Source organism: Pinus tabuliformis, chromosome 3_2 (assembly GCF_031772625.1).
Source record: "Pinus tabuliformis cultivar Carrire ecotype Pingquan chromosome 3_2, CPIR1, whole genome shotgun sequence".
NCBI lineage: Eukaryota > Viridiplantae > Streptophyta > Pinopsida > Pinales > Pinaceae > Pinus > Pinus tabuliformis.
This window is the reverse complement of record NC_142302.1, coordinates 1,118,256,117-1,118,328,205: the sequence shown is the minus strand read 5'-3', so window position 1 is coordinate 1,118,328,205 and position 72,089 is coordinate 1,118,256,117. Positions and strand designations below refer to the sequence as shown.

At 36.8% G+C, this 72,089-nt stretch overlaps 1 protein-coding gene and 1 pseudogene across 2 annotated transcripts; both read left to right on the top strand.

Moving 5' to 3' along the window:
• The first annotated feature begins 18,893 nt into the window (after nt 1–18,893).
• Nucleotides 18,894–37,107, top strand: LOC149184588 (chaperone protein ClpB1-like; annotated as a pseudogene). The gene is made up of 6 exons (XR_016256804.1): nt 18,894–18,974; nt 19,140–19,199; nt 34,202–34,397; nt 36,012–36,370; nt 36,554–36,723; nt 36,884–37,107. The product of XR_016256804.1 is annotated as a chaperone protein ClpB1-like (transcript).
• Nucleotides 37,108–37,501: 394 nt separating this feature from the next.
• Nucleotides 37,502–41,821, top strand: LOC149184587 (chaperone protein ClpB1-like). Its single transcript, XM_089417622.1, has 6 exons — nt 37,502–37,643; nt 37,881–38,156; nt 38,280–38,620; nt 38,776–39,055; nt 39,158–39,355; nt 41,174–41,821. Exons 2-6 carry the CDS (start codon nt 37,929–37,931, stop codon nt 41,636–41,638), a joined length of 1,512 nt encoding a protein of 503 aa, XP_089273748.1. The 5' UTR covers nt 37,502–37,643; nt 37,881–37,928; the 3' UTR covers nt 41,639–41,821.
• Nucleotides 41,822–72,089: the final 30,268 nt, after the last annotated feature.

The window sequence follows — 72,089 nt, the reverse complement described above, 5'->3', positions numbered from 1 at the left end:
ATATCTATCACTTGTTATCAATTCTTCTATAAAAATGGACCAAGGTATACCCAAATACATTTTCCTTTCATAAAGTTATTGATACCATACATGTTGGTCTTCTTCTAAAAACATAGATTCAATATTTACACTTTGTAAGGATGCCACTTGGTGTAGCTCAAAGTATTGCTCCATCTGAAATATCCATGTTGCATGATCATTTCCATTAAACTTCCTCATATTGATCTTCTGAATATAGTAGTTCCTTGGTGTTGCCTTGAATCCATGATGATGTGGATATTAGAGTGAAAATTCATGATTATGGTTTTATGATTCAATATTTATGCTATCCAATTATGATAGCATACTCCATATATGAGATTTATTTTCAACACGTGCTTCTCCTTATTTTTTCCTTTGAAGGACTTTACATTTATTCCTTATTTTCATTCAAATTATTTTTCATCACTCCTTTAAGTTTTTCTTGAGAAACTGCTAAATCCATCCTGATGATGGATCGAGTCCATCCGAAATGTTGGATGGATCAAATCCATTACACAGTTCTCCTTTTTGATATTTGAGTCCTTCTAGATTTGAAAATTTGGTCTACAATACTCTGATATGTCTTGTCTACAATTCCATAGGTGTGAATTTCATTTGATGTACCAAGTGAAAGTTATGGGAACTTTCCCAAACTTGTTGATTTTTGGAAAATTCCCATCAGAAAACTTGTATAGTGTACCATGTGTCCAATTATACAAATATAATTCTAAAATTTGTATATGAGGTACTTCTGAATGTCTCCTAAAATCCCAAAATATTTCACAGTCTGAAAAGTCCCAGAAGAGAAGATATAACAAAAATACCAAGATGGCCTATTTAAAATTCTTTAGGATTGTTCAAAAACCTCAACTTCCATAGGGTATAACTCTTGAAAGTGTAGTGATCCAAATTCTGAAATTTGAATCAAATGTTCCCCAATATTTCCCCTTAATATAGTACAACTTTCAATATTTTAAACCTCCCAAAAAAAAAATTATTGTCAAAAATCTAAATTGACCTATTTAAAATGGCTTTCATGAGCACTTAGGAACCTGGAATTCCCTAGAGCTTATATCCAAAATTACAGTGCGCCAAGGTTAAAAATTTGAACCAAATGTTCATTGTGATATAGATATATATATATATATATATATATATATATATATATATATATATATATATATATATATATAACAGTGCGCCAAGATTCACAATGAACATTTCGTTCAAATTTTTAATCTTGGCTGACTGTTTTTGGATATAAGCTCTAGGGATATATATAATTCCATGGTAACTTATTTGAATTAGAAAACCCCTAGGATCATGACATTTGATACCAAATGTTCTGAAACTTACATCATAAAAATGATAATAAGTCAAAAAGTATAATCCTATTTAAGGGGGGAACCTCCTTTTACAATTAACAAGATAATATTTGGTGATCCTAAGAGTATATCTCCTTAGTATATGTATAAGATACGAAAGCTACACTTATAATAAAATGGGACCATGAGAGGTTTTAGCTTACATAATAATAGAACAATAGAAATTTAATCACTCAATATATGGGGATTAATAAGGGGTTTTACGGTTAACATGGGGCTTATATAGGGCTTAATAGAAATAGGGTGAAAGGAGAGAAATAAGGGGAAAGAAAGATGTTAAGAGGTGAAGGGAGGAGGAAATAGTAGTGAAAAGGAAGAGCTAGAGGGAGGAAATGGACAACTAGTATGGACAAAAAAAACTAAACCAAAAGGTGATGAGAAATTGCAAAAAATATTAGGTCTAATATATTTCAAGGCATAGGGTAGCTATCTATGGAGAAGAGGCTCCCTTCAACTACAAATTGGGACAAGAGAGAAAGAAACAACTACTTGAGAAAGGATTGTATTCAGAAGAAAGAAGGATCTAACCCAAGTGAATCATGTCTGAAGAAACAAACCTTGCAAAATATTATACTCTTAGTGGCTAGGGAATTCACTTGGTTCTGCTTCATGATAATTCTACATGGTAATGGGAGGATTGGTGGAGCCTTCTTTCACTTTAAGTGATCTACTAACATAGTTATTCAGAATTTGGTATAGATTACCATTATCAACATGTGTAGAGCATGCCCAAACTTGAACATGATCTATTACATCCAATATAACCATTTAATTCTATTGTTACAGGGATGCGGTCATGCTTCCTTATATCCAAGGTGATCTATATGGCACCCCGCTTAGGGAAAGAAAAATTAAAATTATTAATACAACTCTACATGAAAAAATATGAATTTTTCAATATTAATAATATTCATAAAGTATATAATTACAACTCACTTTAATATTTGTGATATTTCCATCATTGATTACAATATATTTACCTTTTCTTCGATGACATTTTTCATCTCTTTCCTTGTTTCTAGCATCATATCTTTGCTAGAAGCCATATGACCTATATAAAAGTAAAATATGACATTACAATATATATATATATATATATATATATATATATATATATATATATATATATATATATATATATATATAGATATAGATATATATATATATCAATTTTTTTATATAAAAATAAAATTAAATATATCTTGGCGGTCTCTATTCCTAGCATCATATCAAGAATATGACATTAAGAAAAGTACATAACAGGATAATCAAAATATGTAGAGACACTTTATTCAATAAAGCTAATGAAAGTCACCAAATTTAACCAGTGTGAACCAAACATTGGTGCAAAGAGTCTAGTTGATGTGATCACATTCTCCTCTAATCTAATGGTAGCATTAGTTATGGTTTTAATGCTCCATTTTCTCCAATGTGAATTACTACACACAAATATTAGTGTCATATTATATGGGAGTTCATTCCGCAATAATAAATAATGCATATAAAATAATAAGCTAAGCGAGTTACTATTGGATAAATAGTTATGATTATCCAAGTTATCTACTATTGAATTATTATGTGTATGATGCAATGTAGTGGTTCTAGAATTGAGATATCATTTTGTATCTATTAAGAGGTTTTTATCCCACTAATTTTGGAAAATAGAGTAAAATAAAACAAAAAATATAACAACTAAAAGCATGCACATAATCTCATACAATTTGACACTACATCATCTAGAAGAATTATTAGTGAAAAGTAATATAGAGCCACCTAAAAATAGCAAGAAAGAGGCCAGGAAATATAGGTTGGATACTTTTCTATGGTAAAAAAAAAAACATTGCAAATGTGTGATTATGGTGGGAAAAAATATATTCATAAATGTTGTGGAATAATATAAAATTTATTCAATTTCATGATTCCTAGAATCTCACATGGTGCATATGATTTACCCTCATATGAGTGAGAATCTTCTTTTGTAATCTAGGTGAATATATTTATATTATAAAAATATTTGTTTTACAATGATAACAAGCATGACCCAAAAAACTACATGGGAACTGAAGTAGTAATAAAGCTTCCGTAGATTGTTCCGAGTGATCAACTTTGAACCAAAAGAGAGTTAAACAAACTTAACACCATGCTTACTACATAGCCCTTCAGAAGCTCCATACCATGGATGTATCGAGCTTTAGAAAAAAATAGAACCAAAACCATAAATACATAGAGTCTAAAGCACCATAAAAACATAAATACTACATAGTAGACATAGACCAAAACGAGACAAGAAGTCAGTGCCAAAGCTACTAATCTAAGCTAATAACTAGAAAGATAGCATGAGAGTTTCTAGTAGGTTTTTCTTGTGTTAGTGCATTAACAATAGTTGGAGTATATGGTTGTGAGCTGGAACCAGAATTAGAATTAGGCACCAAATATCGTTCCCCCGGAGTCATTTTAGCATCTAAGTCATCCAGATTGTACCTTATGTCCTAGAGAATTTGTTTAATTTCTTCTTGCCCTGCAAATAGATGATAATGGTCCACTTGTTTGTCACACATTAATATATAAATAAAGGTCTCCAAGTGTCTATGTAATGCCACTGTATGAGGGAAGTAGAGTTTCCTTTTATGAAAATTTCCCGAATCAAGATTTCATATGTAGGTGGAACTAGAAATTTCAGAATCTGAAAAGTATGCCTTGTTGCAAATTCTTTGGCTTCCAGTTGGAGGATATCATTCCTGACTTCAAGAGGAACGATGTCGAAATGGTAGGCCATAGAATTCTAGCCAAATAAACGATGACAATGTGAAAAGAGGTTGTTGTCGCACCTCCCTAGCGACTAGGAAGATGACGTCGAGGTGCCATAATATCAGCTGCCCATGTTGGAGTTAATGGAGGTAGATGAAAGCTAACTGGCATGGTCGGGTAGGACCCTGAAAGCATAGACCCATCCCAAACCAGATGACAACAATATGGACAGTAGAACAGGTATGAAGTGTAGGCCATGTCGTAGTAGTAGGGAAGGGACCATGTAACAACGTCGTCGAGTACCTTACTGACCATTAACCATACACACTCTAGATCCACCCCACCTATGGTAAAAAAATTATAATACCATTTGTAGGAAAAACATAAAACCCTAAATCACTGCCAGCAAATTTAAACACTTGTGTGACTAAAGAGAGGATAAAACCATAATGAAAATGTTCTCAGATACCATACACCGCAAAGAAAGATGGTACAACTAAACAAAATACCGGTGGAATCACGTAATTGAGAGGAAGTAAAGGGTAATACGAAGACGAGTTCAAAAGTAGGATCGGTCGTTGTATTGTGAACAAACAAGACAAAGAACATGGCCACCTACCACAAACAAGCCTTGTGTCAGACCCAAACCAAAATGAACTATGAATGACATACACTAGAAAAGGTAAGGTTGGCTGATAAAAATTAGTTAACAGACCTTCCACCGGTTTTCCTAGAAGCAACGGTCAAAGTCTTAGATCAAGTATAGGGATCAGATGGTGGGCATCAATGACCATGAAACATAAGAACCACCATTATGTAACAAGGCCACCACCTTTATAAAGACAATTCCTTGTCGACAAGCAGTGTGGATGAAAACCTAAGTTTGTAGATGAAATCACACAAGAGAGATAGGTGGGTGCGTGGGCACACATATTGAAGCCCACATTTAACATTCCAAACATGTGCTCCCTATTCTCATATATTTCCATGAAAAAACTAGACTGCCAGAAACTATCAAAGAAGGGAATGTCGGGCGATACATCACTACCACCCACCTACCCCTCTTTAAATTGACAAGACAACAACCACCGTGATTGAACATGAAAATTGTAGGGAGGGAATGCATACACTGCCACTAGACAGGTGATGATGATACCTCTGTTGTGAATTTGTGCCACTTGATCCCCCATTGATAGTACGTGCTTGTCAATCATGTGCTTTGTCAGCCTATCAGTTCATAAATGCACCCCCATCGGGGATTCGTATGAGCGAGAATCACAATAAATGCTAAAGTGACTAAGGGGCATATATAACATTTTTTTATATTAGACCAGCGGTTGATGTGTATTTATATTAGTATTTGGCATCACTTGGGGCTTGGTGAGGTGAAGCCATAATACCATCCACCATCATAGCACTTGATTGAATTAGAAGTCAATGATCTATGTGTGTGTTCCTTTCAAGATTAATATGGCCCATTTTCCATTACAAAAACCTTCATTTTTTATGGTTAAATCCTTAAAGTAATGGGTCATGAGTATTAAATGATTCCTCGGCCTTTTACTTTTTTACTTCACTTTACCATTGAAACTCAATCTCAAACTAGTGTCTTTTGTTGGCATTGATGTTGTGATGAGTTGTTTGGTTAGCATTGATTTCAACCTAGTATCATGGTGTTGGAGGATGCATTAGTGATGGTTGGCATTGATATCAACCTGGTTGTATGTGATTATGCACATGCCAGTGAGATGTTACTTGGATTGTGCATTGATTGCAGACCTTAGCTTGATGGTTGCAGTTGTTAGTGCAGGTTATTGGCTTGTGTGTGGATGCCTTGGCAGGATATGGAGTTCAAGTCATGTCTATGGTACTAGGTGTGTATATGGATGGTTTTCAACTTATATGATTAGTTGCAGGGTCTATCATTGATGGTTGCAAATGTTGGAGTAGTTGTGGTGAAGAAAGATGGTGTGAGAGTTAGTGCAGTTGATGGACAGTGAAGTTTGATGGTGTGAGAGTTAGTGCAGTTGATGGACGGTGAAGTTTGATGGTGTGAGAGTTAGTGCAGTTGATGGATGGTGAATTTTGATGGTGTGAGAGTTAGTGCAGTTGATGGGCGGTGAATTTTGATGGTGTGAGAGTTAGTGCAGTTGATGGATGGTGAATTTTGATGGTCTAAGAGTTAGTGCAGTTGATGGACGACATCCAAGTCAAACTAGTTTTAATTTTTGTGATGATGGAATTGCTACAGTGGATTGATGGAATGTTGTAGAGGCTACAGTGGTTTCCTGAGATATATTTGATGTTTCCCAAGCTATGGGATAAGTTTCAGTAGTTTTTGAGTAGTGTTTAATGAGGTTTGACCATCCTCTTCCCCAGTCGCATTCTTGTCGAGTCATGGGAGTGGTTTTAGGTCCTTAGTCGCATGGATTCCAGCCTATGGGAGCAATTGGATCTCCATTCGCATGCAGAATGTGTTATGTTATGAAACCAACTCACAAATAGATATATCAATGACTTAAAAATTATCCTCTTCGAGGGGGAAACCTCGTTTACATTACATAAATGAACAATTCTTGGATGATTCAAATGACAAAATCTCCTTTCTATATATAGCAGTCTAAGGGGTACCAATATAATCAGATATGACATAACAATAATAATGTAAGGACACAACAATAACAATAGTGGGCTTCTCTGGGGCACAATAATAACAACATGGGGACCACAACGACACAAAAATAACAATAAGGGGCTACAATGACAATAACAATGAGGGAATATACTAGTATTATAGGGACCTAACATGCCCCTCTCCTTCAAAAAAAGTGTCGTCCTCAACGACTGATTAGTTCTAGATGTTTCTATATAAAATTATCATCATCCCATGTGAAATCTTCAGCGGGTAAGTTCTTCCACTTGATGAGATACTCTGAAATTGATAGATTTCATAGCTGTCGAGTTCTTGTTTTTGTGACAGCTTCAGGTTCCAAGATGATTTTTCCTTCCTCGTCAAGTTTTGGCAATATTGTTTGAACTGGGAGCTTGTCACCTATAACCTTATTTAAGCATGAAACATGGAAAACTAGGTGCATTTGGGAAGATGTAGGAAGCTCCAATTTGTATGCCATAGTACCAATATTTTGCAACACCTTGTAAGGACCATAATACTTTGGTGATAATTTATTATCCTTCCTAGCTTACTTGAGGGGCATTTATTTGTATGGTTGTAGCTGTAAAAATACACAGTCACCTACATCAAAAATTCTTTCACTGCGATGTTGATCTGTGTGTTGTTTCATTCTATTTTGCACCAAAGTGAGGTTATCCTTTAAGACTTGGAGAACTTGTTGTTGATGCTCGATGTGATATTCCACTACATGAACCTTACAATGATTGTCCAAGACTTTTTGGAGATTTGGAGAAATAGATTATTTCGATGTTTGAACCTCTAGTGAGCATAATTGTGAAATTATACCTCGTTGTTCTTTATTTAGAAGCTTTGTCATGCCATTAGATCTGATTAGCTTTCCTGGTTTCCCTACGATACTCCTTAATTCAACTTCCTTTCCTTCCCAAAAAAAATTCAAGAAATTTTCTTGAAAACTAAAAACTATCGTACCCAAAGATTGTAACCATTGGACTCCTAGTACAACATCAACACCACCCGTTGGAATTGAAAGCATTGGACTATTCAATACATATTCTCCCATGGATAGCTTTATATGATGGTACTTTCCAGAGAAATTTATGGTTCCTCCATTTGCAACCATCACTTAACACTATGGTTATGCATATAGGAAGTAATTTAATTTCTTGGCTATCTTACAATGAATAAAATTATGGGTACTACCTGAATCAATCAACACTATTACCTTTTTATTCTTGATATGTCTTTCTATCTTGAGAGTTTGAGGAGTGGTAATTCCTACCAATGCATTACAATATATGGTTGGATTCATTTCTTCTTTCTCTAGGGTTGGTCCTTGGTGTATATCCTCTTACTTTGATGTTTCTTGTTCATTTTCTTCCTCCTCTTTACAATATATGTAAATTAATTTCTTCTCAGCACAATTATGACCTTTAGTGTATTTGCTATCACAACTGTAACAAAACCTTTTTCTCTTTTTTCTTCCAATTTTTGTGGTGTCAACCTTGTAGGTTGTGGAAGGATAGGAGCAACAAAAATTCCATCTTTATAGTTGTGAGTGGTAGGCTTCCTTGTTGCCATAATTTTGCTTTCAATTTTTCTTGCCAACCTGAATGCCTTCTCCAATGAATCAAGTTCCCAAAGACGAACCTCATGCTGGATGTTATCCTTTAAATTCCCTATGAATACATAAATCCTATGCTCCTCTGGAATATCATTTGCCCTTATATTCAAGTTTTGGAAGTCTTCAATGTGCTCCAACATTGAACCCTTTTGTTTGAGATTTATCAATTGGCTAAAGGTGTTTCTCTTTGTATCCTCATAATGTGCTATCATTTCGTTCATAACAATTGACCAAGTGACAATTTTTTTAAGAGTGCAAAGCCATAGATACCATACAAACTGATTGGGTTCTAAATATAAAGTTGCAATGCATACCTTTTGTGTGTTTTGCACATTATGGGGATCAAAATATTGCTCCAACTGTAGTATCCATGTTACAAGATCCTTGCCATCAAACTTCCTCATATCGATCTTTGGAATATGGTGGGTCTTCAATCCAACGTTAGAGTCTATGAAATCATGATTAACATTTCTTTTGTTCTCATCATGAGTTTCCTCTACTACCTTTTCGCCATTAAGAAGCCTTTCTTGTAGCAACTTGGTCAAACCTTCCTTCAAACCTTCCATGTCTTTCTTCAAATCTTCCATGTTGCCTTTCAGTTTTTCTTCTATACCATCGATCTTAACTTCCATTCCATTCTTAAAAGAATTTATCTTAGCTTTTATTCCATTCTTCAAACCATCCATCTTATCCTCTGTTACTTTTTGTGAGAGTGAAATTTGTTGCACTTGGTCTCGTAATTTTGATATATCATGTTGCATTTATTCCTCTTCTTCACATGTCATGGTAGACATTTCAGGTTGCTTACTAAGTGTTTCCATTTTCTTTCTTCGAGGCATCAATTAATGATAATTATGATTTAATATTCCCTTTGAATCACTTCAAACTAATTTTTCAAACAAAATTTATGCAAATTTTAAAAAACTACACATTTTTTTTTGCTTTGTAGGAGCTCAATATTGAATCTATTGAATCTCTGTAATTTCAGATCTCTAAGGTTTGAAATTTTGTCTTGGGGTATCCCGTTGAGTCTTCTTTCCAACCCCACAAGTCTGACCAATATTGGGTTCTTCAGGAAAGCGTTATGCCCGATCTCCCACGATGACCTAATTATAGACTAGTTTAGTAGAGCTAACTTGTATGGAGTGCCACATGTCACTGTTTCGACCTTCAACCCTGAAATTGATACCCAAAAAAATACTATCCATCCTCTTTGTGTCACTTCTTACTAAATTCAAATACGATGCTCAGAAAGAAAGTTATGATTCTTTTACCTAGGTCACCTATTTGAGATGGAATTCTATAGCCTGCAAAAACCCTAACTTCCTTAGCTCATATCTCCTAAAATATAGCGATAAAAGACATGAAATTTGGACATGAAGTTCATCAAGATTTCAGCTCCACATGGTTTCAGTTTCAGATTCTGAAGCATTGTAGAAAAAACATTATAGTGAAAATTCCATGATGGTCTGTTTAAAGCAATGAAACCCAAGAATCCAAACCTCTGATACCAAATGTTATGCAAGCAACTCACAAATAGATAGATCAACGACTTAAAAATTATCCTCTTCGAGGGAGAACCTTATTTACATTACATAAATGAATTTTTTTTGGATGATTCAAATGAAAAAATCTCCTTTCTATATATAGGAGTCTAAGGGGTCACAATATAATCAGAGTTGACATAACAATAATAATGTAAGGGCACAACAATAACAATAGTGGGCTTCTATGGGGCACAATAAATAACAATATGGGGACTACATGGGCGCAACAATAACAATAATGGGGCTACACTGACAATAAAAATAAGGGAATACACTAGTATTATAGGTACCTAACATGTTATGGGAGCAATTGAGCTATTTTCATGGGAATTTCTCTGCATTCCTTGCGCTCTTCTGGTGTTTAATTGTTTTTCCAACATGTCTTGTTTGAGACTCTTCATGTAAAGGTCGGAAAAAGTTTGTTATACTTCTAGAAGATGACTAAAATGGAATATTCATCAGTAAATGAAGTTATTGGATTGATTGAGTCAAGAGGCATTGAACCAAAACACTTTCAGCATATGCACAGAGCTCCACTACAAGATTGGAATTACTTGATTTAATCATTTTCAAAAACTACAAATATGTGGAGAAAGGTTGCTCATTTGGTTGGTTATCTTGAGTGAGAAATGTGTTATAGTGTTTTGAAGATCCATTGGTGAGGAGTATGATTTGGTTGAAGCAGAATGTGCATGGAGGCATAGTTGTAGTAGAGACAGAAGTATGCAGGGCTGAAGAATATGTTTATGTGACACAACTACAATGGTCTTTCTAATGCATTTGTGATTGCAAGGGCATAATTAATGTTTGGGTTCATATGGTGGTGATAGATTGGTTGAAGTAGTAACACATGTTTTTCATATGGTTGTTATGTATTTCATTGTTGAGTTTCTGCATCTAGTTTGTTTGCAAAAAATGTATTGAGGCTATGTGAATTGAGAATGGTGTATGAATGTGAGAGAGGAGTATGGTTTGAGATTGATTCAATGATTGATATTTTGAGCTATGATGATATTGTTGTTGTGATGTTCATGTTGAGCAGCTCTAGTGTTCTAGTTTGAAAATGTATGAAAGGTGAACCACATAGATAATTGGGGTGGGAGCTTCGAAAATACAAGGATTGAGAACAAATTTCTTCATAAATCCAATGGAGGTTGGGAAAGGCTTGTAAATCAGATAGAGTTTGTAGAGTCGTGATTCCAATGGTGGTTGGGCAAGGCTTGTTGATCAGATAGACTCTGTAGAGTCGTGACTCCAATGGTGGTTGGGCAAGGCTTGTTGATCAGATAGGAGTCTGTAGAGTCATTAGGTGGAGATCATAGTTTCTTTCAAATATTTTCCATATTGTATTCTCTATGTAATGATTTTCTTGACAGATAATAATATATATTGAGTAGTGTAGCAACAACAAGGGTGGTTTTTTCCCCAGTGGGGCATTTTCCACCAGAGATCATGTGTCCCTATGTGATGTGATGATTGTGCTTCATTATGCATGTTTATCTCTTATGATTATGGCTCTCATGTCTTGATATAGTTGAAGTCGTATGTTTCTAATCTAATGCTTACATGTTAAGAAATTGATGGATTAATATATTGGAGAAAGAATGGTAAAATTGTATAATTGTTATCACCACTGATTTACCCACTAGCTCCCCCTCTCAGTAGTGATCTTGGTTCCAAAAATTGGTATCAAAGCATGGTTCCTTCTAGTGCATCTTCACCACTAAAGAGTAGATCATGGGTAACCAGGAAGGATTTCCAGTTGATGGAGTTCCTTTTCTACATGGATCATATTACATGCTTTGGAAGGTAAAATTTGAAGCATATATTTTAACTTTAGATGTGGATATTTTCCTCTCAATTGAATATGTTACATAGGATGATATTAATGAAGAATCTAAGAAGATCATTTTGAAGGGATTGTCAAATCATGATGTAGCAAAAGTGAGACATTGCAAGACTGAAAAAGAAATCATGGACAAACTACATAGTTTGTATGGAAGAGAAATGATTCAAGATTCTGAAATTAGTGAAAAATCCCATTGCATTCTTGAAGAGAAAAAGAATGTTGAAAATGATTCCACATTCATAACAGTAGCAGATCCAATTCTATCTCAAGAAGATAGCGAGAGTAGTCATGAGAGCAATAAGATGAAAATCATTAATTTGAAAATTCAACATGAGGAAGTCATCAAGAAGAATGAGAATTTTCCAAATCAGCTGCAAGAATGGGAAGCCTATTGTGCGAGACTAGAGAAGGAATTAGCCTCCTTGAGATGTAAGATTGAAAAGGAAAATAATCAGCTATCACAGTATTGAAAGTTGGAGAAAAGCACCAAAATTTTGGATGAAATCCTCATTAGTCAAAGATCTCCACTTGTTAAAATGGATTGGGATTTGAAGAAGAATCATGCATTGTGAAAGAAAAAGAGAAAGTGGAGGGCAACCAAATAGCAGAGAATCATAATTCCACCACCTCTAAAGTCAATCAAGGTTCTAGGAAGCAACATCGTCAAAAGAAGCCAAAGAATAAAAGTGTTTATCAGCAGAAGCAACGAAAAGAAGATCATAATCATAACATGCACCAGTTCATGAAGCAGCCAAGTGTTCATGGTCCAGCAAAGAAAAACAAAAGGTATCCAAATTTATTTTACAAGTATTGTTTTTCTTGCAATCATTTTGGTCATCATGCTAGAGAATGTAATTTTTTTGCAAGAAAACAAAATTTGTTGGATAACTGTTGTTTCAAGTGTGGAAAATATGGCCACAAAGTTATAGCTTGCAGATATGACAAGATAAAAAAAATAGCAAGCCCACCATTGAATACAAAGAAAGTATGGAGGAGAAAAGATGAGCTGCAAATAACTAGCTCTTCAAAGGACATCAAGGAAGAATGTTCTAGTTTGAAGAAGGATATTCTACTCAAGGGGAGTATATCTTTATCTTGTGCACAATAGGAGATGGCTTCAAGAGAAGCCAAACTTCATAGGTGCATGTGATTAGAAGGGGGAAATTTCAACCTCATGCAGCTATTCATTTCAGGTCCACAAGATTGTTTTGAGGCATAGAAGGAGAGCACATGAGTTCAGGGGGAGTTCTACAAGGTTGATACATTATATATCATTTTATTCTTTTGACTTATGATTATTGATAGTTGTAGCCATGCTGTCACGAGATTATTTTTCTATATTATGCACACTAACATAATTTCATGCAGAAAGCAACAATTGTTAATGGAAAGATGGAATATGCTTAGGAGGAGTTTGATATGGCTTTATGATTTGCATTTATAACACTTATGCCATGAAGGATGCTACGTTTTTTTTTTTTTTTTTTTTTTTTTTTTTTTTTTTTTTTAACTTGGTGATAGTTTGCGAGAATGATGTTCTCTCGTTGAAACCCTCACTCTTATACTTCATCAGAGAGTCATTTTTCACATGAGGAAGGGTCATTGATTCATGCATGTGAATTAGGAAATTGTTGGTCGATTTTTGTGAGTTGATTGAAGGAAATTGTTACATCATGCAGTATAGTTGTAGCATGGTTGAGATTCCATTGCATGTGTATTTACATGAGTTATATCTCTAAAATTGCATTATCATGAGGCCATAAATCCTATTTGCATATCATTTTGGCATGAGGATCTCTCTATGAATACCATCTCATATATTTGTTGATGATGAGAATTGTGCTTGCTTGTGCACATATGATATCTATGTTGAAAATAGCAACAAGAAATGTTAAAAATAACATCAAGAAAATTCCTAATTTAATTTGTCCTTGAATTAAATTGGGAATTAAATTGTAATTATATTCTCATAGCAACTTGCAGCAGTTAAATTTCGATATGGAATTCTATCTAGAGTCATGTAGAGCGATCCCTAAATTTTAGGGGCCTAGGTTGATTTATTATTGAGTTGTAATTATTTAGTTCAGTTTAACTTAGTTAAATTCAGTTAAAATAGTTCCAACTGTTGAAGGAACTAATAGGAGGTTTAGCGGTGGGGAACAACTTCAGTGCTCAACCAGTTAACTGATAATTCACTCATAAATAACTCATGCATGTCAGTTCTTCAGATTAGAGTTTAGGGACAATGTACTATTAGTTGTATAATTTTCCAAGTTGTACAGATGGTGCATGCAATCAGTAGAAGGCCTATGATGGATTATGCAGTTGTGGTGAGGAATTTTCCCAATTAAATATGGTATAATTCCCAAGGGAACATCTCAAGGATGTAGGGGCTTGGAAGGAAGCAAATTTGGCTAACTGTTGGCTTGAGTTGGTTTGTGAAGAAGTGAGATAGATTGTACTTGTGCAGAGATTGTTCAGGTTGAACAACCATTGTATTTTCTTCTAAGATCTTTTGGTTAATGCAATATAGATAGTCGAGGTTTTGAGTAGTTGCTTTCCCCAGAAAAATATTATGTTATGTGCGATTGAAATTCTTCCTTTTTTTCTTAGTGTTTTCATCGATCAATTTTTGTTTCCGCTGATCTTCTGTTTAATGCAATATAGATAGTCGGGGTTTTGAGTAGTTGCTTTCCCTAGAAAAATATTGTGTTATGTGCGATTGAAATTCTTCCTTTTTTGCTTAGTGTTTTCATCGACCAATTTTTGTTTCTGCTGATGAGTAGAGTAGATCCAAGTCTTTTTTTCTAGCATATTGCATAAGCAATTTGAATCTACAAGTAAAAATCTACATGGTATCGGAGCTGAAATCACTATAGAAGAGGAGAATAAGAGTTTGTTGTGCAGGTGAAATCGAATTTGCAGTTTCATACTTCAAATCCAACAGGGCAGAAGGAATTACATAGCTTGGAAGGACCAGATGGAGGCAGTGTTGGAAGACAACGGGCTGAAGGAATTCATAGATCATGATATCCCAAAGCCTCCAACATCTGATTCTAAAGATATGGTAGAATGGAGAAAGTGTGTGGAAAAGGTGAGAACGATTATCCTAGAAGGAGTTCGAGATCATATTGTCTCAAATCTCCACAGTAAGGAAACTCCATTTGCGATGTGGAAGGCATTGAAGAACCCGTTTCAAAACAATAGTGACCATAGGAAGTTGGCACTAAAGGAAAAACTCAGAAAGATCAAGATGGAGAAGGGAAACTCAATTCTGATGTACTTGACCAAGTTCACCCAATGTCGAGATGAGTTTGGAAGTGTCAGGGTTACTATTGCAGAAGATGATCTGGTGATCCTAGCACTTCTACAACTTCCCAAGAGCTGGCACAACTACTAGGACTCAGTTAATGGGATGGAGAAGCTACCAGAGTGGGAGTGATTGTGGTCTGAATTGGTACAAGAAGAGATTCGGCAGAACACCAGAAATGGGACCTCATCCAAAGAACTGAAAGAGGACTTTGCATTAGTCAGCAAAGAAAAGAAATCCAAGGGAAAGAAGTCCCAAGGCGAGGAGGGCAGAAAGAAGAAGGACTTGTCAAACCTCAAGTGTTTTCACTATCACGCGTTCAAGCACTATTCCATGAAATGCCCACAGAAGAAAGCAAGCAAGAAGGAGCCTGCAGTAGCAACAACATGTGATTCTCTAGATTCAAAATTCGAACTTGATTTCACTCTCATTGCATGCATGGCAAGCACTGTAATGGGAAGCATGTGGTATCTCAACATTGGTGCCTCGTTTCATATGATGGAGAATAGAGATCTCTTCAGTGACTTGGAGGGGAAAGACCTCAAGAAAAACATAGAGTTTGGAGATGATGTGAGGCATAGCATGACCAACATCGGTACTGTTACTTTTCATAGGGAGTCTGACTCCCCTCTCAGAGTCACATATGTGATGTATGTTTCAGGACTAAAGAATAATCTTGTTTCTATCACGATATTGGAAGATTGTGGCTACGATGTGATATTTAGCAAAGGAAAGGTTTTCCTTAGACACATTTCCACGGGACAACTGAAAGAGATCAATGTGCGAGTCAAGAACCTGTATGCACTTGAGGTTGAAGATGCATGCAAATATTTGAGGATCAAGGCAAAGGTCAGAGACTTGGTGGTTGAGAGGGAGCATGAATTACCTCTCAACATGTAGCCTCAACAAGTTGTGGAGTAGCCACAATTGGAGAAGAAGAGAGGAGGTCAAGTGGAGACATCCACTCAAGAAGATACCTCTTGTAGGGGGAAATTTCAAGCCAAGTGGGCAGAAGGAGAACATGCAACCATACCTCATGATGTGAGGTGGGGCGATGTGAAGTAATAGTCCCAAGAGTTGCAAAAATTTGGGCAAGGTACATTTAGATGTTTTGTATCATGGATCATTACCTTGCTACAGGAGCTCACAATACACAGTAGCAGGATCGATCAATAGTGGTTGATGAAGTCATATGTTAGAGTGACAAAGGCAGAGACTAGTAGTAGTTAGATACTGGGGAGTGCAAATCAGATTTGGAAAGGGTGCATATGGCATAGTGAAGAGTCAGTAGTAGCACAAAGTTTTTAGTACACAGTGCAGTAGCTAGTAGCAATCAGACACTCTGGTGACAAATACATCATACTGATTCAGTTTGGATGCTTTTTCAGTTTAAGAAGTTGCAGTAGCAACACCACTAGAGAGAAGTGTTGCATGCAGAACATTCGAAAGGTACCAGATCGGGATAGAGTTGAATTCCTTTCTTGTTGAGAGGGAGTGTTGAAAATAGCAACAAGAAATGTTAAAAATAACAAAGAAGAAAAATCCTAATTTAATTAGTCCTTGAATTAAATGGGGAATTAAATTGTAATTCTATTCTCATAGCAACTTGTAGCAGTTAACTAAGTTAAGTTGACTTAGTTGGCTTAGTAAATTCAAGTTGGAAGTCTATATAGAGTAGCCTAGGTTGAGTTATTATTGAGTTGTAATTATTTAATTCGGTTTGACTGAGTTAAATTCAGTTAAACTAGTTCCAACTGTTGGAGGAACTAGTAGGAGGTCTAGCAGTGGGGAGCAACTTTAGTGCTCAACCAGTTAATTGATAATCCACTCATAAATAACTCATGCATGTCAGTTTTGAGAAAGACCTAGTTGATATTAGAGTTCAGGGTCAGTGTACTATCAATTGTATAATTTTTCGAGTTGTACAGATGGTGCATGCAATTAGTAGAAGGCCTATGATGGATTGCATAGTTGTGGTGAGGGATTTCCCAATTAAATATGGGCTAATTTCCAAGGGAACAACGTAAGGATGTAGGGGCTTGGAAAGCAACAAATTTGGCTAAGTGTTGTCTTGAGCTAGTTTGTGAAGTAGTGAGATAGATTGTACTTGTGCAGAGATTGTTCAGATTGAACAAGAATTTTATTTTCTTCTCATATCTTTTAGTTAATGCAACATAGATAGTCAGGTTTTGAGAAGTTTCTTTCCCCAGAAAATATTGTGTTATGTGTGATTGCAATTCTTCATTTTTTGCTTAGTGTTTTCATCGATCAATTTTTGTTTCCGATGATGAGTAGAGTAGATTCAAATATTTTGTTATATCATATTACATAAGCAGTTTGAATCTACAAGTAAAAATCTACAATTTGGAGAGTGTGGATGAAATTTGTATTGCAAATTTCTTACTTTGTTAATGGTCATCATATGCATAGAGGTTGTGCTACATAAGAATGGTTGTGTCACATGCTATTGATTAATTTTTAGGATTACTTGCATATGTTGTTGTTGGCACATATATGTTGTGCCATATGATAGTTTCCAGATGATTAGAGGCATGTTGTTGCTTGATATTCAGTTGGTGGTTATAGTGTTGATTGATCATGGATCAATGCCTTGTATTTTCATTGCTTATATTCATTGTGTTGATTGAGTGATCCATGAAATGGATTGTATGTATCGTCATGAGTCAAGATTGTCTTGAGAGAGAGCATCATGAGATTTATTTCATCCTTATATTAGCTGGTATATGCTATGTTTTGCAGTCATGTATGGGATTTCATAATTATTTTGTAGTCATGTAACATCATGTATCATTGGTAGAGTCATATGAGTGATGTTCATGTACATGTGAGGAGTCATATTTCAGTTTTGATGAATAATTGTCACAGTCTATCATTTTTGTAACCATGTAGTAGGATTATGAAGCCATGTACTTTCATTGCAATATTTTTGAGTCATAGTCCTTGGTTCTTTTGGAGTAGCCTCCTACTTGTCACATGGAGGAAATTATGTGTTGTTGCTCACACTATATTGTTGAAGATGGTCATCATATGTATTGCTGCTATTGTTGTCGGTTATCATATGTTGTTGCATGGGAGGATGTTGTTTCCATTATCTACACTATGTTATGGATGTAGTGTAGTCTTGCTTTATGATGGTGATCAGTTGTTTTGTTGTTGTTGCTAGTGATGTTGATGTAGATATGATGTTCATGTTGATGCTCATGTTGTCATTGGTTTGGATGAGAGTGAGGTCGATGTAGTTGGTGCTATTGAGATGAGTGATGTTGTCGCTATTGTTTCTTATGATATGTTGTTGTTGTTGAGAGCCACAATATATTGATGCTATTTGGGCCTTGAGATTGTTGTTGCTACTTCAAGAGAGAGAGAGAGCCACTATTGCTATTGTGGTCTGTCATGTTGCTATGAGGAGTGTTTTTGTTGTCTAGTTATGATTTTACCATGCTGATATATATTATGTGATGTTATGTTTGATAGTTATGGTATGGTGCTACCCACACTATGTAGATGGTTATGGTTGTTGCTGCTTGTTGAGAAACAACTAGTGTCCAAGGGGAGTAGTGTCTATTTCATCTATGCTTTCTTGGATGAGCACAACCATTTTCCATTGATGTCAAAGGGGGAGTGAATGAGGTTGATTTGGTTGACCCAATTTGGGTTGACATCAATGAAAAAGGGGGAGATTTCTGGCATTGATGTTGTGATGATATGTTTGGTTGGCATTGATGTCAACCTAGTATCATGGTGTTGGAGGATGCATTGGTGATGGTTGGAATTGATGTCAACCAGGTTGTATGTGATTATGCACAAGCCAGTGAGATGGTACTTGGATTATGCATTGGTTGCAGACCTTAGTTTGATGGTTGCAGTTGTTAGTGCATGTTGTTGGCTTGTGTGTGGATGCCTTGGCATGATATGGAGTTCAAGTCATGTCGATGGTACTAGGTGTGTATATGGATGGTTTTCAACTTGTATGATCAATTGCAGGGTCTATCATTGATGGTTGCAGATGTTGGAGTAGTTGTGGTGAAGTTTGATGGTGTGAGAGTTAGTGCAGCTGATGGATGGTGAAGTTTGATGGTGTGAGAGTTAGTGCAGTTGATGGATGGTGAATTTTGATAGTGTGAGAGTTAGTGCAGTTGATGGATGGCATCCAAGTCAATCTAGTTTGACTTGTGATGATGATGGAGTTTATACAATGGATTGATGGAATGTTGTAGAAGCTACAATGGTTTCCTAAGGTCTATCTGACGTTGCTCAAGCTTTGGGAGAAGTTTTAGCAGTTTCTGAGTTGATTTGACTGAGTTTTGACCATCCTCTGCTCCAGTGGCATGCTTGCTGAGGCACAAGAACAATTTTAGGTCCTTAGTAGCATGGAGGCCAGCTTATGGGAGCGATCAGAGCTTTAGTTGCATGAAAAATGTGTTATGGGAGTGATTGGGATCTTTTCATGGGAATTGCTCCACATTCCTCATGCTCTTCAAGTGTTCAATTGTTTTTTTGACATGTCTTGTTCAAGACTCTTCATGTAAAGGTTGGAAAAAGTTTGTTAGACTTCTAGAATATAACTAAAATGGAATATTCATCAATAAATGAAGTTAGTGGATTGATTGAGTCAAGAGGAATTGAACCAAACCCCTTTCAGCATATGGACATAGCTCCACTATAGGATTAGAATTAATTGATTTAATCATTTTCAGAAACTACAAATATGTGGAGAAAGGCTGCTCATTTGGTTAGTTCTCTTGAGTGAGAAGTGTGTTGTAGTTTTTTGAAGAGCCATTGGTGAGGAGTGTGATTTGGTTGAAGCAGAATGTGCATGGAGGTATAGATGTAGCAGAGACAGAAGTATGTAGGGTTGAAGACTATGTTTATGTGACAGAGCTACAATGGTTTTGCTAATGCATTTTTTATTGCAGGGGAAGAATTATTGTTTGAGTTCATATGGTTATGATAGATTGGTTGAAGTAGTGTCACATGTTTTTCATATGGATATTATGTATTACATTATTGAGTTTCTACATCTAGTTTGTTTGCAAAAAATGTATTGAGGCTATGCGAATTGATAATGGTGTATGAATGTGAGAGAGGAGTATGGTTTGAGATTGATCTAGTGATTGATATTTTGAGCTATGACGATATTTTTGTTGTGATGTTCATGTCGAACAAATATAGTGTTCCAGTTTGAAAATATATGAAAGGTGAACCACATAGAGAATTGGGGTGGGAGCTCTGACAATACAAGGATTCAGAACAAATTTCTTCATAATTCTAATGGAGGTTGGGTAAGTCTTTTAAATCAGATAGAGTTTGTATAGTTGTGAGTCCAATGGTGGTTGGGAAAGGCTTGTTGACCAGATAGAGTCTAGTCGTGAGTCTAATGGTGGTCGGGCAAGGCTTGTTGATCATATAGGAGTATGTAGATTCATGAGATGGAGATCATAGTTCCTTTTAAATATTTTCCATATTGTACTCTCTATGCAATGATTTGCTTGACATTTAATAATATATATTGAGCAATGCAACAACAACAAGGGTGGTTTTTTCCCCGGTGGGGGGTTTTCTACCAAAGATCCTGTGTCCCTATGTGATTTGATGATTATGTTTCATTATGCATGTTTTATTAGTATGATTATGGCTCTCATGTGTTGATACAATTGAAGTTGTATGTTTCATATCTAATGCTTACATGTTAAGAAATGAATGGATTAATATATTGGAGAAAGAATGGTAAATTTGTGTAATTGTTATCACTACTGATTCACACCCCCTCCCTCCCCTCTCAGTAGTGATCTTGGTTCCAACACTTTTTAAATTGGTTATGGAGTAGTACAAAAACAAAATAAATGTCTACAAGCATACCTAGGGAGTTTCAATGATTTTAAGATGAAACCTTAATCCACCACATAAAACAACACTCCTTAGACCATAATTTTAGGGGAGGAAAAGTAGGAAAGGGAGAGAAAGGAAGAGGGTGAGGAGGAAGAAGAAGAATAAAAAGAAGGGAGTGGTTTTTTTGGGCAGGTGTGGGTGAAAAGAAAAAACAATAAGGAGGACTGGGGAAAAAATGAGGAAGAGGGGAAAGAGAATATAGGATAAAAGAAAAAGGAAGACAGGGAGGGGGGGTGGGGATAAGAGAAAGAGTGGGAGTGTAGGAAAAATATGATTGGAAGAAAAAGAATAGGGAAAGAAAAATAGGATTGGAACATGCTAACAAGGGGAGAGAGGATGAGGGAGAGACATAAGAAAAAAAAGAGGGAAAAGAGAGGGGGTAAGGGATAAGAGAAAGAGGAAAATGAAAAGTGGAGAGGTAGAGGTAGAAAAAGATGAGTAGGGAAGAGGAAGAGAAAAAGGAGAAGATAGAGAGGGAGAAGAAGAGGGAGAAGAAGAGGAAGGAGAAGAAGGAGAGGAGGAGAAGAAGAGGAAGGGTCGAGAGGACCCTCTCTCTCTCTCTCTCTCTCTCTCTCTCTCTCTCTATATATATATATATATATATATATATATATATATATAGAGAGAGAGATATATAGATATCTTCTTCGCCCATCTACAATACCAAACACTCATGTATTTTTTTTTGGTAAATTCATAAACTGTATATTAGCAAGAGAAGCTTTTATATTGCTAACAACAACTCAAATTCTCGATAAAACCAAATGAAAGGAAGAACCATAGAATTTGATTCAGAAGTCTCAAAACTAACAAATCAACCTTAACATAGTAAATGACATGTATAAAAAAATGAGGCTTATCAATCATGAAGAAAGTAACTAAAACCTATAGAAATATATGGCTAATATATAACAAAAATTAAAACTTTTCTATGAGATTTAGTTGTACTCGAAGTAGCACTAAGGTTTATCCATAGGTGATGAATGCTTAGGATTGCACGAGGGAGGTAACTCCCTACATTGGAATATTGCATTATCCATGTGCCCCATCCTTTCATCCATATCCTGGTAGAGAAATTGTAGCTCTTCCATGCTAAGGAGTAGCTAGTTCCTGCTCTCATTACATTCAAACAATATCTTTCCCAAGGGTTACCTAATGAGCCAATATAAGTGAATGATGTGCAGGTTTTGGTTTTCGTGAGCACAATTATTTCCCATGTTAGGCACTCTGTCCGAGATTGTTGTGATGATACATGAAACAGAGAGGTTCTCTATATCATCAATGACCTCTTTCTTTGTATCTTGAATTTCATGTTGCACTTCTAGAGAAGTCTATAGTTGGTATCATTTGGCTTAGGTGTGACCTATAAAACAAGCTTGAGAACTTCTAGGATCTCCATGACCCCTTGCACCTCTAAAATATCTGAGTCTTTTTCAAGACATGGTGGGGTGAAATGTACAAAGGAAGAGAAAGGGGTGGGAAAAGAAGGGGAAAATAGTGTGGATAGGGGAAAAAATGAAAGATAGAAAAGCCACATGACCATGATCTGGCTTGATTCATCTCTTGTCTTCCAACTGGATTTAATTCTAATGGATAATGTACATAATTTAAACTTGGATTCAAATCCTCTCAGTGCAACTTCTCTCAGCGTAGTTCCTATTTTAACATTATGGCAAGATGGGTGCCATATCCAACTATATTGGATCCTAAGCACATATTATATCATCACTAGTTGTATATCGATCTCTAAACGCAATTTTAACCTGCTAAAAAAGTTGAACTTAAATTCCAAGCTGAATAAAATGGCTATGCAAACTTCAACCTCAATTTCAACTATATATTCGATCTATTAAAAATGTATATGTGTGGGTGTGTGTGATATGTATATTTAAAAATTAAAACTCTATATATAAATAAGGGGCTAATTCACTTAATTTAATTAATTGAGTAAAAGGAGACAAAAAAATCCAAGTTAAAAAAATTTAATTTAATAATCATGGTGAAAATGTTAAAGTAGCATACCCATGAGAATTAAAGAGTTGGAACACCATATGCAAAAATTTAAGAGTTCCTTGGGACATTCGTTACCTCACATAAATAAATATGTTTACCAAGAGTTACCGTCCACTATAATTTTGTTGGGATAGGGTCCCCTTGGGTCAATTTTGTAAACAATTTTGTTATTATTGTAAAATCTCCGCATTTTGAGGAGCGGAGCGCGAAGGTCATTAGGAGTGAAAGGGGCTTTAGGAAGGTCAAAGCCCCTTAGTTTGTTAGAAGTTACTTTGTTTTATGACCCGCACATGGTTCGTAGACCATGATATTGTAATAGAAGATGGTATAAAAAGGAGTCATAGAGAGTCATATGAAGTAAGTTAATCAAGCAGTGAATGATCTAAGTAAGAGAAGTCTGTACTTAGGCGAAGGGGAAGGCTCCTACAGTTGTGTGCGCGGAGACCTTGGCAAGTCCACAGCTGAGTGGTGGGCCCCTGCAGCTATGTGCACATGGTAGAAAGAGTGTGTAATTGAAGATTTGAGCATAATAAAGGCTATTTTGAAGCATTATCTATGTATTTGTGCGTTATACTTTACTTCTGAATTTACTGTATGATTCGCTCTGTTTACTGCAATTATCCTGAGAAGTACTTAATAAATGCATGAAAGTGGTAGATCTGTTTAATTACTTGATGTTATGAATGTTTAGAACAGTTAGCGCAGAGTTTTGATCTGTTAATTGTAAATTACTGTAATTTTCAGGTTTTAAGGGTTAGGGTTCGCGAAGATCAGAATAAAGCCCTAGGAGTAACAAAAACACATGACATAGTCATTTAGATGCAAAAACATAGTTTTGGCATCCCCCAATACTGTCTCAGGTGAGATTGCAGCCTGTGCTACACGGGTTGTTGCCGAAAGGGTTGGTAGTGTAGGGTTTTGTTGGTTAGCACAACTAACTCTGAACCTGGGTCCAAGCCCCCTCAAGCCAACATCGTGACATGTGTATTCGTTGTGTTGTACTTTGTGTATGTATATGTATTGTGTTGTACATCAGGTGTAGGTGTATGTATTGTGTGGTGGTGTACACCGGATGTAGGAGTATGTATTATGTTGTGTTGTACACTGGGTGTAGTTGTTTGTGTGGTATGTTAGGTGTAGGTGCATGTATTGCATGGTGTTGTATGTCATGTGTGGTTGTATGTGTGTGATGCACACTATGTGTATGTGCACATGGTTGAGGCGAAGGCACTGGGTGTTTGTCGGGTGTGGCAACCGATCCGGTGTGCATATGAAATAAGGACAAAGGTAGAAGCTAAGGATTGATTAAAGGATAAGTATCAATATTTTTATTTTAGTTTTATTATGCATGTGATTTATGATTACGATCTATGATGATTACATGTGATCTATGATTCTGGTTTATGATGGTTACATGTGATTTATGATTTTGATCTATGATGGTTGTGTTTTGAGCTAACCTAATGTGATATGTTTATACATGATAATTTGGTCAAAGATGCTAGTTTGACTTGTTGTGACAGGAAACAAACAAAATTTCAAGTATACCTTTTTGACAGACCACCAATGAGGTATGATTTGAAGTTATTTCAATTTATTTGCCATTAATGGAAATTATGTGCTTGGTACAGGAAAGCATGAAATGCCCGGTTGGGTGGTCGAAATTGACAGTAAGCATTAGCAACAACATAAAAAGGAATTGGAATAAGCAATAGTATGCTAGTAAAGCATTTAGGAGCAGGGCCATTGTGGGACACTGGTACCCAATAGTGTCCATTGATTGCCATGAGCATGCTATGACTGGTATGATGGTTTTAAGGCAGGGATATGCCTTGGTTTTTGGACCTTCCAATGCGAGGAAACTTTGTCAAGGGATGGACTGCCCGAGATGGGGGTGCCGGCGGAACTTGGAAGGTGTGTGACTACACGGAAGGGGGTGGTTGGATTGCTCGACGGACTGTGTAGCAGAGAAGGGAAGTTCAGGGATATATTTGTTTTGGTAATTAACATTGCCATATGGAATCAAATGCACATTGGGAGTGTGCCTTGGAACAATGAGGCGGTAACTGTTCACTGAGAGGACAAGTGGTGCAGGATTATAATGTTGGACATTGGATACAGATTTAACCTTGCAGTGGATTTTGGACTTCCTGGGAAGGAGGTGAATCCAGGTATTACTTTGAGGGTGGAGGTGTGAGCCTCTGGATTCCCTTGTTGCGGATGCAGGCACCATATCCTTTTATTTGTTGGTTGAGAAAATGTGCATATGTGTATATGTGTTTATTATTGTAAATACTATATTGAGTTGGATTTATAAAGCTCCATAGACAATATGATTATTTGTTGGGTGAAGCAAATGTGTATGTGTGTATATGTGGTTTTTATTGTAAATATCGTAGTTAGTTGTGTTATAAAGCTCCAATAAATGGTATGTTTGTCATGTTTTAGCAGATGGTCATTGTAAATACCGCAATGAGTTATGTTATAAAGCTAAATGGGCAGTATGTTTTGTTTTCATCGGTCTTGTTGGTTATAGGTGTCATCAAACACCGAGGAGGGTGTTCCCCCAAGGGGGAGGGTTCTGTAACAACCCTGGTTAAAAATCCATGTAAATATAAAAATATAAGACCATGGTCATGGGACACATATTCCAAGCTGAATGGTGGGAAAAAACATCCTAGTGGGGTGTCACTTTGATTTATTATGGCTAAGAAAATTGGCAAAGGAAATGGAAAAGGCTTTGGAAAGGCATGAGGCATCTATTGGCATTTTATTTATGAAAATAAAAGAAATTAGGAGAAAAAGAAGGTGAAAGGTCACATGTTGCATGTGAGGAGGAAATTGAAGGAAAATAATGGAAATTGAAGAAAATAGAGGCCTCATTGATAAAAAGGCTTCTGAGGATAAGTTGGAAGTTCTTGATAGGTTTTGGTGGAGCTCTCTTCTATTCTTTCTCTCTCTCTCATACTCTTGGACACTTAGATTTTTCTTGAAGCACTCTTGGAAGAGTATGGCATACTTGGAATTTGGAGCAAGAAGGCAAAGGAAAAGCAAAAAAGCGCAAGAGGACATCGAGATCAACAACTACAGTGGGTTTTGCTTGCAGGTATCGAGTTACATGTATGATTCCTTGTTAGTTTTTTCATGCATGGCACATGCATGTGGTTTCTTGGTTATGATCTGTCATTGGCATGGAGGATTTCCCGGATTGACAATGGTTTTGCCTAGCCTTGCCATTTCCTGGATAGTCATGGTGTTGTGGGTTTTACTTTTGTTTTCTGGTTTGCTCTCATATTCCTCTTGTTGTGGGTTGAGTTATTATTTCCTGGAACCTTGGTTGGAAAAATGCTCAGGAAGCCCTATAACAACTTGGGTTGAGTTACTAATCCTAGAGCCTTGGTTGGAAAAACGCTCTAAAAGCCCTGTAACAACTTGGGTTGAGGTATTAGTCCTAGAGCCTTGGTTGGATAAACACTCTAGAGCCCTTGGTGGGTTGAGTTACTAGTCCTGGAGCCTTGGCTGGACAAACGCTTTGGATCCTGACAGAAGCTGTGGGTTGAGTTACTTGTCGTGGAGCCTTGGTTGGACAAACGCTTTGGAGCTTGGCGACACCCGTTGGTAGAGTTACTAGTCCTGGAAGCCTGGTTGGAACAAATGCTCTAGAGCCTTAGACAGCTTGGGTAGAGACCAATCTGGTGATGGCTAGTGATGTTCGACCGTGAGGTGGAATCATTGATTGAGGGTTGAGGTGGTTTGGCCTCTGGAAGCCCTAGATGGTTTTGATTGATGTGTTTTATGAGATCCCACATTCATGCTTGAATATGACACTAGGGTGATTGGCTGAAGAGAGACTTGGCTCAGCCAATCTACGGTCGGTGGAACGTGGTAGTCCCATACAGGATTGGCTTTTGCATCATTAATATGAGGTTATTTCTCCTTGTTAATTCATGAGTATTATATTGGTTTATATGTGGGTTATATGGTTGTTGTTTCTTTGGTATTTTTGTTGTTATTATGCTAGTTATGAACATGTATTATGATTGCGACTATGTATGGGTCTCATCATGTTTTTACTTGTAATTGAATGAACAATGTATCTATGGCCTAATAGATGATAATGCACCTAATGTGATAAGGAAAAAATGCCTTATAACGAATCTCAGATAAGTATGACACTCCTATGCTCAGTTATATTGTTAAGACCTGTAGCTTTCATATTTGTGATATGTTTGACGAAATGCCTGTCACGGCTAGTAGGGGTCCAATATAGTCCTAGTCAATGTTTTTGCAAATTTATCATTGTTTCATTGTGATAATTCATTTCTGAACTTGTCATTGAGTTTTGGGCAGTGACCTGGGCTCTCAGCCTGAAAAAGTGGCACAAATCTTGGAGTCGCAGGCACAGGTCTAAGGAGAAAAGTCCCCAGACACATGCATACCATGCTTGGATGCATGCTTGTCCATATCAAGGGAGCGTCTGGGGGTTTAATGGTATAAAAATCAGTGGGACCCAAGGGTTGGTTACCTGAGTGGTTGGGATGGCTCCTAGGAGTTCTGTCACTGATGTGGAAGGCCTGTATGGTGTGTTTCTGTTGATTCCACTTCCTTATCTGACACATAGGGAGTCAAATCATATCATAGTAACTTCTCATCACATGTTTACTCTGGTTGGTCGGTTACTTGGGTAGATGTGGGAGGAGGGTGTTACACCAAAAAGGTTTGCAGGGTAAGTTGAGGGAGTTCCCGCCATTGTGGGAGAGCGAGATGGTTTGTGGTGCTACACTAGGTGTAGAGGCTAATGGTATTTATACATTATTAGAGGCCTGAGGGAGACATAGCATCAGGAAGGCAGAACGAAAGGGTAACTCAAACAAAAAATATGAAAAATATGCAATCACAGATTACATGAGAAAAGTGCGATACTAACCTGGGTCCCAACTTTGGTCGCTATCGTAGACTCCAGAGGTAGACCACAATATGAGGAGCCTCTTTGTGCTGAGTACTTGCGTGTTAGAGCAAACAACCAGAGAATAATGAGTTGGGGGGAGGAACCCCTTTGTATAATATCAAACACACGTGTGGGTAAGTCAAGGTTATTGTGGAAAAATCAATGATTAAAGGTAAGTTGGTACAGTAAAATCCAGTTATTGCAGATTGAGTTGCTAGGCACATCTTCGAGAAAATAGTTTACAATATCGCAGGGTTTTTTGCGAGAGGACTCACTCAATCACATTTTTGCACATGAGATTGCGATGACACAAATTTAGTCTGCGACATAATGCAATTATTACAAATCTAATCTTCATTTATGATGTGACTAAGCGCTAAAATTTGCAATAAGGTCTTTTGGGCAATTTTAGACGAATAAGAAGACTTAGGAGAATCTTAAGGACATATAGGCTTAGGATAACCATTGGAATGCACCTTATGAGGATTTCAAGATACGAGGATCCAAATTTTTAGAATGTCAAAAATTTGGGGGGTTGTTGTAGTCGCTACAACAATTTGATAAACAATTATTCTATCTTTAGTCTAGTTTCCAAGGAGTAAGCAAAAAAACAGAGAACAAGTCATGACCTTGGTAATTTTGTAATATATCAATAGAAATTAAAAATATATGTATTATTAAACACTCATTCATTATTATAATACATATTTGATTTTGATAAAACAATTATAAAAAAATCAAAATAATAATGATGATAATAATGAAGAACGTACACTAAAACTAATATGGTCTATTTAATTAAAATTCTTTAATATTTTAATTCTATCATGAGCAAAAACTTAAAAAAAAAAAAAAAAAAAAAAAAAAAAAAAAAGTAAATGTTTTAATATTTTATTTCTATCATAAATAAAAACTAAAAATAAAAAATAAAAAATTAATTGAATATTTTTAATATTTTATTTCTATCTTGAATAAAAAAGATTAAAAGTGTTCTCATTATCTTGTTGTTACAATGAACCGCACTAATGATTCTAAGTGGACAAATAATTTTTAATGTAATTATCACCGAAAATATGTTTCAAAAACTTAATATAAACTACATAGACCTAAATTCATAAATTTAAAATAATTATCACACATTTATATATAATATAATTTTAAAAAGTTACATGTTTCTAAATAAAATATAACATAATATAAAATGAAATTATATTTAATAATTAAATTAAAATATATATATATAGTTGTTTATTTTATATATAGATAAAAACCTTTTTTATTATTATTAAATTATTGCGTTTCAAGGATAAAGGTAATGGCATAAATATATCTTATGAAAGGATCTATCAAAACATAATTTGTAATTTAGTCTACGACATAATGCAATTATTACAAATCTAATCTCCATTTATGATGTGACTAAGCGCTAAAATTTGCAATAAGGTCTTTTGGGCAGATTTTAGACAAATAAGAAGACTTAAGAGAACCTTGAAGACATATAGGCTTAGGATAACCATTGGAATGTACCTTATGAGGATTTCAAGATAGGGGGATCCAAATTTTTAGAATGTCAAAAATTTAAGGCTACAACAATTTGATAAGAAATTATTCTATCTTTAGTCTAGTTTCCAAGGAGTAAGAAAAAAAAAGAGAACAAGTCAGGAGCTTGGTAATTTTGTAATATATCAATAGCAATTAAAAATATATGTATTATTAAACACTCATTCATTATTATAATACCCATTTGTTTTTGATAAAACAATTATAAAAAAAAAAAATCAAAATAATAATGATGATAATAATGAAGAATGTACACTAAAACTAAAATGGTCTATTTAATTAAAATTCTTTAATATTTTATTTCTATCATGAAAAAAAAAATTGAAATGTTTTAATATTTTATTTTTATCATCAATAAAAACTTAACAAAAATAAAAAAATAATTGAATATTTTTAATATTTTATTTCTATCTTGAATAAAAAAAAGAAAAGTGTTCTCACTATCTTGTTGGTACAATGAACCGCACTAATGATTCGAAGTGGACAAATAATTTTTAGTGTTATTATCATTGAAAATATGTTTCAAAAACTTAATATAAATTACATAGACCTAAATTCATAAATTTAAAATAACTATCACACATTATATATAATATAATTTTAAAAAGTTACATGTTTTTAAATAAAATATAACATAAAATAAAATAAAATTATATTTAATAATAAAATTAAAATATATATATATAATTGTTTATTTTATATTATTTATTTTATATATAGGTAAAAACATTTTTTATTATTATTAAGCTATTGTGTTTCGAGAATAAAGGTAATGACATAAATATATTTTATGAAAGGATCTATCAAAACATAATTTGTAATTATTTTTTCTTATTTTTAAATGAAATTAAAAATATATATATTTAAAAACTCAAAAAAAAAACAAAAAAAAAAAAAGGGAGGAAATGGGATATGTATATTTTATTAAAAGATCGTGTTTTATGGATAAAGGGAAGGCCTGTCGCATCGTTTGCCACAATCATAAACATGTTAACAAATTAGTCACAATCATAAACATGTTAACAAATTAGTCATGAAGCAAGTGAAATATAATTTTGTTTAATAACCCAAAACGTTCCGGTAACTCCTTTTACATTATAGTGTAATGCTTTATGTTTATATATTGATACGAAAGGTTATAAATAACTAAAAAAAACCTCTTAAACCTGTCACATTAACTTCCCGACACGTGTCTGGCCAGCGTTATGGGAAGATTGTAGAAACCCACTAGAAACATCTCGATTATTCTTTAATAACTGGCTTTTTTTTCATTAGGCGATTTTCAGATAGTGAAGCTAAAGAATCAGTGAAGCTAAAACGTAATTTGGGGTTTAAGGGCGGAGTCTGATACGAATTTTCAGGAAGTCTTAATATGTTTTTGTCTCTTGTTTGAACTAGTTTTTATCGTCTCATTGCACAATATTTAAGTCGATAGGTTTTTTTATGCATCAATATCTTCGTCAACACTTTTATCCTGCTCCGTTCAATCAAGTGATCAAGTGAGACACTTTCAACTATTGATTTGAACCAGAAAACAAAACAACAGAAAATAAGAAAGCACGGCAAGTCAAGAAGAAAGCACAAAAGAATGTCCATTAAAAAACTAAGAAAGCATTCAACCATTGATCTGAACCAGAAAACTTTCCACCATTGATCTGAACCAGAAAACAAAACAACAGAGAATCAAGAAAGCACAGAAAGTCAAGAAAGCACAAAAGATGTCGATTAAAAAACCAAAAAAACATTCAACCATTGATCTGAACCAGAAAACGAAACAACAGAAAAAAAAGCACGAAAAATCAAGAAAACACAAAAGAATATCGATTGGAAAACCAAGAAAGCACAAAAAGCCGGGGTGCTCGTTTCGGCAAGACGCAATATTTTTTGGACGCCATGCACCCGTCAGAGCATGCATCAGCCTTGCTGTTTCTTTTATAAAGCATTGGTCAAGGAGCTTTCCGTTATAATATTTTCGCAATAGCAACTCGGGTGGGTGCGCCATTATTGATTTATTTCCTTTATTGTTTCAGAGAGTCTTTTCTAATTTTCTGCGCGTAGTAAATTCCGAGCTCTCTTAAAATTTTATTAATTCGTGTTTGATTTCAGGTTTTATAATTTTATGAATTGCATGGTTCTTGATATTATGAAGAAAATAATTAGACACATTTTAGCGGAACTTAAAAATGAAATTTGATAATCAGTGGATTTTCCATTAACACTTGTCAATTTCTTGCATAAGTTTTTCTGCGCGTAGTAAATTCCGAGCTCTCTTAAAATTTTATTAATTCGTGTTTGATTTCAGGTTTTATAATTTTATGAATTGCATGGTTCTTGATATTAGGAAGAAAATAATTAGACACATTTTAGCGGAACTTAAAAATGAAATTTGATAATCAGTGGATTTTCCATTAACACTTGTCAATTTCTTGCATAAGTTGTCAAGAACTGTCCCAAATGTCTGAAAAACTGGTACGCGAACTTCTAAAACCCTATACAGAGCACCTATTAATTGTCGCCACTGCATCCCAAATATGTATTTTTCATTATAGTTTTGTGGGATGTTGCATTCACGGCATTGGTTTTTTTCTTATGTAATCATGTTCATGAACCATCTGTAAAGAAAATTGCGACTTGTAAATACTTCGTCTTCATCTTCTTGGGCTTCTGCGTGGGCAAAGCTTAGGGCTCGGATGCAACTCTATATTAAATACTGCTCCTTTTTATTTTTGGGTTTCTGAGTTGGCAAAGCTCAGGGCTCCGATGTAATTCTATTCTAATTAGACACTCACGCTCTGACTGCGGCTTACGAACGTCATTCATGAATTAGCTGTAAAGAAATTTGTGAATTGATAAATGCTTTCTCTTTTTTTCTTTTTTTTTTGGATTTCGAGCTGGCAAATGAAATGTAACTCTATGCTTACTAAGTTAATAGACAAACTGTGGCTTGGGAACTCCTGACTGGCTGCTTATGAATTTTGATCATCTTTTAGCTTATAACGCTTTTATTCGATCCTAGACTGCTTTTATCATACCCACAATTTGGATTGTTGGTGGATATGCTTTGTCTGAATAGCGCTTTAACCCGCCATTCAGTAGCCTTTGTTCCATGAGACTGATTTGCACTTTAGTAAGAGTGGTAATGAAGGTATTATTGGTGTATAAACTTTAGAATCAGCTTCATAAAAAGGTCAGCAGGTACACCACTTGAGAAACCACAAGCATGGATATGTGGTATTTTTAGTTTATTTTTTCTCTAGACATTTTTCAACTACGAGACGGGAGGACATGTTGTGCATAGTGAAAACCTCCGAAGTGGAAGAAAGCAAGGTGAGGCTAATAACACATGTTGCATTGATTAATTGCAAGGGATGGGCGATAGTGGGCGATATAGATCATGTGCAAGAGGATGCATTGTGTGTTGTTAATTGTTAAAGCTTTAGGAGTTATGCTTGCTGCATTTGGTTGTTTGACATAAAATCTCGGCTTTAGTAAAAGCTCACTTAGTCTAATGTCTTTCATGAACTCAATGTAATACCAAAATTTGGGCTTGTGCAAATTTGGAAATTCTATTTCATTATTCAAAAGAGCAAGTCTCCAAATAGATTAGATGTGCAGAGGCGAGGATTATAATTATTATCTAAAGATGTTCCATAAAACACCTAAAATGAATAATTGAAATCAAGGTAATATTGTAGCATAAGACTAAGAACATATCCGTTGTTGACTCTACTGGAATGCAGGAGGATACCATAGGATCACCAGCACCCAATAGACCAGCACCCAATAGACGTACAATTATCAAAGCACTCAATGTTGCTATTTCAGTTAAAGCAATCAACTCAGCACTTGGGATCAAATCCCACAAAGCAATTCTATACCTGTGCTTCAAATTGTAAAATCAATGAATTATCAATATAATTTTAAAATAATAAAAAAAAAATAGAAGGTCTTTAGCTAGCTCAAATTGCTCATCCGTTAAGCTTGATCCAACGTCTCTTCTAGAGAAATTCAACAATTCTAATTTAATAATCTTATTGACCTCTCTTGGTAACTTTTGGAACAATTGCTAGTTATAATTTGTTGAACTTAGGAAGTGCGATTTCGGATATCATCCATGACATTCCTCCAAATGTATGACAACACGGGTTCTAGGGTTCTAGCTTTTAAGTTTTAATATATTTTGTCCGATCAGGATTTATTCTTGTCACTGGTTATGGGTATTTACGTTCGGATATCATCCATGACATTCCTCCAAATGTATGACAACACGGGTTCTAGGGTTCTAGCTTTTAAGTTTTAATATATTTTGTCCGATCAGGATTTATTCTTGTCACTGGTTATGGGTATTTACGTTATTGTTAATATTTTCGTATGAACACTGTAATTGGCATTCCTAAGTGGAGTTTGGAAATCTTTATTTTTTGTTCTCTTATCGAAGCCTTAGAATTTTTGTAATTTGTATGAGTTTGAATGTAGAATTGTCTGATCACATCTTTTATTCGTGAATTTTATCCGATTATTTTGCCGTCTTTATAAATCTTTTCATATTCCGGCGTTTGTCAAGCTTTTCCTGCAATGCTAAAGATTATATTTCCTGTTTGTAATGCTGATCAATTTCTGGCTGATGATGCTGTAGGTGCAAGGAAGAGAAAAGGATCTCCATAATACCGCACAAAACCGATTTCACAGAGCGCAATATAAAATGAATCCCGAGAAATTTACACACAAGACAAATGAGGCTCTAGCCGCGGCTCGAGAGATCGCTACAGAATCTGGTGACGCCGAGTACACTCCTGTACATTTGGCCATAGCTCTTACCGAGGACGAAGGGGGTATTCTCCATCAAGCGATTCATCTGCTGCTACAGCTGGAGAGGAAACTGTGGAAGCAGTACAGAGAGTCCTTCGACAGGCCCTGAAGAAACTCCCATCCCAGGCCCTGAAGAAACTCCCATCCCAAGATCCTGCCCCAACAGTATTCCTCCTAACATTGAAATAAGATACTGCATCAACCGTGCTCGGTATTTACAAAAGAGCAATGGGGACACTCATTTGGCAGCATTGTTACCAAGTCCAAATTCGGATTCGAATTCGATACGATACGATAAAAATTCGGATGGAAAAATTTCAATTCGGAAAAAATTCGAGAGTATATATCTTAAGCATTTAAATATACATACTCTTTTTCTTATAACAATAATGTCTTGTCCGGCCTGGAGTATGCCGTAAAACTGCTTCTGCTTGGCTAAGAGCTCGTCTTCCTCGGACGTAAGGAAACAGGTTAACGGCCCAAGACCCAGAGGCATCTGGAAGGAGTGAGAGCCTGCTCCCGATTACGGACCACCAGCAGGGTTATGCCAGGTGGCGTGGTTTTCCTATTTAACAGTGATGAGTCAAACCTAGCATTCGCGGATAGCAGCCAGAGATGGCTGTCCTCACTGTTGGTTTGACACCTGAGTTGATAGGTTTTACCACCTTCGGAAAAAAACAATAATGTCTTGTCATTTTCTTCCCATTCATTTTGATATTTAAATAATTTTAATCAATATAAACAATTTTAAAATTAGTCTTTACCTACCAAAACTACAACCACATTTATCTTCAATCCAAAATCTATTTCTGTTTTAAAATTTAAAATTCCCTCCTACTTTCAAATCCGATCTAAAATCTTTTTATAATTAATATTTATTTAAAAAAATAATGTTTAAAACTCAAAACTATCCTTCTTTAATTTCAAATTTCATCTAAAATCTTTCATAATTAATACATATTTAAAAATGAAATATTGAAAACTTATTTTTATAATATCTAAAAAACAATTAATTATTATAAAATTCACTCTTCACTTACTCTTCAAGAGTTTCAATGTTTTAAACTCTTTAAGATAACACTAAAATTTAAAATTTCCATTTCCTACGTGCAATCGGGCTGCTATCTCTTCAAGATTTTGCTCCTACATTTTTTTCATAATATTTAAAATATCAATTATTTTTTATAAAAATTACTGTTCAAAATTTTCTCAAATTATTTCTTCCTTTTATGATCTCGGTTTTTTAACATCTTTAACACAACACTGAAATTTAAAACTCGAAATTTTCTCAATCGAATAACCTTTCCATTTCCTACCTGCCTTTCCATTTCCTACCTGCCCACGGCTATATTTTCAAGATTTTGCTCAAATTATTTCTTTCCTTATTTCATTTTTTCAGCTTTTTAAACTCTTTGAAACCATACTGAAATTTACAATTCTTTTCTCAATCTTACAAACTTTCCATTTCCTGCCTCTTGAGATAAAACTAAAAACCATAAAGCTACGCAAACTAACTCTAAACGAAGCTACACGAACCGAATCGAATTTTCATCGAATTATTCGATGTACGAATCGAATTCCCGAATTTCCGTATTTTTTTGTCCGATACGGACGAATTTGGTAGCTATGTTTGGCAGTAGATCATCTTATTCTTGGAGTGCTAAAACACTCCCAGGTTTCAGATTGCTTTACAGAGGCAGGTGTGAGGATAGAGAGTGAAATCTGAAGTGGAGAAGCTCAGAGGAGAGGGCAAAAAGGTAGATACTGCGTCTGGTGATACTAATTTTCAGGCCTTGAAAACATATGGCCGCAATTTGGTTGAAGATGCTGGGAAGCTTGATCCTGTCATTGGTAGAGATGAAGAAATTCTGAGAGTAGTTATAATTTTGTCTCGGAGGACCAAGAACAATCCTGTGCTCATTGGAGAGCCTGGTGTTGGAAAGACTGCTGTGGTGGAAGGGCTGGCACAAAGAATTGTTCGAGGGGATGTACCAAGGTAAGCTCTTTTGCAAGCACACAAATATATATTGTTTGCAAATTTTGGTTTGTAGGTTGCCTTCCCCAAATTTGGGGACTTTTGTGGGTCCGCACTGGTACAGTGTGTTGGGCGGGATTATCTTCAGAATGCAAGCTTGGTAGAGCCGCTAATTCATTTTGTTTTTCAAATGGTTTTAAACAGCAATTTGCTAGAAGTGAGATTGATAGCCTTGGATATGGGAGCTCTAGTGGCTGGTGCCAAATACAGAGGCGAATTCGAAGAGCGACTTAAATCTGTATTGAAAGAGGTAGAAGAAGCTCAAGGAAAACTTATTCTCTTTATTGACGAAATACATTTGGTTCTGGGTGCCGGTAAGAGAAACCTATCTTGGTTACCTACGATTCAATTTTTTGATCTAGCAAATATTATATATGTTATTAGCCTTGATTGATTAAAGGTCCTTTTAAGTGATTGGTTTTAGGCTCTGCTTGTGAAGTAATCGTGTCGAATTGAATTTTGTTTTGTTTCCAGGGCGTACTGAGGGATCAATGGATGCTGCCAATTTATTTAAACCGATGCTTGCTCGGGGCCAACTTAGGTGCATTGGAGCAACTACTCTGGAAGAGTACCGGAAGTATGTGGAGAAAGATGCTGCGTTTGAGCGACGATTCCAGCAAGTGAGTGCTTAGTCGGGTTATTAGACGTATTAATATGGCTGTTCACACGCTTCTAGTGGTTTTAATAAATTTGTTGCTATTGATATTATGGGGCAGGTTTCTGTAGCTGAACTTCGTGTGACAGACACTATTAGTATCCTTCGTGGTTTAAAAGAAAAGTGCGAAGGTCATCATGGTGTGAGAATATTGGACAGAGCACTTGTAGTTGCTGCCCAGTTATCAAGTAGATATATCACTGGTAAGTATATATATCACCGGTAAGTTGATACCTGGCTATTATGGGTGGAATAAGTTACAATATGTGTGAATTATCCCAAAAGTAGTGTTTATTACTTGATCATTTGGGGTATTATATTCTGCTCTTAATTCTTGAGAGATCAAGAACTCCTCTGAGGAGTTTTGAAAATCATTATAATCCGTTTCTCTGAACAGGGCGACATCTTCCAGAGAAAGCAATTGATCTTGTGGATGAAGCATGCGCAAATGTAAGAGTTCAACTTGATAGTCAACCTGAAGAAATCGACACCCTTGAAAGGAAAAGGATTCAACTAGAAGTTGAGTTGCATGCCCTTGAAAAGGAGAAAGATAAAGCCAGTAAAGCTCGTTTGGCTGAGGTTTGCACTTGAGATAACCTTATTGCATTTTCTTGGCTGTCTTTCTGATCAGTGATCAGTCTGTAGGCATTTTTATTATGATGGGGATTCTCTGATGTAAAGATGTCTATTGAAAATTCTTTGTATGTTGGGGGGTGTTCACTGTTGTTTGACATAGTGAAAATTGTTGGTCGGTAAGAACCGTTAGTATCATAACCTTTAAATAACTCATTTTCTTTTCTTTTCTGATTCTTATAGGTTCACAAGGAGCGTGATGATTTGAGAGATAAGTTGCAACCGTTGAAAATGAAATACCAAAAAGAAAAAGAGAGAGTAGATGAAATCCGGGGACTGAAGCAAGAATGTGAGAAATTGCAGATTGCTTGGGAGAAAGCAAAGCGTAGGAAGGCTGTGGCACAAGCTGCAAAACTATACAGGGCCCTTAAAGAAACAAAGACTGAAATTTCTAGAAAAGAAGCTATGGGAAAAAATCTCATGTTAACAGAGAGTGTGGGACCTGATCAGATTGCAGAGGTACGTTGAACGAAGTATCTATACATACCTTCCATTGAATATGATTGACAGAATTTATGTTGGCAACCCAATGAGAGCTATAGTGTCTGATGTTCATGATACATAACTATGTGATGAATGCAGGTTGTGAGTCGCTGGACTGGTATCCCTGTTACAAGACTTGGTCAGAATGAAAACGAGCGACTGATAGGTCTGGCAGACAGGTTGCATGAAAGAGTTGTTGGACAAGATGAGGCGGTTCAAGCGGTTGCCAAAGCTGTGTTAAGATTGCGGGCTGGACTTGTAAGACCTCAACAGCCGACTGGATCTTTCCTATTCTTGGGGCCCACTGGAGTTGGCAAAACGGAACTTGCAAAGGCTCTTGCAGCTCAATTGTTTGATGATGAAAATCAGCTGGTCCGTATTGATATGTCTGAATATATGGAGCAACATTCAGTTGCAAGGCTCATAGGTGCTCCTCCTGGGTATGTGAACAGCTAGATGTTTCTAATTGAGATTGGTTGATAGCCAGACACTCAATTGGTTGACAGCAAGACGCCTTTTTTTGTATAGTTGTATTTATATTTTTGCTCGATTTGTTGTTGTAATGTACTAAAATGGTTTGATGTTGTAATGGCAGTTATGTTGGTTATGAAGAAGGGGGGCAACTGACAGAAGCAGTAAGGAGAAGACCCTATAGTGTTGTTCTTTTTGATGAAGCTGAGAAAGCACACACTTCAGTCTTAAACACTTTGCTTCCAATGCTTGATGAGGGTAGACTTACGGATGGACAAGGTCGCACAGTTAGCTTCTCAAACACAGTCATTATCATGACATCCAAGCTTGGAGCAGAGCACTTGCTTGATGCATTGTCTGGCCCCACAACAATAAAACCCGCAAGAGAGAACGTCATGCAAGAAGTATGCGCACGCATTCCTGGACTCTGTGTATGCATCTTTTTCATATAATTTTATCACGAAGTTTGCTGCGGTGCTTTGACATGCCTTTGAATATTGTTGCAGGTTAGAAGACATTTCAGGCCAGAGTTATTGGGTAGACTTGATGAGATAGTTGTATTTGATCCTCTTTCTCATGATGAGCTCAAGAAAGTTGCTAGACTACAGATGAAAGATGTAGCAATTCGTCTTGCAGAGAGAGGTGTTGCTTTAGGGGTTACAGATGACGCTCTGGATCTTGTTCTTCAGAAAGCCTATGATCCTGTAAGTAATCACCTTGTTTCTTTTTTATTCAGTCTAACTTGCCAGGGGATGTGTCCCCGACCCTAATAAACTTGACACTGCATCTCCTTCACGAGTCGCTTCTCCCTTTCCCTATTGCAGGGGACATGACCCACTCCTTGGAAACATGTCTCCACATCGTAGGAGATGTTGTGGGAGGGTTCCCTGACTAAATTCGACTTACCTCCCTTTGAAACAATCTAGAATTGCGATTTATTTTTTTTTCTTTTCTTTTCCTTTTTTTTTTTTTTCAGAGGGAAATCAACATATGGCCGAGGCCAGCAGATTTTTTACAACATATGGCTGAAGCCAGCAGATTTTTACAGCATATGGCCGAAGCCAACAGAATTTCAGAATATTTACGGCATAGCCGTCGTCCATAAAGCTGAAGTCAGCACCAAAGCGCGGTCCACAGATGCCGCAGGATTCGATCCCGGCTGGGGGAGCGAAAGCCTTCCGCCCCAGCCCTCTAATCATGCACGGTATTTTTCATTCATAATGTTTGCTCGGTGTTCTTCAGGTACAGTGATTTTATTCAAGGTCTGATTTCTATTTTCCATGCCCTGTCATATAAACCTGTGTGGAAAGTTATTCTAGGAGTTTGATGTTTTGCAGAGTTTTGGTCGTGGTGGCCAACAGTGAATATTAAAAGAGCAGGACTTTTCAGTTTACAATTTCATTTTCTCAGATTTTCAATTCTCTCAATTTTCGCTTTCAGTTTCAGATTTTCCGATTTTCAATTTCGATGCTCTTCATTTCGATTTTCACATAATGTTCTTCATACAAACTTTCACATAATTAGTGAAAGAATTCTATTGATATAAATTCCAGGTATTTTTAATTATTCATACATCAAAAAAATATAAATGTGTATCTTGATGTTCCCTCCTAACATGATTTTAAAAAGTGGGTACTCAGCTTTGTATATTGCCCTTCGGGAAGCCTATCATCCTGGAAGTAAAACAATCTCTTTGTTTCAGTTTCTTATTCAGAGTCTGTTTTGCCAGGTGATGTGTTCCCGACCCCAGTAGTCATGTCTTTGCATTTCCCTTTCCCGGGGATGCTTCTCCCTGTTCCGTGGGACTTGATCCATATTCCAGAAACGTCTCCCCATCCCGGGTGATACAACCCGTGTTCGGTAGTGGGAAGGTGCCTCTGACCAAATTTGATGTACCTCACCTTGAAACAATCTGAAATTATTATATTGTCTGATTTGATGCTTAGAATTTTCATTATGAAGGGTCTAACTGGAGTCCCTCATGCCCAATGATCAGATTTTATGTCTTATTTGCATTTTCAATGGTCTGTCATATATTTTGCATGAACCTGTCTAAGGAGTAATTTTAGTCTGATATTTTTGCTGGAACTCTTCAGTTTACAGAGTTGCTTTCTGAGATTTTCAATTTTCTCAATTTTCACATTCAGTTTCGGATTTTCTAATTTTGACATGATTTTCTTCCTTCTGTATGGATCCCATCGATATAAATTTCAGTTCTGTTCTTTAAATTTTAACATTTTCCCCTCACACTTGAACTTTAAAAATGGGGTGCTGCCTGTCTCTGCGTACTCGGCCAACTTAGTTCAAAGTATATAGTAAAGGGATGTTTTTAGTGCGTTTGCCGACTAATATAAATTAATGCATTGTTTACTTGTTAATACTAGTGAAGCAGGCAGGATCATTATTAGCCTTTTTGCTTTACGGGCAATTTAGATCAAAATTAGTGAGTAAAATGCAAGACCTAGTTGGGGATTCTCATTTAAAACCTCTAAATGGATAACGTGGTAACGTGGTACCTGCAGGTTTATGGTGCTCGCCCCTTGCGACGATGGTTGGAAAGAAAAGTTGTCACTCAGCTATCTCGGATGCTCATCAGTGGGGAGATTGATGAGAACAGTACAGTATACATTGATGCAGTGCCTGAGCAGCAGACATTATCTTATCGCGTGGACAGGAATGGGGGAATCGTTAACCAAAACACTGGTGCAAAATCGGATATCTTGATAGAAATTCCGAATTCTGCCTATTTTAATGCTGATGCATCCCAGGCAGTAAAGAAAATGAGAATTGAAGAAATAGACGATGATGAGCCAATGGAATCCCAGGCAGTAAAGAAAATGAGAATGGAAGAAATAGACGATGATGAGCCAATGGAAGATATCTTGATAGAAATTCCGAATTCTGCCTATTTTAATGCTGATGCATCCCAGGCAGTAAAGAAAATGAGAATTGAAGAAATAGACGATGATGAGCCAATGGAAGATTAGACGGTGAATGATGGCATCTTCTAGGAACTTTCAGCTTATTTTTTGTGATGATGCTAGTATAAATTTTGTTTGAGTGCCTTGTAATGTGTTTTTCAGTGGGATTAAGCTATATGGCAATGCTTAAAAGGTTTCGATGTAAACTTATTGCTATATATTAATAAAGAATCGTTTTTTCCTTTTCAACCAATTGTAAGGGAGCCAGCACTCACTTTTTTGCTGTTAATAACATTATTAGGGTGTGTTGAAAGTTTCAAACCAGTTGAAAGGTTGCTGCATATGATGACTTTTACAAAAATTAGACCATGTTGAATCCTTCCATCATCTGCAACTGCTTTTTCTGCAAACTTGTTTCATCCAGTTTGCAAAAAAGAGTTTCAGGATCTGTACTCCATGGGTTAATATAATTAATTTTGAAAGGTGTGGATGTGTGTAGTTTTTTGTGAGCTTCCGCCTTCCTCTCAAATGGAGAACTCTAGTCTACCATAAATTCTATTATAGAACAGAATGTGTAGTGTTTTTTATTTATTTATAAAATGTATAATTTTCATATTTTAATTCATGAAATGTATATTTTACAATTTTGATGGATTAGGTTTAATGTTTGGAGTGTTGTGAATTATAAGTGGATCGAGATTATTCAAAATTTTTGGGTTGGTTATTTTTATGAATATCTCTTATGTGTTGCTCGTCATCTTTGTTCGGTGTCTTTTTTGCCGGGTTAAGGATGAATTTTTTTTAAGATTATTAAGTTTCATTTGTTTTCTTTGTTGGGTTTTAGGTCAAAGGATTCCTTTGAGATGTAAGTATTCATTAAATTACACATTTACCTGATTCAGTTATATTCATTAAGTTATATTAACCTCATTTAGTTATATTATATTCATTAGGGGAGAGATTCCTAATGTTGTGCACAGACTAGTAATTGACTGGGCCCACAATTGTCCATAAATAGTATTTTACTAGTTAAAACTGCAAACCATAACAGCTAAAACCATAAAGGCTTCCAAAATGGCCTATTCCAAAAGTACAAAGCAAGGCTTCCAAAATGGCCTATTCCAAAAGTACAAAGCAGCAGTCACTTCAACCCCCACTCATCAGAACTGCAGCTACCCCCACTCATCAGAACTGCAGCTACCCCCACTCATCAGAATTGCAGCTTTGCATCCCCAAGGAATATGCCTACCTGCACACAACAAAAGGGAATGTGTGTAAGCCATAACTGCTATGTTGTTCAACAATTAAACACTCTATGTTCAATAAATGACACCCAACCCAATAACATTTAAATCCACTTTGTGCAATAAATGACACCCAGACCCAATAACTGCAATAAATGACACCCAACTCACTCTATTTCTCATTAAAACAGATCAAAGCATATGGATCAACAAATAACCAATTCCCAACCATTAGATCACATCAAATTAAATATAGACCACACATTGAAACTGAAGCCATTGCAATCCATGTGCATCCATGTCCACCAATTAAATTCAAGTGCCCAAAACTATAAAAGAAGTCCACCCACTATTGAAGTTGCATCTTATGCTTTCAAACCATTCAACGAACTTGAAGACAACATCACAAAACAGTTGCCAATATATCCAGGTTAGTTATATGAATTACAACTCATTCTTCTTACAGTTCTGTTTTCATTGTTTTCATTTATCAGATTTCTTACATGATCTGTCTGCCCATAACTGCTAGAAGGATACCTGGATGGTTTCACAAACAGCCATTGAAAGTCATTGTTCTTACAGTTCTGTTTTCATTGTTTTCATTTATCAAAGTTCTTACATGATCTATCTGGCCATACTAAATATTCAGAGTAACTAAATATTCCGAGGGAGGTTTTTCTTGGTTTTCTTGAAGATAATAGGGACGCGGTTCAAAAGAGTTCCATGCTACTGTAGCAAAAATAAATTCAAAATTTTATTTAATAACCATGCGGCAACAATGATGAGAACAAGAGCAAACAATCTTGATTATAATTTATCATAAACTAGAGACACATCAACAGGGCTCTTTAGTGCCTTCATTACATAGGTAAGCCTATGTTTTTGGTAGTCATTGCTTGATGCTGGATAGTGCACAAAAAAACTCTGTTCGGCTTTAACCTTCAAATTCTCTTTGATCGAGGAGTCACCCTTGGATCTCATCATGAATTATTTTGGCGGCTGAAAGCATTTTAATTTAAATTGGCCGCATTGAGATCAAGATCAGAACAATCGAACAACAACGCATATGGAAATTTACAAAAACCAGAACAATCGAACAACAACGCATATGGAAATTTACAGAAACCAGAACAATCGAACAACAACGCATATGGAAACCAAGATGACTCTAACGATTGCTTCCGAGTCAAAGTTCAATTCCAGTAATCAGAAATTATCCCAATACAGTTTAGCGTCAAAAGAGACTTCACTAATTTGAATGAGTATGGTATCAAAAATCATTGTGGTATTGGCATGGACCATTATCTTTGTTGTGTTTTATAGTGAGATATGGGCTCAAAGGAATCATGCTTTGAGATGGTCAAAGGAGGAAAACAAAACATTGATAAACTACTTGACAGTTATCCTGGTTTTCATCACTTCTAAGATTTTGGCATTGCTTCTTTTTATTCTTCCTTGAGATTGTTGCTTGCAAATTTCCTCTTCAACTACTATTTCCAAATCAAACCTATGGTCTCTCCAATGAACGCAAAATTGAAGATTAAAAATATTCCATGCAAGTGGCATGTTTTACTTAATCAAAGTAACAAAATTTCTGTGGTGTGATCATGGGTCTTGGTTATTCATGTATTTCATGGACACCTTGATATGGTATTCCATTCTCACATTCTTCATTTTTTGTGGGAATATTCTCCCATCTTGGTGAGATAAAGAATATTAGACATTTGAGGTTGTGAGTGCTATCCAAAACCTAGAGAAAATATTAAAATGTAAATCCATCAATGTGGAAACTAATTTTTGCAAGTGGCCCTAGGAGGTGAATTTTGACTGCTTATTTCAGGAAAACGAAGCAAAATTTTGAAAATCCACGAGAAGTTATAGTACTGAGACATTTTTGGCAATGACAACTATCATAGAATCCTACTTGAATCCATATAAAAGTTGCTAAATTGATGAACTATGGATTTACTTGGAATGACATTTGCAAAATTTTGACACTGCCCTATGAAAGTTAAACATCTACTCTCATTATGAAAAGAGATGAATACATGGAAAAATAGCTTAATTGCAAAATTTCCTGGATCACTTTGGGTTTGGGTTATAAGAATTTATAAGCAAGTGTTACATTGTCGGTCATTTGGTGCCATTGTCAGCCTACACGACATATTTACTCCACAAAGATCATAAAGAGTTACAATTGGAACTAGTGGACTCTTCAAGGAATCTGGCACAGATAGATTTACAAGGGTTTAAAGCAAAAAACCTTAGGTTAGGTATTAATGGGTGATTGTCAGCGTACAAAACATACAGATTCCATGAAAACCATGAAGAGTTACGACACGGAATTATGGACTCTGCCAGGAATTTGGAAAAGATATATTTACAAGGGTTTAAAGCAAAAATACTTAGGTTATGTATCAAAACCCCCGATCCATTGTAAGGCTATTAGTACATGCAAAAAAAATCATTTCAAATGAATCTAAGCCACATCAACAAGAAACAACATCAGAAACACAAAACAATTTCATCTCCATTACAAAAACAAAATCCCACTTCACCACTGAACCCTTAATGGGATAGACAGAGTATCAAGCCATCCCCAAGGGTTCCAATATCGTTCTGGTCTCCCCCACCAAATAAAGAAGAGAGGCAGGGGAAAAAATCCAGGTGATTTTGACAAAAAACCTCGCTCTCAGAAACCTACATCTAAACCGAAATAAGTCCCCAGGGACAATCGGGTCTGCTACTCCGAACAACATCCAACCAAACAAAAGATGAATGAATAAAACTCATTACTAAAAAGGATAAAACTTGATCATTTCTAAGCACTTATTCCATCGACTCTTGAAAATTCACATATCAAACTTCAAAGATATGAAGTAGATGACTTGACTCGCCCTAATCAGGGTATAGATTGGTAATACCAGCATCAGATTTAAAAAAAAAAAAACATCACAAAAAAACATAATGATTTACCAACATTGGAGCTACATGAAAACAAGTATAAAGGATCGAACCCATGACATAACTCTACAGAGAAGTTGCAGTACTAAGACATTTTTAGCAATGCTAAATAGCAAAAAAAATGGAAAATGATATTTGAAACAATATCATAGAATCCTACTTGAATCCATATAAAAGGTGCTAAATTGATGAACTATGGATTTACTTGGAATGACATTTGCAAAATTTTGACACTGCCCTATGAAAGTTAAACATTTACTCTCATTATGAAAACAGATGAATACCTGGAATGGTGGCCATGGACTGCAATGGAGAAGTTGCAGTACTGAGACATTTTTGGCAATGCCAAACAGCAAAAAAAATGGAAAATGATATTTGAAACAACTATCATAGAATCCTACTTGAATCCATATTAAAGTTGCTAAACTGATGAACAGGCAGGCAATTGAGAGACTACGAAGTAATGCAATTCGATTTCCTGTAACATAAGTAATGCAATTCGATTTCCTGTAACATACATGTTGATAATTTCTTGTAATAAAGGAAAAGTATTTTTGCAGAAGTAATAAAGCATAATTTACAAATATTCTAATGTCTAAATGCATGCAATAATTTTACAGGTTGTTGCATCTATGGCAAAAGGAAGTTACTCTGCTCGTACAAGGAGAAGTGGCAGGAGAATGACAAGGGGTACGTGGTTGCGATGCACATCGTCTGATGATGACAGGCCAGCTGATATCAATGCCAACAATGCACCAGGGAACATTGTTGAGGATGACCATGTGACAGCAGCTGATGTTAACACACCATCAGCCACAGAACCACCATCAACAACATTCCAAGGGGCAAGCTCAACTAAAAAGATCAGTGCTATAAGAGGATGGACAAAAGAACAAATGTTAGTTGCAATTGACAACATAGAGTTTCATGGATACTCAGTTCGGGCATCTGCAAAAAAACATGGTATTCCTCCCTCATCAATACATTATTGGATAAATGGACTGAGTCATACAAAACGTAGAGGGCCTCTTACAGTTATGACTGAGGAGGAGGAGGCCGAGGTGGTTGAGTGGTGTAAAGAGATGGCCCAACTGGGACATGGGCTAGAGTTGATACAACTCAAATCAACAGTTGCTCAAATCTGTCAAGGGAGGCCAAACCCATTCAAAGATGGGTTTCCTGGTAAATCATGGTGGTTTGGGTTTAAAAAAAGGCATCCAGAACTTGTATTGTGTACTGCTGAGGGCCTTGACAAAGACAGAGCATTAAATTTGCGCCCTGCAGTTGTGAAAAAGTTCTATGACACACTTTCTAGTGCTTACGATAAACATTCTTATGGAGCAGACCATATATGGAACTGTGATGAAATAGGTTTACAGGCAGGGAGGAATTGTGGCATGCGGGTAATTTCCAAGAGAGGGAGCCAAAATGTGCCAAAGATTTTGCCCAAGAGCAGGGAGTGGATAACTATTTTATGTTGTGTCATTGCAATTGGTACTTCAATCCCAGGATTTTATCTATTCAAAGGTAAAAATCAACTGAAAAACTATATACAGAACTGTGAACCAGGTGCATGCATGGATGACTAAAGAACTGTTTCTAAGTTGGCTTTTTCACTTTGCTGCATCGGTACCAGGTGGCGTCTCGCCTAATAACAGACACTTTTTTATATTAGATGGCCATGGGAGCCACATGGCTGTACAAACAATTGAGGAAGCAAACAATTTAGGCATCGACCTGTTGACATTGCCAGTTCATACCACTCACAGACTGCAACCCCTTGATGTTAGTGTGTTTGGCCCTTTCAAGAACTATTTCAGGTCGGAGCGTGCTGCATGGATGGCAAAGAATCGAGGGGTTGAGGTGAAAAGGTTTGAGCTAGTAGAGCTTGCAAGTAAAGCTTTTAAAAGGGCTTTGACACCATCAAATATCAAGGCTAGGTTTAGGAGGATAGGAATCTGGCCACTAAACTATGATGCTCTTATGCATGATACTGGTTGTAGCCAAGCGTTTCATGTGGATGGTCGGGAAGAAGGGAATGCCCAAACAGGTGTTGAAGTGCAAGAAGTAGATGACCAAGATGATGTTGTTGCAACTGGTAATATGATTTCCCTGTCTCAAGGACACTTATATGCTGAAGATGATGAAACTGTATGTGAAACACAATATAACAATGAACAAATTCGCAGTAACATGGAGATCGTTCCACCAACTCAAGAACATGAAATTCCTGTTGCTGATATTATTAATGATATTGTTGAACATGCAGTTGACAATGACCAATTGACATTCCCAAGCCAAGTAACCCCACCTTCATGGCTAGCAGAAGCAATGATCAATATGAATGCACATAGTGTCTCAGCAACCAATGAAGAAAGCATGAGCATGCCCTCACAACCAGCAGAATTGAACAGTGAAATTGTTCATTTTTTTGTGGACAATAGATCAATGGAAGAAGATGAAGGACATAATGAGGCATCAAATGAAGATAATGATATAGTTCAATCAGTTCCAACAGATACTGAAAGGGAAGTAGCATGCAATGACATGCAGGTGGGAGGGCTGGAGAAGACACTTGGATGGTTCCTAAAGCTACCAGTATAGAGAGTATCAATGAAAAAAAAGCAAGGTGCACCGGGTAGTCCTCGTCTGGGCCGAAGCTCATAGTTACTCACCTCAGAGGACTATATAAACCTGTTAGTTGAGTCTGAAAAAAAGAAATTTGAAATGCAAGAATTAAAACAGAAAAAGAAGGATCTAGTCAAGGAGAAGAAGGCAACAAGGATTATTGCAGCACAACATCGAGTAGATGAAAGGATTGAAAGAGATAGAGCAAGGCAAGTTAAGGACCAACAAAAGAAAATGGCAAGACAAGAAAAGGAAAAATTAAAGGCACAACAAATGCTTGAAAAGGAACAAGGGATGATCAATATGGTTGACAATGATACAAGAATAGCTGATGAAACCATGATTATTTCAAACTCATTGGACTCCATTGCAGATAATACACCATTATTCCACGATCTTATAAACATTCAAGTGCCTCACTATCAAACTGAGGGTTTACCCACTTGCCTTATTCCTACCAAAGTTGGTGCCAATTCTATGTATGCTCATTACACACCTCCACTTAATGCAGGGGCCAGTAGTGCAAATGTGAGGTATGGGTACTCAATACCTCCATGGTTGGAAGCTGCAAATTGGAGTCAATCATATGGTAGCAATCAACCATTTCCTAATCAACCCTTGACAGGTAGGCCAACCTACCTGGCTCAAGAAGGTAACTCAGGGGGTTTTGGCACTCAAGATTCTCAGGGCCATAAAGAATAGGGGTGTCATATGTTTTTGGTTGTAACCACATTATGATGTGTATTTTGGATGGATTGTGTCTTTTTCTTGTCACAGAAACATTCTGGCTTACAACCTAGGTTGTTTTATTGCTTTGAAATGCTAACAACATTATGGTTCTATGCATTCACTACATTGAAAAGCCAACAACAGCTTGGTTGGTTGTAAAGCAGTTTTATTTGCGAGCTAAGCACAAATGTTTATAAAAAAATGATTATTAACATTGAAAGACTATTTATGCCACCCAATGGATGCAAACATAATAGTTAGACTTGAAACCAATGGCTCAAAAAATACACCAACCTCTGAAATATTTTAGAGAGATGATATCAGTCCATAAAAGATGTTACAATGATAACTTAGATACTTATTCCCCTTTTGAAATTGTTATGTCAGTTCATATTATGTCTTGGGGATTCTTTTTCCACTGCAAAGATGAACAATATTTCACAAAATAAATCACTTAATACTTCACCATTAGCTTCAAAATGATGCTCCCAAGACTGATAAGTGATTTCTTATGGATATTAAACCTTAGCAAATTGATTTCTTCTTACTGAAACAAGTACACCAGATCTCGAAAAGCATATTTCAGATATCAGAAAACATATACCAGACCTTAGAAAAACACTTGGAAAGTCACCAACAGAAAAACATATGACTTTATTAGCCTCTTATGGTCAATGTGCAATGGTCTTGGGCTTATTATTATTGTCTTATGGTATTTATTAAGTCACAGTAGCAATATGCTTCAGATCTAATTATTCATTGCAGTCAACAAGGATCATAGAAAGCAGGCCACTGTAAGCAGTTTTTCAACTTTGAAAGAATAACCTAGATCTAAGTAAGCTTACCTACAAGCACATACTTCTGTAAAATATCTTAACTCTCAAACACATCCATCTTCTATTGAATACAGAAAGAAGTTAATACACAACAATAGCTCAAAACCAAAACTCACTAACCAACACAGTGGCGCACCCTACATTTCCTTTCTCAGATAATAGAATAAGGTAAAATAATGTCTCTAAACACGTGCAATAAGAACTTGGTTTCACTGTGTCAAACCCTAACCCTACTCAGAACACCTAGTACACCCTAGCTCCATGGATAACTACACATCAGGCAAATCTGCTGGTGCCTCCTATAGAACTAAGCTCTCATCCAGAAATAGACAACTCCCATAAAAGCACCTTGGATAGCCTAAGGATGTACGCTATTTGAAAAACGGACCATGCATGCACCCTCAAAACTAAACTAAACTTAAAGCCTACACAACATATGTACTCCACAAAGATCATAAAGAGTTACAATTGGAACTAGTGGACTCTTTGAAGTCATTTTCTTCATTTTTGAAGTAATTATTATTTAAATTTGCTGAATAAAACCTGAAACACTGAGATAATAAGACACAGAGCTGCAAATAAATTCTCAACCATAAATAAGTAAATAAATCCAACAAATCTTATTTTAATATAATCAAATATGTAGTCGTATATAGTTCTAAAATAATTGAGCTAATAATTGTTCCAAGGAAACGAACAAAATGCATGTGATAGACAAAATTGAATGGCATAGGCAGACATGGGAGATAGTCTTTAGGGACCTAACCCAAGCTACTGCAAGCACTAATAAATTATATGGAATGGTACAGAAGCTCGAAAGGCAGTTGAAACAATAAAAGATAAGTCAATAGGGCAAGATTTGTCAAATTACATGAGTTCGAACATAAAATAATCTCTTTGGGCACATCTAAACTCAAGATCCGAAGCACTTAAATTGAAGGATGTGAAGACCAAGATTTTCATGTCATTCAATCGCTTATTCAAATCTAGTATTACCATCCTCTTGCCTATCCCATGTTTTGGAAACTCTTTGATGATGATAAAGAGTGTAAGGTTGTTACTATGGGAAACCTATCATGGAGGAATTTGGTTACACAAGAAAACTCCCATAAATGCAAAGGATATCTAGGGAGGAATAGGATGTCATTAAAACATTCTCTGTTCACGCTCCAATATTGAAAGGCAACCTATAATATGGCAAGAAAGTCAAAAACCATTCCTACAATATAGGCTGTATTTGTAATCTATCAATTAGCAACATAGCACAGTTGTCTACGAGGGTGCTATGGATCTACCAAAAGGGTGAGTATTCAAAATAGGCGGTTCACGTGGGTAAGATCTATGCATCCAAGATAGGGTCGAACTAGGTGAGGTATCTCACTAATAAGATCCTGCAAAATGCACTAGACACGCAAGACCAAAACAAGAACTTTCATTACAAGAGTTTCTTTCCATTGATTACATTTTCTAAATGAGCAAAGCAAGAAAGCATTAAACTACCACACTGGCATCCTTAGGCCAAGTTTTTCACAGCTAATTATGAAGCCCTCTTTTGTTCATCGAACAAGGTGGCACAAGTCGGTATTGATTGAAGTTCAAAATCTACTACCAAGTCATGTACTATATCATTATTCAAACCACTAAGATACTTGCGGGGATTATTGACAAAAGGCAGCAACAATGCAAGTTTATGTTTGCCAGAAAAGAAGTAAAGTGAAGGAAAAAAATCCAGGTGATTTTAACAAAAAACCTCACTCTCGGAAACCTACATCTAAACCGAAATAAGTCCCCAGGGACAATCGGGTCTGCTTCTCCGAACAACATCCAACCAAACAAAAGATGAATGAATAAAACTCATTACTAAAAAAGATAAAACTTGATCATTTCTAAGCACTCATTCCATCGACTCTTGAAAATTCACATATCAAACTTCAAAGATATGAAGTAGATGACTTGACTCGCCCTAATCAGGGTATAGATTGGTAATACCAGCATCAGATTTTTCAAAAAAACATCACAAAAAAACATAATGATTTACGAACATTGGAGCTACATGAAAACGAGTATAAAGGATCGAACCCATGACATAACTCTACAGAGAAGTTGCAGTACTGATACAGGTCAGAAAAGCAACAACATCCCATGGCTTAATTGACAAAACCGATTTTTAGTGATACAGGTCAGAAAAGCAACAACATCCCATGGCTTAATTGACAAAACCCAAAACCTGTCTCCAAATTTAACAAAAATTCCAATAAACCAGGTGAGGTGTTGAAAAACACAAGGTGAGGTGTTGAAAAACACATCAGAAAATGGCTGGTAGGATTAAAATCCTACCGGATAGAAGCCATGTCCAAGTCCAGAGCTCACCACACCTTCGGCGGACCTTCTCCAGTGCTCGCCACACCTGCCACACCTGCAACAAGTGGGAAATTAGCAAATGGAGCAAAAAAAAACCAAAAAAACCACACAAAAACCACCAAAACCTGCATTACCTATAAATGCCACCTTCGACCTCGAACTGGCTAAAATTGGTACTGGCTCCTCCCCAAACAACAAATAGCGCGAATTAAACAACCACCCAGGAAACCCTAAACCACCGGCGGTCTAGACTGAACAACAATTGCAGGCGGAAAACCACAAGAACAACAGAAACCCTGTTCCAACCATGGATTCGTGCAAGCAAGCAATGGCGGACATGAGCTCAACCATGGCGGACATCATGCACAGGTAATGGAGCCCTCCCGCACCATCATCGGCGGAGGGCTTCGAACAAACACCGGACCTGAACAGAAAACCCACAGGAAAACCACACATCGCGGCGTAAAGGCGAAAACGAGCGGGCGAGAGGTCGGCAGTTGAAGTTTTAATGCCTGACACGCTGCACAACAGGTGGCAGTCCAAGCTGGATGCGTGTCGTACAACACCGCGTGTTGTCCACATGCTTGTAGGCCAGGTGGAGGGGAGGGCGCATAGGTAATGGTGTCCCTCCCCTAATTCAGTGAACCCCGATTGTGGGAAATACAACTTACCACGTGGCACCCACGTGGTTATCCATGTCATTGCCATGCCATAAGTCAGCCGCTGACCCAACCCTACCTTAATTAGGCTATCGGCCTAATTAAGCATCAACTTCTTCTTCAACACTTTTGTCAACACTTTTACCCTTCTCCGTTCGATCAGGTAAGGCACTTTCAACCGTTGATTTGAAGTGTGTTTTCTGTTGCTGATTTTTAGGCCGATAGGTTTTGATATTTGGCTACTGCGCTGCATGCATGCCCTTACTTCAAACGCAAGTACCGTTGGAAAATCCCTAAAAAGAAGAAAGATCGTCGAATGATCACGAGAATTGGTATGATTTAGCTGGTTTAGCGAAGAATGGAGGCTATAAAGCTGGGAAACGAAACAAAAATTTTAGAAGGTTAATGAGAAAAAAATAATAATAGTTGTTCCTTTAAAGGAGAAAATTGGTAAAGATGCTAGGCTATGCATGAGCGGTAGAGTGAAGAGCAACAACGGCAGTGGCACATGTTCCTTGTCCCAAGTCATGGTATAGTTGGCGATTCTTCCAGTGTTAAGTTTTTCTCTAAGGTAATCTTATGCTCTAACTTTATGATCTAACCGACCTTTTGTATTTTAATTGCGTGAATTGATTTGAAAATAAATCAAACTTATAAAACAGATTACAGGGGTTGCATCTTCAATAATAAGAACAAGTTTACTGTGTAGAAATGGAGGGTATATGTTTTTATACCGGAGTTTTCGTTATATTATTTATATATAGGTGTTAGATCAGGTATCCTAGAGCGACGCTTTATTTTTTTCCCTCTAGATTCGTTTTTGTTAGGTTTCAAAAGGAGCTTTCCCTGAAAACCTAATCTTCTTTGCCAGTTAATGCCAGTGGATTTTTCTGTGTTTCGGGAAGAAAGATTTTCGCGGATCAAAGTAGTATCTCATGGATTCGCAATTTAAGATCTTCTAGTCTATGGGGTGGTGGTATAATGTCAATCCAAGTTCAAATTCCACTGGTACAAAAGTTGCATCCAAGACCAGTTGAAAGTCATGGCGACCTTGACATGTAAAGATGCAGCACATCAAATTGGAAGTGGTTCTTTTTGCAGGCAGGCCTCAACTATTTGTTTCTAAAAATGACGTGTTATAATGGATTCATCGATCGGTTCAGGGGGATTTCTATGCAGGTTGATTGTTTGGTGGGTGGTGCTGGGTTATTGGTCAGCAAGGAGACATATGTTGTGTTGTGGGTGGAGGGATAGCAAGGAGACATATGTTGTGTTGTGGGTGGAGGGATATCTTTGAGCGCCTAATGTTTGGATAGGATTGACAGAATAGGAATAAATTAGAAGGATGATGAATTTGCTATTGGGTAGTTATAGGAGGGTGAGAAAATGGCCCTATTATGTCGACATTTTTAGCTAGAAATTGAGAGTTGAGATTAAGGATGATTTGTTTAACAAATTCTGTGTTAATGAATGCCTGGTATTACCCACAAAGCAAGTTGACTCTTGATTGATATCAATCACCGTGTTGTATGGAATTTCTGGTTTGTGCTTGACTTATGGAACTTTTCTTTTGTAGAGATACATTTGATCAGCCTCTTTTTCTATGGTGTTGTGCCATCTGTTCATCATATTTGGGTTTCTTTGCACACTAGATTTATCCAATATTCTGTATCTGGCAGTTGGCGACATACTTTTAGAGTATTTCCATATGAATTAGGTTACCTTTCGCACACCCGATGTATGTAGTGAGTTTGAGGGTCCATGTTTTTAGATGGGGTTTTGTTGCGCTTTGGTAATAGCCTCTAATAATACTTCTTCTGGGGCTATCAGGAATGCCTAATTACATATTTGTACGACTTAAAATGCTCTAAAGTGATTCAAGATCACTGTGAAGCCTTGGAAGTATTCCGAGAGTCTACTTTAAAAAGGTCTGAATACAAAATTCTGAAACGCTGATATGCTTTGATACTGCATTTGGTGAGAGACACTACACAAATAGAAGATATATTATTTGAGATAAATTTTATTAATGTTCAGCAAATGATCAAAAACTCATTGGAATGAAAAGAGTACATGCAGTGTAGGTATAGTGTGGGAGTGTGAAGGGCCTGAAGGTCCTAGATCAATACTGAAAATGAAAATAGTTAAAGAACTATGTGGGAAGGAATGATGAAATATGTGGGAATCCTGGAATCAATCCACAACCCTACGAGCAAATCCAATAGAAATTCTCTACCTCATAATCTGAGGAAGGCACCCTATAGAAGATATCTCTTTCACTATTGATGAGCTCAATAGATGATTAGTTATCACACGGTGGTAGAGTTAGAGCTTTATACATAGGTCAGAGTTTGTTTTATATAATTATAGATTTTCTTGTATGTGAAAACTTGTATTTTCCCCTTTATTGGGAAAATTGAGAAAACAAAAAGATTGATTAATATTTATTAGTGTTGTAGCTTCTCTTCATTTGCATGTTATTGCATTTGCCTGACATCGTTCATGATGTGGACAATTAGATATCTTTCTGTATATTGGTATCAATAAATGTAAATAAATATCTGTAAACATATTTCTCTCCATTTGCATTTACAATTTAATTGACATTCATGACGTGGACAATTAGATATCTTTTCTATATAATGATGTAAATAAATGTAATTATAAATTTTGAATTGGAATGTTGTGGCATGGCAGTTTATTTTGGATGCACAGGATTTGTATGTTTTGCTTATCTGTTCTCTTTTCTTAATATTTTGTAATGATGAATGAAGAGAATTTTGAAATTATTTGAATTTCCAGGATGGCCGTAAAATCAGCGTCGGAGATTGTGCACTTTTTTTAGGCTGGTAATGCACCGCCTTTCATTGGGATTATTCATTGCTTGACTTCAGATGAAGAGGGTCACGTGAAGCTAAGTGTAAACTGGCTTTATCGACCAGCTGATGTTAAGGTAGGCAAAGGGGTTTTGCTTGAAGCTGCACCAAACAAGGTCTTCTATTCATTTCACAAAGATGAGATATCAGCTGCCTCATTGCTTCATCCATGTAAAGTTGCATTTCTCAGGAAAGGCGTTGAAATTCCTTCAGGCATATCTTCATTTGTGTGTAGGAGAGTTTATGACACTACGAACAGGTGTTTATGGTGGTTAACTGATCAAGACTACACTGATGTAAGTTTGGTTAAATGATGGAAATAGGGAACTTGTTTAGATTTTCATTTTTTCTATTTGTATATCTAAATGTCATGCTGGGTATGCTAAATACATGTTTGAAGGGGTGTTTATTTTGGAGGAGTATTGTTGTCCTCAATGACTTGAGAATCAGCCTACGAGCAGCCTCTGATGATCAAAGTTCAAATTTGTCTATGATGCAGTGCAAGTATATAACACGTCCAAAGTTATTTGGACTCAAGGATCGAGGTTTCACAAAGAGGATTAAATTGATGAATATTTTTGATATTTCATATTATTGACAAAAGACATTCAATTAGCATCATATCTATTGATGCCAGGTCATTGGTCCCTAAAGAAATCAGATACTGGATGTTGTAAAAGTTCTACTTTACAAGTGAAACATATCTTGCAGGTATTGGATAATTGTTTTTGTTTATTTTTTCTTTTCCCTCCAACTTGCATTTAAGAACATATTTTTCCCACTTTTTCCATTTGATATAATTTCTATTTGAAGCTAATTTCCGATTTTAAAGCAGTCCAGGATTACTCTACATTGATGAAAAAAGTTAAATTGAAGGTTTAAAATTTAAATGGATTTGTCGTGCCAAGGTCCCATTCTTGTTGAATTCTCCGGAAGGGGAGTGTCTTTTGTTTTATTGATTGGAATCCTGTCCAGGCTGACTTTTGAGATTAAGTTATTTGACAGTGGCATGGATTTAAATAAAGAGATATAAGGGGAGGTGCAACTTTTGTGAATGATTTCTTCCTCAGCACTATTTTGTAGGATGGCTTCTTTATGTAAAAGTTTTCGTTTGATTAGCCAGTAATCCGTTATATAATTTCAATGATAGCAGTTTTCAAAAAAAATTCAATGATACAATTTGTTGTTTTAAAATGCCCAAGCAATGAGTTATAACATTTAGTCACGCACTTAAAAATTTGGAACTGGTTTGATCTTGATCCTCTCAATGATTAAAGTATTTGGTCTGATCTCAGAGTAGTTCTTTCAATTTGGTTGGTTGTATATTTATTATTTTGAAAGACGTACTTCTTTCGGGACTATCCCTTATAGCAGGCAACAATTAGCTTATGAAACTAACTCAACGCCTAATCCTATATTCATCTGGGACTGTACATGTCTTTGAAATTATCACAATTTAATAATCTTATCAGCCTCTCTTTCTTTTTTTGTTATATGAGGGGGGCATCGAGGCTTCAAAACTTCTTGGGATTCAATCAAGATCGACTACAGGGCTGACACATTCGAGGTGCTCGTGATTCGTGAGCAGAATCATGAGAAGAGTATTTTTGGTTTCAACGGTGATGTTGTAATGTACTCTATACATATCTCTAACTTTGATATATTTGTGAGCTTATAATATGCTACAATGTTATCTTTTTTATCCTTTTCATCTAAACGTGTATTTACATTAAGAATGTTGTGGATTTATTAACATAGCGAATCATAAGTTTCCATAAACTAAAAATGAAAATTTGTGTGGACAACTTTCTTTCTTCTTGGTAGAGTATTTGGATTTTGCTCTATGTATGTGCATAATTCTTTCCAAAGGCAATTTGTTTGTGTAATTGGCTTTCTTTTCGCTCCCTAAGTATTCAATTTGGTTGGGTAGAGAAGCATTGTCAAATGGTAGGGGATAGTCATGGTGGTTATTGCCTTGGTCACTAGAAAGCTTCGTAGATGCTTGGCCATCTATAGAGGTTTCTTAATTTTGGGTAATTAACTTACTCTAAAATGAAATAATACATTCAATGTGTTCCGTGTAATATAGATATAAACAAAACATCTAAAGAAAAGTAATTGCACAATGATCCAGTCCAAGAAAACAAGGTTTTCCACAAACCAATTAAGACTTTCAACCTTTTCGGCTTATTTTCTTATATCAAACATTTGTGCAGGGTTTCAACCAATTAACATTTCATTGAGTATATATCTACAAATCAAGGATTTTGGGATCAAATCCCACAAAGCAATTCTATACCTGCTCTTCAAATTCCTTCAAGCTTTTGAAAGTAAAACCAATGAATTATCAATATAATTTTACAATAATAAAAAACAATTAGAAGGCCTTTAGCCAGCTCAAATTGCTCATCCGTTAGGCTTGAACCAACATCTCTTCTAGAGAAATTCAACAATTCTAATTTAATAATCCTATCGGCCTCTCTTTGTACCTTTTGGGACAATTGCTAGTATACATACAATGAGTAAACCCCCATGGTGTGCACATGATGACTAGTCGATCGACCCGACCCTCGATTAACAAGCCCCACCTAACTTCCTTGGTGGTTGTGGTCGGCCCACTTGAGCGAAAACCCAATTGTATTCCATGGTAAACCTTTGACCGCCAAACCCTCGACCATACTTGTTGTTTTCATGACATCACCAATCCACATGGCCTCCTCCGGGGGACTTGCCACATGTCACCCGAAAATGGCCCACTTGGGCCCTCAAAACAATTGTTTTCGTCTTCTACGTGGCATGCCATTATGGTGCCATACCACCCTTTTGCATACATCATCTTCCATGTGACCATGGTCCCCACCAAACTTTTGACCCTTGTGAGTGACAATTTCTCATTCTAAACAAATTTGGGACTTGGTCGACTCATGTGGCCCCAAGTAGTTCACTAGGTTCCATTAATTGGCGGAGACAATGTAGGGAAATCAACAATGTAAATTGAAATGCGCAACCCCCAATCAATATGCCCTTGTAAGTGACAATTTCTCATTCTAAACAAATTTGGGACTTGGCCGACTCATGTGGCCCCAAGTAGCTCACTAGGTTCCATTAATTGGCGGAGACAATGTAGGGAAATCAACAATGTAAATTTAAATGCGCAACCCCCAATCAATATTTTGACGTGGGGTTCCAACTTTCCCATCTGACGACTCCCACCCCATGGGAAAATCAATGGCCAACAGTAAACGCATACCCCACCCTTTTCCCTTTCCCCCCTCCCCGCACCCCTTTGCGATGTCACAGAAGGGGGTCTATAATCTTGGTTCTGGAGCACAATTCCACCCTCTACAATAGATGGTCTTTGTTCCTCGCAAGCATCCAATGACAAATATCAAGTGTGGGCCCCCCTTCTCCTCCCCACTTACATCATGGGGGGCGGGGTTCACACTCCACTATAGTCATTTATTCACCAGCCCATCACAATTATTGATTTTTACCACACCCAGGGTTCCAACCCTTGGTCCTAACACTTGACCATAAAGCCCCTTAAGGCTTGAGGCCCCATCCCAAAGACCTTGGTGGCTCTGATTATTGTCCTCATCTTCATCAGGGTTTTGACTTGGCACCCATAAAGCCTATGCCTTAACCCCTAGCCCTTCACTAGGTCACATGCCCCGCCATGTGGCCGAGGGCTAATCCCAACTTCAAGCCACTAATCATGGCATAATAATGTTATTATGATTATATAAATATGTATATATATTCACAGAGGTCTTACCGAGGCCTTGGTGTTACAAAGAATTTTGTCACTGTCCCTGTACTCCCCGTTCCTTGATCCTGGAGGATGTTATGAACATAAATTATGTAAAAATAAATAATAAATAATAATCATAATAATACAAATATAATAATAAATAATAAGTAAATTAACTAATGGTTAGTTAGTTAATAATGAAAAGGCATATCTTAGAGACATGCTTGTTCGTGAAAGGGTACTTACCTGGCTATATATACAGGACCCTCATTGTTATTTGTACTCATCCTACATCAATTCTTTTATATAATATACCCTTTCCATTAACTGTCCTAAAATGGATGTATTTGTCTACGAAGTATTTTAATATAATATTTACGTTGCGTATACGACTTTTGGTCATTACATTGGTATCAGAGCATCCTCTAGTCGCTCAACCGCTGCACATATTCGTGCGTTCTCTGATCTAGGTCTTTGACCGTCAAATTCATCAACATTGTTTTCGTTGAAGCGTTTCTCTACAAGAATTTGGAGTTTCTCCATTTCGCTATCAAGCATTTGGCCATTCAATAATATATATATATATATATATATATATATATATATATATATATATATATATATATATATATATATATATATATATATGGAGAGGAAATAAAAAGTCAAAAAACAAAGATTAAAAAGAAATAAAGAAAATAAAATCAATTTTGATAAAAAAAAGAAAAAAAAAGTACATATAAAGATTACAAAAAAAAAAAAAAAATTAAAATAAATAAAAAAGGTTCTACATTATTGATAAAAAGTGCATAATAAAGATAGGTGGAAGTCTTTCCAAATTTATTTACAACTATATGTAAGAGAAGTAAGAGAAGGAAGAGTAGATAATATTATTTTGATTCTTCATTAAGTGATTTACAAGCTGTGGTTATAGAAGTCCGTGTTAATTGCCCATGGTATTTTAAAAGTAAAAGAAAAACAAAAGGAGTACAAAATCTCTTTATGTGAATGGTAAGTTTTACTTTTTACGTGGAGAAACCCGTTGTTTTAGAAACCCGTGATAATTGCCCATGGTATTTTAAAAGTACAAGAAAAACAAAAGGAATACAAAATCACTTTACGTGAATGGTAAGTTATACTTTTTACGTGAAGAGTAGATAATATTATTTTGATTCTTCATTAAGTGGTTTACAAGCCAGTGGTTCTAGAAACCAATGGTAATTGTCCGTGGTATTTTAAAAGTAAAAGAAAAACAAAAAGAATACAAAATCTCTTTATGTAAATGGTAAGTTTTACTTTTTACGTTAACCGAGTCAAAAGTACATAAGTGAACATATATTTTATAATATACGCCAAAGGTGAATAGCCACGTTTCACTAGGGGTGTAACTTTTCAAAAAGAAAAAGAAAAAATATTATAAATAAAATATATATAAAGAGAAGTATTATATTATAAAGGGGTATTTAAAGAAAAGTTCACGTCATAAAATTATTGAAAATATATATAAGTACAAAGTGGGTATTATTATAAAAGCTTCATAAGGATAAAATATCAGTTAAGAGTTAAGAGTTTATGTTAAAGTGAAATTGAATTAAATTTTAAAGAGTTATATGAAATTTAAAAGACAATAAGATATTTAAAAGAAGCCAATTGAAACAATATTTAAATATTCTTTTTAAAATACAAAAAGAAAAAAAAATGTAAGTTGAATTATATAAAAAGAATACAGAAGAGTTTTGAAAAATTATATATATATATATATATATATATATATATATATATATATATATATATATTAAAAAGACACTTTTAAAGGAGGCTTGAAGTACAAAGTTCAAAGGAACTTTAAATATAATACCTTAAGTCATCACGACAAAACAAATGGGATCAATCATTGAAAAAAGAATGATGGAGCTCAATTCTAAAATGATGAAAGAAGAAAGGTTTTCCTATAATGGTCTTTCAGTTACAGATCATAGAGTAATTACATTAAAAAGAAATATCCAAGGAAGAGAAGTTAATATCGCCATCAACCCAAGCAATGATAAAAATTATATCAACATCAACTTGGCAAATCAACTATTAATTCTAGAGCTAAGCATTGGTGTAAAGAAAAATATTTTGGACCAAAAAAAGTATAAAATTAGTGATCTACAAGTGACAATAGGTCATTATGACTACATATCTCAATTTCATGTTGTAAGGACGGATAGAAACACTAACATCATACTTGGTCAACCCTGGTAAAAGGATTTGGGTACATTCATGTTACACATAAAGAAACAAGTTTTGACGTTCACTTATAAAGGGAAGATGGTCATGTTTTGAGACATAACAAGTAAATCAAAATCAATAAAATCTTCATTAGAAGACCCTAAGGATATCTCAGATTTGATGTTTCAAGATAACGAAAAAACTATATCAAAGAAGCAAAAAGAGCTTGAAGAAGTCATCTGCAGCAGAGACAAAGAAATTTCGCGCCTAAGAGATCACCAAGAAAAGATACTCGAACAAGTCAAGAAAGCTAAAACATCAAAGAAGGAACTTAAGGAGCAATTATTAGAACAAGAAGAAGAAAAATTACATTTAAAGAGCCTTAACCAAACATTAGTAGAACAAATCAAGTGTTTAAAAGACGAGAAGCGTGAAGGCCAAAATAAAGTTGACTCGGAGAATGAGGAATGCTTACATCTCAAAAAACATAATCAAAATCTGCTCAAACAGAGTAAAACACTTAAGGACGATAAGAAGTCATTGACGAATAGGTTCAAATAACTTGTCGCAAAAGAAGGATCAAAATCTCCAAATGTAATAGTCCAAACTGAAGAAACAAAGATCAAGACCACTAATCTCGCAGTTCAGGCAAATCCAAACCTTACTGAAGTAAAAGCGTACTCAGATGTTGTCGTTCAAATAGAGGACACCCAAAATAAAGATTCAATAGTTAAGTCAACAACAACAATGCCTGGTGGAAATCAAGAAACTGTCATAAAAACATTAAATTTCAAACAAGAAAAACTCCTTATCTACATCCGAATCACAAGAGTAGACATCTTAATCAATCTACAAATATGCATCACTCAGAACATAAACAACAAACTTATGTTACAAATAATACTAAAGTGAGCTCAATTCAGTCTATTGATAACAATTTGTTAAAAAATTCCAGTAATTAGAAGATTCCACAGAAGGTTAATTTAGGATGGTCTGATCCATTCTTAGTAAGACAATTTTATATATCACTCCAAGGCTCATATCAACTTGTATCGACAAAGATGATTGTTCCTAAACAAGAAGGCATTCGTAGCCGAAAACGATATCAAGCAGAAGATATTCGTAGCAGAAAAGAGATCAAACCTTTCTTCAACAAGCTTTGAGGACAAAGCTTTTTGAAGGAGAAGGCAATGTTATGAACATAAATGATGTAAAAATAAATAAAAATAGATAATAAATAATAATCATAATAATATAAATATAATAATAAGTAATAAGTAAATTAACTAATGGTTAGTTAGTTAATAATGAAAAGGCATGTCTTAGAGACATACTTGTTCGTGAAAGGGTACTTACCTAGCTATATATATAGGACCCTCATTGTCATTTGTACTCATCCTACATCAATTCTTTTATATAATATATTGTTTACATTTATTGTCCTACAATGGATGTATTTGTCTACGAAGTATTTTAATATAATATTTATGTTGCGTATAAGACTTTTGGTCGTTACAGAGGACCTCTACAGTGAACCCCGCATGCTTTTCCTTCATGAAGAAACTCCCATTATGTCCCTCTTCATGAGCAGATCATTTTCCTTTTGTTTTGCCCAGTTTACAACACTGGCGCTAATGGCCTTTGTCTCCCTCGCGTCAATGTGCAGATATTAGCACTACTCCTTGCACCGACCAGAGCGACTGAGCTATGTTTTAGTCGCGTCGGTCCTATTATGGAGAGTTTTTTAAATTAGAGCCGAAAATTCCAGCTCTAGAAGCTTCGCAATGGAAGTTTGGTAAATGGTTTGGCCAGATGGGGTCGAGGATGATAGTTTGGGCTCCTTTCCCCTATAATGATGGAATTACCTCAAGGGATAAGTCCTTCTCCCATGAGAAGAGGATCCATCTCCCATCCATATTTCCTATATAAACCTCCCTTCTTCCCAAGCACAAACTAGTGTGTGAGTGTTATAGTCACAGTTGATAGTTTTGGCTGAGTGTGAGTATACTATTTTGGATTAGACAAGCAAGTTATTACTAGTTGTAGCCATCTAGTTGTGTGAGGGAGAAGTGTGTTTGGTTTGGAGTGAAGCCCAAAGGGAAGAGCTTTAAAACTATTGTTGTTTGAAGCCATCGTGGAATGCTAGTAGAAGTGTGTGGGAACTTGGTCTTGTCAGAGGAAGACTGCAATGTCAAGATGAATGATTGTAATCTCTCTTTGATATTAATATATGCAACTATCGATTGATTTCCTACATGTTTTGTAATATTACATATTCATGTCTTAATGTTTCTTGACTTATTAAGTAGGTTGAATTGCAATTTGTCTATTATTATGTTTGTGTGTTGTTGTTGTTTACTTGTTTCGGGAGTTTGAAGAAGGAAGCAAGAGATTGCTGGAGCGAGCGAGCGAGGACATCATCAAGAAGGATAAGCAACCAAGAGGTAAGTCTTCTTGATTGATTCTAACCTAAGGAAATCTTTCATAGAATGTATCTGTTGTGGCTAGACCCATTATCGGGTTAGAGGAATTCGTTTGTGTCCGCACTTATAATTTTACTTCACCACAAATTGGCGACTCTGCTGGGGAGATCCCATATTTTTGTTTGTTTTGGATTTCATGATTTCTTGATAACCTTTTTAGTTTCACGTTTTCCATTTGGTTCTTTTTCTTTTCTCCTACTTACTGGCCTGAGTCTAAAATTCATAGTAGCAGATTTGGTCCCTGGTTTGAATTTTTTTATTTATTTTTCCTTAGTTACCTTGGCCAGTGCGTTCAATCTACTGATAGTCGCGCCGACCAGCGTGAATTTTTGAGCAACAGTCACGCTAACCAGCCTCTGGCGTTTGTTGTCAGTTAGGTAGTCACGCCGATGCCTGTAAGTGAAGATTAGGGCTTGACCCCAATCTTGACCAGTGTGTTATACTCTTGTGTTTTTGACCCCGTGAGCCTTTTTTATTGTTTTCTCCCTGATTAGAAAGCTACTTTTCATTTGGTTTTTCTTGCTTGTTGGCTTGTCATCTTTCTATTCGATTGATTGAGTCATTGAGTGGCCAGCAACACTAGGGCATCTAGTTAGTCACCCATTCAGCAGCTTGTGGACTCACTAAGTCCGGTTGTAGGTGTGTTTACACAAGTTTGAAAAAGTTTCTTTTACTAGCTTGAATGTCTCTTTCCGGCATTGACCTTCAGTTTGGTAAAGTCGGTTTTTCATTGACCTAAATGAACTTCTCTTTTCATGTTTTTATCTGCTTGAAGAACTCATTGTTTCGAAAACTTTTTCATTGAACATTTGTATGTGAAGTTTGTTTCGTTGTTTCATGAGAAAGTATGAAATTCTAGCCTGTTGCATCATTGTGTTACGAAATTTGCATCTTTTTAAAGACTAGAATTGCATCAACATTTAAAAAAGGAAGAGAATTTTTCATTTTGAAAGGACTAATAAAGAAGTGCTTGTCAAGAAATTAGGAATTGGAATGCATTTTTCATTAGTTTATTTGTTGAAAAAGTGAAGTAGTGAAAGATCATTTCATTTTTAGTTGCTTGATTGTTTTCATTTGATTGAGTAGTTTCTACCCTCTCTAGTGTAGGCATTTCATCGAATTGAAAGGGTCTTGTCCCATTTAGTTGCATTTTAGGTTTTTTTGAGTAGCATCGCTAAGACCTGAAAACTGAAACATAACTCTAGATCAACTCTAAAATGAATTCAATTAACCTAAGGTGCATTTGACATTAATGATCATATCTGGAAGGTCTAGGCTAAAGACGTGTTCTGACGTCTTTAAACCTAGCAGTTATCATTAGCTTCAGCATTAGACAGTGCTAGCACAGACTTTTACTCCCCATACCGTCGAGTATATAATGGGAGAGCCCACTAGGTTGCAATCCTTTTATCCTTAGGAATTCGAGTCGGTCGCCTTGCGAACATGATATGCTGAACACAGCATTTAGGGAGATTGCCTGCTCGTACTTCTTGGTTCACCAGGAGGTATTCTGCAGTTCACGGTTGCTTAGTAATCCTGTTTACCTAGATCATCCAGAGCAGTCATTTGATCTTTTTCACTCATTAAACTTAAAAGATCATTCGAGCACTTGTCCTTTCGAGCTCATTTCCAATCGAAAGTGATAGAGTCATCTTTGTTTCTTTTTTGACTCTTAAAAAATGAAAGAACAACAGTCTCTTATGCATCTTAATAATTGATTACCCACGATCCAAAACATCCCATTAGTCTTTTGACCAAATCGTGAGTTCCCTTAAAAGAGCATTTTAAAGCCTTGAATTTATTTGTTCTGTCGGCTAAGACAAGGTCATCGGGGCTGAACCATTTGGTTCACCCAATTCCTTTTCCTCTCCTCCATCTGAAAGATTGTATGAGGAGCCATTTCCTAAGTTATCAAACTCACTTGAGGACCAAAATTTTGAACACGCTATTGTTTTGAGTGTTCAACCATTGTCATCTCGTCCTCCACCTACCTTCGATTCAGGGTCATTTGTTGATCTTGGCCCGGAATCTCTGGATAATCCCATTCGAACGCCAGTGAACTCACTGACCATTGACGGTTAGCTTGGACTGGTTATCTATCCTCTGAAACCTCTGTTTGACGTTGTTGAGATATCACCGCAGCATCCTTACAGTCCGTACGATGATCTGGGTGTTCCTTTGGAACTATCCCCCAGTACATGTTCGGTCATTTATCGTCATTTGTTTTCAAACATGGAACCCGAAGGCGATGCTCTAGTCACATCTCCAGATGAGGCTGAAGTTTCTACTCCACACACTATTGAGGGGGAAAAATTGCAATTTCAGTTCCCTCCTGAGGGTTTCCCTTATTCAGAAGGTATTCTTGCCAATTTTCCACCCAACTATGTGTCCCTAGGGCACTTAGTTTTAGGCACACCTAGTGCCTCATCACTCTACCATAATCCCAACAGGCTGTTACTTCAGTCCCAGTGCAGCCCACTGTTCCGAATACCCTTGTATCATCAATCCCAGTTACACGTCAGTCGCAACTGGCAGTTTCAAAGATCGTCTTTGTTAGTTCTTATGTCCCATTAGTCAGTGGCCAGATTGTGCCACCACCTGGGGGGCAGAACCTGAATGTCTCTATGGTGTCAGGTGCCACTAATGTGAGCGGCTCACAAGGTCATGTGATTGGTATAAACCAACCCTCTTCTGGTATTATTTATAACCTGCTAATCCTACTGGATCAAGCAATGTCCAGTACCAACAGGTTCGAAATCCCGTTGGTCCATCTAGATCGAGCGATGTTCAGTATCAGTAGCCCTATGGGGCTTAGGTCCAATACCAAAATCCTTACATTCCATATGGTTCTCAAGGATTGGTTAATCAACCTTACACCCTCCAATCTGGGTAGTACATCCAGCCTGGCTACAGCCAGATTCTGTTCAGTAATTTCTCGGGCACTGTTCAAGTACCCTTGTAACAGCAAGGACAACCTTTACAACAACCAGGGCAGCCTTTGTTACCACAAGGGAAACCTTTGTTGTAACAAGGGCACTCTGCGCAACACCAAGGGAAATTTATCCCGCAGCAAGGTCTCCTGCAACAACTGCAAGGCCAATCCTTACAACAGTTGCAACAACCGCGTAGTAGCAGATGCAATATGCTCTGCATACCTCTCAACCCATACCCTCACAGGGCCAACCTCTACAAACCTAGGGACAAATTTTGCAACAGCAAGGTCAGCGCTTGCAACAGCGAAACCAACCAGGGCAACATAAAGCCTTGTATACATACCAATAAGGTCAACCCTCGCAAGGGTAGGGTCAAGGTCAAGTCCTACAGCAGCAGGCCCAAAACCCTCTTGTCCTAGGTCAACAAGTTCAGAATCCTGCCGGCCAAGGGCACCAGTTACAAAACCCCTACATCCAAGGGAAACAAGCGTACCAACCTTATGCCCAAGGACTGCAGGTCCAAAACCCTCTTTTTTAGGGACAATAGGTTCAACATCCCTATTTTCTAGGACAATAGGTCCCTTATCCATATGTCTAAGGTCAACAGGCTCAACAGCATTTTAACCCATACGCTGCCTATCAGCAACCTGTGCCTAGACAGTTTCAAGGTATTCAATGTCATAATCCTCCTAGCCAAGGTAATCCGCAATGGGGGCAGCCTCAGATGCCATATGGCCAAAATCCTTACGAGCAGGGATGGGCTCCTCCTTATGGGCCCGCCTATCGACCTCCCATGCCTTTTAACACTCAATTACCTTTCTTGGCTACACTCGAGTTGCCAGATGTATCACATCTTATAAATGATCTGATCCTTCATTTATCGTACTAGCCTCTGGTGTCGTCCAAGGTACCAACTGATTGCCCAAAGTTCGATGGAAATGCTAAAGAAGATCTCAGGCCCATGTGATGACATATCACCTCTGGTGCTCATTGAACTTGTATGTGGATGATTCCATTCGTCTTCGTCTTATCCAACGAACATTCACGGGTTCCATAGCAAAATTGTAAATCGAGTTACCTTGGAGTACTTTCCATGACTTTAATTCGTTAGCCATGGCTTTCCTCACACAATTTTAGTTGTCGATTCGCTATGAAACTGGCACCTATTTGCTCACATCGCTTAAGAAAGACACTACGACGCACATCTCTGATCATAACCGTGAATGGAGATGCAGACGTCGCCTGATCAAATTCCAGATAGCTGATTAGTTGCTCACTGAATGGTTTACCAAATCATTCATAGCCCCAATTGCTCGCAATATAGCTATGGGTGGATGCGTCAGTGAAGAAAAATCCATCGCTTGTGCCCAGTACTTGGATCTGGTTTACTCTCAGTCTGGAACTTTATACGAATTATTACCCAATGCTCCACAACCATCTCTAATCCTGCAGTATCAAAGTCACTAGTTGTTCCTCCCATCGATGGAGTTATTGGTTCAATATCCCAGACCCGTGCTAAAACTTCTTCCAAATAGAAGTCGGCCTCGAATGCTGCTCCTAATAGTTCACCTCAGAATCCATTTGGCCCTGGTAAAACCTCAGAGGTCCATGTTGTCTAGTCTATTGCAGTGGACAAATCCTCGAAAGGAAAGAAGAAAGGCAAAGGCAATGCTAAAGCTGATGCCCCGAGACAAGGTCCTCCCAAATCGTCTGCTGGCGAATCATCGCAACAGAAACCAAAGCATCCCTGCCTCATTTGCGAGGAGGATCACTACACTAAGGGTTTTCCTCGAGGATCCGAAGTTAGTCGCCTTCTCAAAGGGACCCCTATTGTCCTTAAAGAACCATTTCCATCTCAGCAAAACCAAATGGTAGACCAACCCCGATCTGCTTCCTCTGGATCTCAAGTGTTCATGATGAGCACGCCTATTAATGTGGCTACTCGATCGAAATATTATCAAACTCTAGCTCCGACAGCTGGGAAAGAAAAAAAAACTGCGCCTTCTTCTTCTTCTATCTCGAGTTCTAGCCCTCTGCAAATTGAGCGCCCTAACCTTGATTCTACTACGTGGCCACCCTCTTGAGGTGTGATGCAGAAATCCTCGTATAATCCCAATGCCTGAGCCACTCAACACTACAATATTGTTGAGGATTTGTCTCAGGTCCCGTCAGCCATGTCGGCTCTCGAGGTACTCCAAAGCTGCCCATCGCAACAAAAATATTTGTTGTGAACTATCGGGGGCATCGATCCCACCGATTCTAATTTGATATGTTTCGATCTGGAGAATCATGTTCCACCGCTCCCTCATCAGATTACGTTTCTTATTTAGGTAATCATTAATGAGAAGACCATCCACAGCACTACCATCGATGAAGGTGCTTCCACCTGCATCATGTCAACTGCATGTTGGAAGGCTATTAGTTCCCCTGCATTGAACCAGTCTCTGAACACTTTGGAAGCTTTCGATGGGCATGATTCGTGACCCTTTGGTGTCTTACCTAACCTTGTCATCACCCTGGAAGGCAAGACAGTGCAAGTCGAAGTAGAGATTGTTGACGCCAATCTCAATTATAATATTCTACTCAGCCGAAGTTGGACTCATGACATGCTTGTCATGGCCTCCTCTTTGTTTCGCGTAATCCATTTTCCCCATCAAGGGAAGATTGTCACTTTTGATTAGTTGTCTTTATTTGCCTCTTCCTCCTCAGATGGAAATGTTCTGTACGTCAAGCACTCTGGTGCTCCCTATGAGAGTGTGGGGGAGGGTCTCTTCAAATATTCTACCTTAATGGGAATTTTTCCACTTCTACCTCCTCATGTTGCCTTTTTCAACATGATCTCAGTCAAAGCTGATCCCTGGGTCATACCTGCACTAGATCTTGTTGATACTTGGGGTGAGGTTATGCCGCTTAGTCCCGCCGAAGTCAATTATGTGGAAATTGTTTTGGCTTCGACCTCTGCATCCTCTGATTCCCATATTTCGAAGACCTCTCTCGATATGTATTCTCAATCCCCCTGGCTTGGCACTTTAGAATCATCTGATCCCTTAGCCGAGACCTTCCTCGCTGATGAAGGTTTCATGGAAATCATGTCTCTCGAGGAACCGCCATGGATTGATACTCATCATCGCTCCTCGTTCCTGCCTCACCCAGCGGTCATGTCTACCACTTTCAAAGAGTCCTCTTCTCTGTTGTGTGTTTATGTATCAGTTTATCCTGACATAATCGAGATCTTTCAATTGATGGCACCTCTATCCCTTCATGGACTCGAGATTTTTCACCCTCCCCGAGTTTTCACCAATTGTCCTCTGACTCGTAACCCATCCTTGCCCAGGGAGCATGGGGGAAAAGCCTTATATGAGTTCTACTCTATTATTTGGCCGAGTCGATGCTTACTCGTCATGGCAACGGTAAAACTCTGGTGTTCATCTGTGTTGATTGATTACCCGAGTTCCAGCATGGACTCCTACCTCAAAAAGTACTATGCTTAGGTCATCTTGCATGGTTACTTATGTACATTAGTATGTGATTCATTTTTGTACAACGTGGTTTTGTCTAATAGTCTTCAAACAACTTTCCTGTTTACTATGCTTTTCTTGCCTTGCAAATGTCTACAACTCCTCACATTGGTTTCGCCGATGGTGCTTTCCATAGTACCCGAAACCTATCATCTGCGGCATGGGCTATCTATGACCCTAACGGTGAGTTGATTGACCTTCAAGGTATCTGCACGGGTCGTACAACCAACAACATTGTTGAATACAGTGCGGTCATCGAACTGTTGTTAGAAGCCATCACTCTGGGAATTGGTTGTCAACCTGGATTCACAACTTATCATCCTTCAACTCAATGGGCAATATTTCATCAGGAACCCTCACATATTACGAATGTATCTCCGTATCCATCTATTGGAAAGACATTTTGATTATATTACATATCATCATATTCCTAGACGCATGAATACATTGACAAATGCATTAGCTAATTACGTGTTGGATAGACATTTACGAAACATGTAAAAGATAAGACAAACCATTTGTACCATAATAGATAGGAAAATACAACATATATATATGTGTGTGTGTATGTGAGAATGTTTGATACATCAGAACCCCAAAAAATAATATGTGTGCCTATAATAACATCAGCTGCTCACAGGCCTCGTACATCTGTGGCACATAGGCCTCAAAAAATATGTAAGTACTGGACCTAGGAACTACTCAACATGGTCATGGTAGCATGAGACAGCTCGTACAACATGAATCAACAGTCAGTAGATCCGATCTGAGACTCCCAATGTGTGCCTCTGGTACCGACGAGGCATGTCTCCTATCTGAGCATACTCCGGGATACCATGAGTTAAGACCTCGAGGTTCCTCATGATCTCCTCCTCATTGTCGCTCCCTTCCTGATAAGGGGCAACAACATCAATAGCACGAGGGATGCACCGGGCTATCGGGGACATCCCAGCTGGTCGCTTTGGCCCGACATCTGCATAAACAAGAGAAATGTTGTAAGCATGCATATACCAAAAACAATTAAAAAATCTCAAAATTTTGATTTTTTACCTTCATCATCGAAGTCCTCTCCATACGTTAAGGGCATGTCCAGATCTCCATAGAAATCAGTGTCATTGTATGTCCAGTCCTCCACAACAATCTTCTGTCTTCGTAGCCATGAGAAGAATGCAGGTCGGTATGACATATGCTGACCCCTAGTGATCCTGGGTATCAAATGACTCTAGCGGGCCATCTACGGATTGCGTGGTGCAGGAGGATCAACCTCAGTCAACTGATACTGGAATAGTGGCACTCATTCCAGGAAAAAGGTCACAAGTAC

What these genes read in the sequence shown, in the direction of transcription:
- LOC149184587 (XM_089417622.1), top strand. Translation starts at nt 37,929, where the DNA reads ATGAAATACCAAAAAGAAAAAGAGAGAGTAGATGAAATCCGGGGACTG. An exon ending in GACCTGATCAGATTGCAGAG is followed by an intron (nt 38,157 to 38,279) that starts GTACGTTGAACG and finishes TGATGAATGCAG; the next exon opens with GTTGTGAGTCGCTGGACTGG. An exon ending in CTCATAGGTGCTCCTCCTGG is followed by an intron (nt 38,621 to 38,775) that starts GTATGTGAACAG and finishes TTGTAATGGCAG; the next exon opens with TTATGTTGGTTATGAAGAAG.